The sequence below is a fragment of the Zea mays genome, chromosome 5 (assembly GCF_902167145.1).
Source record: "Zea mays cultivar B73 chromosome 5, Zm-B73-REFERENCE-NAM-5.0, whole genome shotgun sequence".
Taxonomy (NCBI): domain Eukaryota; kingdom Viridiplantae; phylum Streptophyta; class Magnoliopsida; order Poales; family Poaceae; genus Zea; species Zea mays.
This window is the reverse complement of record NC_050100.1, coordinates 48,403,164-48,475,252: the sequence shown is the minus strand read 5'-3', so window position 1 is coordinate 48,475,252 and position 72,089 is coordinate 48,403,164. Positions and strand designations below refer to the sequence as shown.

The 72,089-nt window shown below is 44.5% G+C and overlaps 2 protein-coding genes across 5 annotated transcripts; both read right to left on the bottom strand.

The window, feature by feature from the left end:
- Positions 1-30,231: 30,231 nt before the first annotated feature.
- LOC100273592 (putative cytochrome P450 superfamily protein) lies at positions 30,232-33,228 on the bottom strand. Its single transcript, NM_001148009.1, has 2 exons — positions 32,025-33,228; positions 30,232-31,195 (listed from the first exon to the last, which is right to left on the bottom strand). The coding sequence occupies exons 1-2, from the start codon at positions 33,111-33,113 to the stop codon at positions 30,725-30,727; spliced, it is 1,560 nt and encodes a 519-aa protein (NP_001141481.1). The 5' UTR covers positions 33,114-33,228; the 3' UTR covers positions 30,232-30,724.
- Positions 33,229-44,838: 11,610 nt separating this feature from the next.
- LOC103626312 (glutamate receptor 3.4) lies at positions 44,839-50,664 on the bottom strand. 4 transcript variants are annotated; one of them, XM_020538336.2, is made up of 7 exons: positions 50,001-50,656; positions 47,175-48,094; positions 46,755-47,063; positions 46,401-46,678; positions 46,138-46,169; positions 45,633-46,039; positions 44,839-45,490 (listed from the first exon to the last, which is right to left on the bottom strand). In XM_020538336.2, the coding sequence occupies exons 1-7, from the start codon at positions 50,239-50,241 to the stop codon at positions 45,026-45,028; spliced, it is 2,652 nt and encodes an 883-aa protein (XP_020393925.1). In that variant the 5' UTR covers positions 50,242-50,656; the 3' UTR covers positions 44,839-45,025. The 4 variants fall into 4 exon arrangements, with proteins under 4 accessions (XP_020393925.1, XP_035814915.1, XP_020393924.1 ...); XM_035959022.1 differs by having other exon boundaries at positions 47,175-48,086; XM_020538335.2 differs by having other exon boundaries at positions 46,755-48,094; positions 50,001-50,664.
- Between the last annotated feature and the right edge of the window lie 21,425 nt (positions 50,665-72,089).

The window sequence follows — 72,089 nt, the reverse complement described above, 5'->3', positions numbered from 1 at the left end:
AATGTCATTTACATTACCTTCTTACTTACTTTCTTTTGGTGCTGTATTTTCTTAAAGTGGGTGGATTTAGGGTTTAAGCACTTCTCCCCTTTTAATGTGCATGATATGACTAAGGTAGGTATTCTAAGATGATTAACACTTAATTAGAACCCTGGTTCTCAAGTTTGGTGCCATTTGCTCAAACTAAACCACATGGAATAATAGGTCAAGGATGTGAGTGTTGAATAGAAACCCTAAGTAACAATTGGGGTGTTACAACATACTTTTCTAGGATTAGATGGGTATTATCGTCAATTCATTCCGGACTTCTCCAGAATCACCAAGTCAATGACTGAGTTGTTCAAGAAAGGAGTCAAATTTGAGTGGAGTCAGAAGTGTGAAGATGCCTTCCATACCTTGAGGCCGCACCTAACCATCGCACCAGTTATAGTGTAGCCTGACAACACCAAGCCCTTTGATGTGTATTGTGATGCTTCGAGCACTGAACTTGGTTATGTTCTAATGCAAGACAATCGTGTTATTGCCTACGCGTCACAAGCACTAAGATCGCATGAGCAGAATTATCCAACACATGATTTGAAGCTAGAAACAGTGGTTCAGGCTCTTAAAATATTGACACTATCTAATGGGAGCTCATTGTAACATCTATACTAACCACAAGAGATTCAAGTACATTTTCACTCAGGCTAACCTCAATATGAGACAAAGGTGATGGTTAGAACTAATCAAAGATTATGACCTAGAAGTGCACTACCACTCTAGAAAAGCCAATGTGGTAACTAATGCATTAAGTCGCACGACACAATGCAACTACCTAACTATGGAGTCTCGTGTCACCAACCTGTGCGATGAGTTAAACAAATTGAGCATAGAAGTAGTTCCTTCCGGTACACTGGATTACATCTCGATAGAGCCAACCTTACCAGATCAAATTATTTTAGCACAACTCAGTGATAAGGGAGTGCAAATCATCAAGGAAATGCTCACCCAGAAAGTGGAAAAGTATAAGTGTTTTCGCTAGGACAGTAAGGACATATTATGGTTTGAAGACTGGCTTGTTGTTCCCAAGGATTTGGAACTTAGAATGAAAATTTTGGATGAAGCTCATCTCTCCAAATTTTCCATACACCCTAGGAGAAATAAGATGTATCATGACCTAAAACCCTACTGGTGGACGAGGATGAAGAGGGAGATAGCTAAGTATATGTCCGAGTGTGACACCTTTCAAAGGATCCAAGCAAGTCATTTAAAAGCGACAATTGCTTTACAACCGCTCCCCATGCCATCTTGGAAGTGGGAAGACATAAGCATGGACTTAATTGTAGGATTGCCCAATACTTCTTGACATCGTGATTCCATATGGGTGATTGTGGAAAATTTGACCAAGATAGCTCACTTCTCACCAATGCATACCACCCACCGAGCAGAAAATCATGCAGAAATCTATATCGACCAAGTAGTTAAGCTTACATGGAATACATAAAACTATTATCTCGAATTGAAGAGCTCAATTCGTAGCACAACTATTATCTCGGCACTAGGTGATTAGGAGCTCAGCCTACTATCCACAAACTGATGGTCAAACAAAGAGAGTGAATCAGATCCTTGAAGACATGTGAGATCATGTGTGATACATTATGGCAAGAATTGGAACAAGTGTTTCTCCATGGCAGAGTTCTCTTACAACAACAGCTATCAAGCTAGCTTAAAAATGGCACCTTTGGAAGCCTTGTATGGCAGGAGATGTAGAACCCCTCAAAGTTGGTCACAAGCAGGGGAAAGAGAGACATTCAGACCTAACTTAGTAATTGAAGTAGAAGAAAAAGTCAAAATCATTAAGAAGTAAATTATCCTCGAAATTGGCTTGAGCCTTGGGGGCTTGTGGGGATATATATCCATTGAGTCACCACGACTCGTTTATGAATCCTCAGGGGCATGCAGGTCGTGGAGATCGTGTCCCAGGCCATGCGTTGTAACTCCTCTTCAGTCGGCAAATAAGGAAACAGTGACGCCTAAGAGGGGGTGAATTAGGACTTCTAAAAATTCTCTCTAAACTAGGCCACAAACAAATCCCTAGAGCAAAACCTATGCAAATAAATAAACTAGATGTGCAAACTAGGTTTTGTCTAAGTGTTGCTATCTCTACCGCAAAGGCTAAGTTTCAATCTAAATAATCTAAACAAAAAGACAAGATTGAAACCTAATTACTTAATGTAAATGTGGAAGGTAAAGAGCAAGATAGAGATGCAAACTCTCATGGATGACACTGGTATTTTTACTGAGGTATCCAGAACCACGCAAGGTCCCGACTAATCCTTGTTGGTGCCTCTATGCAAAGGGAAGCCCACGCGAGGGCCAAGCACCACGGTCGAGTCACTCCGTAGAGAGTTGCACGCCTTCTCCACGCGCAAGTGGTGCTCCACTTCCTGCTCCACTCGGACGCTCCCTGCCGTCTCCACTATCGAGTTTCTGACCAAAATGTCGCGGGCTTTGTTCCCTCCGGTACACGGTGGCGGCCGTGACACAAATGTGGTTGTCATGGTCTCGCAAGACTCTCGCCCCACTCGGTACAATTACAACGGCTCATGCAAGAGCCGAGGGGTTGTGTGGTTTTTCTAAACTCACTCAACTAACTAAGATCCACCTAGAGCAAGTGCTAATGCGATCTAACTAACCTAAGGACTTCGCAAAGCACCTACGCTAATCACCGAGTGATTCTATTAAGCACTTGGGTGTTCGAGCACTTGGAAATGTCTACAATATGCCTTGGTATGTTGCTTGGGCTCCCACACCTTCAAATGGCCGGTTTGGTGAAGTATATATAGGACCCAACTCAAATATAGCCATTGGAGGAAAGCTACAGATTTTTGTGGCACACCGGACAATCCGGTGGTAAGCACACAGTTCGGTGCCATGTCCAGTGCACCACTAGCCGTTGGATCTGGCAAGTGACCGTTGGCGCTGTCAACCTTGCACCGGACAGTCCGGTGCCATACTAGATAGTCCGGACTCTCCTCCATAGTGCCACCAGGAACTAGCCATTGGCCTATTGTACCTTGGTGCACCGGACAGTCCGGTGGTAGGCACCAGACAGTATGATGCTCCTAGCCGGATGGTCCACCGATGGCAACACTTTTCTTCACGTCTTGGACTTTGCTTGATACTTGTTGATCTTCACTTGTGGTCTTCATAATGTCTTCTTTTGAGGCATTGCTTCCTCAATGCCTTAGTCCAAGTCCTTTAGCATCCTGTGAACTACAAACATAAACACTCCCAAATACATTAGTCCACAGGTTATGTTGATCATCAAACACCAAAATCACTTAGCCAAATGGCCCGGAGTTCATTTTCCTTACAATCTCCCCCTTTTTGGTGATTGATGACAACACAACCAAAGCAAGCAAATATAACAAACATTTTGATGAAAATATGCAATCTACTAGCCAGGATGCATGAATGTCCCCTCAAAGTGAGATTATGGATTTAAGCCTCCCCTAACTTCATAATTCACTTACTTCCTATTCTAGACCAAAGATACTTGAAAGAAAAAAAACCACTTGTAAGATCAAAAATTTAAAATTTTAAATTGGGTGGTGTTTGGTGTTTGATATATTTTTCATTGCTTTGGTCCCTTAAAACTTCTCCCCCTTTGGCATCAACCACCGAAAAGGAAGACATTAAAAGCATATAGGAAGCAAATAAAAGTCTTGCCCTCTAAAAAGAACACTCCCCCTAAAAGAGTATTCTCCCATTTGAATGAATATTCTCCCCCTTTATCATAGACGAAGAAATACTCTCCCTGACGGAGATCCTCTACTTAGGAAAAGCACATGAGAAGGAGAGGTGCAAAATATAGTTTGATTAGACTAACTCCCCTTATGCATAGGTAAAAGATATATTTTGACAACATATGCATTTATAGAAACATGGGAAGTACAAGATATGAAATATAGTCTAATCAAAGTCTGAAGAAGACATGTAAATGATACCTGTTGTGGAATGAAACCACTTGTGGGATCAATTGAAAAATCCTTGTAGATTTGCAGTGGAAGCTTATTTTCTTTCTCCATGGACTCCATTATCCTTCAATGAGACTACTACAAATAATAGACTTGAAAACAGGTGTTAGTCTCAAAGACTTATATTAAAGAGTAACATCCCCCTAATGATGTGCATACAAGTTTTGAATACTTGTAGGAGACATGCACTTTGATTTTGATATCAAGAGGGGGGTAGATTATCTATAATCCTAACTTAGACACATATAAGTTAAATGATGCCACATGATGGATATATTCTATGAAGATGCCAATTGAAGTACCATTTACTTAGGAATTTTAAATAAGATATGTGCCATGCTCAACTAATCTTTTTAAACCATGTAGCTTTGTTCAAGAATATGAATTGAAAATGAGCATTCGTACCATATGATTGACCTAGTATGTATGCAATTTAATCAAAGGAAAATACATCATGTAAAACTAGGCATGTAAGGTAAAACTAGATACATGAGAATAGATACACATATCTAAAAACAAGAAATACAATAAATCTAGTTTCCTTAGTCATGGGTGGGGAATTTGGGTTCAAAGTATTCACTGGCCCACTTGGCAATAGACTTGATTGAATATGATGCATCCCATGATATACATCCCAATTTTGCCAAGTCTCCAAATTCCCCGAAGTCCTTTAGACTTCTCACTTCCCTCTTGGGATCCAAACCTTTTTGGTACTTTACATGGTTGAGATAATTTCCTTTGGCACCCAGATGCGTTTGGCCCCTTTCCTTTGTTGGCTTGCTTATTAGCCTTGATTGCTATCACCTTTCCATTCTATTTCTTCTTGATCAAATATGTTGTAGCGGCCTTGTTGTCCATCTTGTTGATGTAGGTGTTGGAGATTTTGTTAGTTGGATTGAGCTCTTGCTTTTGCTTATCCCCGGTCTTTGACTTGCATTGGTAAGACTTGTGGCCTCCCTTGTAGCATAGCCTACAAATCACAGTTTCTCCCTCCACAGGCTTGTTCACTCCCGCAGTGGTGTTATCATGAGCAGGTTGGATTTGTTTGGCTTTGCCTTTCTTGTCATACAAGGCCTTGCCAAGGCGAGTCACCTCTTGCTTTAATTGCTCATTCTCCATTGCAATCTCATCTGAACATGTTTCTATAACAACATTCTTAACAAGAACTTGATTGTAGGGATTAGAATCATCAATTAAATCAAAGGAAGAAGTAGAAGCATCTTTCGTAATGATTTCAGGAATTTCAATTAAAGATGCCCCTGGAGTGCTACCGATGTTTTTTAGTTTAGTAGTTAGCTCATTATTGTGTATGCTAAGAATTTCTATTTTATCTAGCAAGTTTTCAATGACTTCTTGAGAGCTAGCTAACTTAGTTTTAAGTTTTTCATTCCTTTTGATAAGGTTATCATCGGTAGTTAAGGATGAAGCATTAGACTCTAATTGCTCAATTTTAGTTGTTAGCTCACAATTCAAATTTGCAAATGTTTTAAATTTTTATAGCAAACATTTATAATCATTTTGAGAGCTAATCAGCTTATTTTCCAAAGTTTTAAGTTGAGCCTTTTGTTTGGTGCAGACATCCTCAAAAAATTTAACGGCATACGCAAGTTCATCTAAGGAGGGTTTTCCCTCATCATCACATTCATCATCACTATCATCACTAGAGGATGAGATATTGTTTTACCTCTTGCCATAAGGCATTTGTGTGATGACCATGAAGAGCATGATGAAGAGCGGTGGATGCGTGTCCTTGGAGGTTCATCTTTGCTTGAAGAGTCATCCCAAGTTTTGACACTTGTAAGCGCCTTGCCTTTGCTCCTCCCCTTTATGGGTTTGGCCATATTTGGATAGTTGTCCCTGAAGTGGCCCTCTCCCCACATGTGAAGCATCCTCTCTTTCTTTGTTTTTTCCTGTCAATGTTAAAGAGAATATCCTCGACCAGTCGACCTACAGAGGCACACCCATTAGATTAATCTTGCGGATCATCCCCATTACCTTTCCGACGCGTCGGATTGTTTCTTCGTCCTCGGAGGATGATGTTGATGGTTGATTATCTTCATCATCATCACTTTCTTCTTCCTGCTCTTCTTCACTCGAAGAGCTTGGAGTGGGAGCCTTCTTCTTTCCCTTATTCTTTTCATCACATGCAAAAGCATATGGTCTTGAAGAAGTTGGCTCCTCTTGTTGACCCATTTTTCACGACATTTCAAATCCCGCAATCTTTTCGATCACGATTGTCGAGGTCATTGTACTCAAGTCCTCCATGTTATGAAGAATGGTGATGATGCTCCTATATCTTTGTTGTGGCAGTAGGGAGATAATCTTCCTCACAATGTCTACATCACCTAGCTTATTAATTCTAATAGTATTGAGCTCATTGATGATTAAATTTAAACGAGAATACAGGTCTCTAACAAGCTCATTATCTTTCATAGCAAAAGAATTATAATCATTTAAGACTAGGCAATGTTTTTGCTCACAGACATTGGATGTGTCGTCATGGAGCTCATGCAATTTTAGCCAAATCTCATTAGCAGTTTTTAATGTAAAAACTTGATTGAAAATTTCCATGCTAAGAGATTCATACATGCAATTTTTGGCTCTAGCATTCAAATGAATTTCTTTTTCCTCACTCGTGGTGAGTTTCTTGGGATTTTTAGATGGTTTCATCCTGTCACAAGTGACTCTCTAAACACCTATATCAACAGCCTCTAGGTAACAAGCCATTCTAGCACTATAATATGTTAAGTTAGTACCATCAAAGTGTGGTGGCCTATGTGTATCCATCCCCTTCCTCTAAAAAGTGTCGACTCGATAAGCGGTGAAGCTAAAACGTTTCAAATGAGACAAACCAGGCTCTGATTCTGATTGAAGGAAACAGTGGCGCCTAAGAGAGGGGTGAATTAGGACTTCTAAAAATTCTCTCCAAACTAGGCCACAAATAAATCTCTAGAGCAAAACCTATGCAAATAAATAATCTAGAATGTGCAAACTAGGTTTTGTCTAAGTGTTGCTATCTCTACCGCAAAGGCTAAGTTTCAATCTAAATAATCTAAACAAAAAGACAAGATTGAAACCTAATTACTTAATGTAAAATGTGGAGCAAGGTAGAGATGCAAGGTCTCGTGGATGACGCCGGTATTTTTACCGAGGTATCCGGAACCACGCAAGGTCCTGACTAGTCCTCGTTGGTGCCCCTACGCAAAGGGAAGCCCACGTGAGGGCCAAGCACCACGGTCGAGTAACTCCGTAATATATGATCATCGAGCAATACACATCCATAAACTCACAAGACGCAGGGCATTATGTGCTCAAATGGCTCGAACCTGCATAATCCTCCTTTGTGTTCCGACGTGCTTCGCACGAATCATCGAGATGTGATCGAAATTGCCGTCCTTCCAAAAGCACTACATGTTATACCCTACCCAGTAGTGCGCCTTGATACCAAACACTGACAATGTGATATCATCACAATAGTACTAGTATAAATACTTTATATGTCTTAAACTAATTAATCTTTAGGGCTAGTTTGGGAGCTACATTTTCCCAAGAGATTTCTATTTTTTTCTTTGGAAAAATGAACTAATTTCCCTTGAGAAAATAAAAATCCCATGATAAAATAGGGTTCCCAAACTAGCCCTTACATGATTCTCCTAAAATATTTATCATTATTATTTTTAATAGACATTTGTCTTCTCTCAATATATCTTTCCTTCTAGTCCCTCCGTCCTAATATATAAGGCGTACCCACATCTGGTTCAAAGACCAAGAAATGTACTTAATTGTCTTTATACCACTGCATCGATGTACGTATTCATAGAGCGAGCATGCTTTGTGGGATAAGAATAAAAAATAATTACACCTTATATCATAGGACGGAGGGTGTATTTATCTTTGTTTTTTTCTCTTTTTGTTTTTTATGCACCGTACATGTTTACTTTTTAAATTTCCATATCTTTTTGACAAAGGGGAACACCCCCTTTTTCATTATGAAATAGCCAAAGACAAAGTTCTTACATGACCATTTAAGCCATCAGCAACTAACAGCCGACAAGACACACGCAACTATCAGCTAAACAGAGGAGCATGACCTGAAGGACGCAAACTATCAGATAATTTTCAAACCACCTGAAATCTGCAGTCCAAGCGAAGAAACCCAAGAAACCCATCTAAAAAGCAGCACAGACCTGACGTCGACATCAACGAACTTAGCTAAGTTTTTAATGAACTAGAGAGCCAGCAAGTTTACATCTATCGGAACAGATGAACCAAAAGGACAGAACATCAAAACCTCACTGAATGCGTCTATCAACCGGCTTCCATACATGAGCTTTGCTGTAGATATCACTTGTTATCTTTCGGATTCTGAGGCTTCCTTGTTCCACCAGTTTTTTCCTTCTTTTTCTGCCGAATAGACCAAGCGTCAATCCAGAAGCAACAAGAAAAAATCACATTAGTCGGGTCATCGATCAAAGTAGCATTAAAGCAACAATCATTTCGAGCACGCCATATTGCCCAAATAGCAGCTCCACATCCAAACAGAACCAGATTCTTTTTAGTTTTACCAAAACTGTTAATCCAGGGTCCGAAAAGATCGGCAACATCTATGGGAGTAGAATTCAAACTAAGGGCAATTTGAAAAATTCTCCAAACAAACCTGGCTACCGAGCAATGAAAGAACAGATGATCTATGGACTCTGGAAGTCCACAAAAAACACAATCAAGATTCGCTTGCCAGTTTCTCTTGAACAGATTGTCTTTTGTTAAAATCTTCTTGTGCATAACGAGCCACAAAACACTTTGATTTTATAGGGTAATCTGGTTTTCCATAAGAATTTAGATGGAATTGCATCTTGAGAACACTTCACTTTTTTGTAAAAAAAATTAATAGAAAATCCCTTATTGTCTAGTAACCACATAGATTTATCCTCATCATCCGAAATCACAATATTGTACACTGAGCAATGAGGTTATTGTACTCATTATCTAAAACTCCCAATAATCTCCTTCTAAAAGTTAACGCCTGAAAATCCGAAGAGAGAGCTTTATGAACTGTGATATCTTTATCATAAGCAATCTCAAACAAGTTAGGATATTTGAATGCCAACGTTTCTGAATCACACCAGATATTATTCCAGAAGCTTGTGTTCTTTCCATTGCCAATTCTTTTTTTACAATACTTAAAAAAATTGTCTCGGACAACAAGAATGCCTTTCCAGAAATGAGAATCAATTTGCTTTTTTCTAACTGAAATAATAGGTCTCCCTTTAACATATTTGTGTCTGATAATGGTCTGCCACAAACCACTCGAGTTTTCCAAATTCCAGATCCATTTAGCAAGAAGCGCTTCATTCATCTTATGCAAATCCAGAACGCCAAGACCACCCTGATCTCTGGGAGAACATACCAAATTCCAATCAGCTAAATGATATTTTTTTGACTATGGCCACCTTGCCATAACAATCTTTTTTCTAAAAATATCCATTTTCCTCAACACACATTTAGGAGCTTTGTACATTGAAAGCATGTACAGGGGAACATTAGTGAGGCTACTGTTAATCAAAACTAAACGGCCACCCAAGCTAAGGAATCGCCCTTGCCAGGAACCCAACTTACTCTCAATTTTTCCACTGTGGGCGACCACAAAGATTTACAGAGCTTTTTATTATCAATCGGGACCCCTAAATATTTCATAGGGAGACAACTATGGGGACATGTAAAAATATCAGCATAATAATGACCTCTCTCCACTGCCTTACCCAAGCAAAAGATTTCACTTTTATGAAAATTAATCTTGAGTCCAGACATCTGTTCAAAAATACAAAGAATAAACTTAAGATTTCTAGCACCTTCAAGATCGTCTTGGAGCAAAAATATAGTGTCATCAGCATATTTGAAAGGGAAATGTGCCCTTGGGCCATTTCTAAGTATTTTGGTGATTAAGTGTCCAACACAAGTGCTTAAGTGTTAAAGTATGCCAAGGACTCAAGAAGTGCAAATCAAGATTAAAGGTATGTTTCTAGACTTAGTACATTGTTTTGAAGACTAATGTATTGTGTCTAAGTGCTAGAAACAGGAAAAACAATTATGGAGAAGTGGGCTGTGTACAACCAAAAGGCTGCTCGGTCTGGGTGCACCGAACAGTGTCCGGTGCGCCAGACTGGCTCTGGCGAACTGGTTGCTCTCAGGTTTCGTCGGCGGCATACGGCTGTAAATCACCGGACTGTCCGGTGGTGCACCGGACTGTCCGGTGAGCCAACGGTCGGCCGGGCCAACGGTCGGCCGTGTAATCCGCGCGCGACGCGTGGCAGAGCCAACAGTCAGAAGGGGGCACCGGACTGTCCGGTGTGCACCGGACAGTGTCCGGTGCGCCAACGACTCTGAATCTCCAACGGTCGGCTTCGCCAAAGAAGGAAAGAAATCCGCACCGGACTGTCCGGTGCGCCAAGCGACAGAAGGCAAGAATTGCCTTCCTAGAATGCTCTCAACGGCTCCTAGCTGCCTTGGGGCTATAAAAGGGACCCCTAGGCGCATGGAGGAGAACACCAAGCATTCTCTAAGCATTCCTAAGCACCAAGACTCCAATTCCGCGCATTCGATTCTTTGTGATAGCAACTAGAGCTCCATTTGAGTAGAGAACTCTTTGGGTTGTGTTGTGAGCTCGAGTTGTGACTTGTGTGCGTGTTGTGCTCTGATTTTGTGTCTTGTGTGCGTTGCTCATCCCAGCCTTACTTCCGTGCTTCTTTGTGAACATCAAATTGTAAGGGCGGGAGGCTCCAAGTTGTGGAGATTCCTCGCAAGCGGGATATAGTAAACAAAGCAAAACACCGTGGTATTCAAGTGGGTATTTGGACCACTTGAGAGGAGTTGATTGCAACCCTTGTCCGTTGGGATGCCACAACGTGGAGTAGGCAAGTGTTGGACTTGGCCGAACCATGGGATAAACCACTGTGCCTATCTGTGTTGATCTTCTTGTGGTTATCGTGTCTTGCAAGAACTCCTCTCTAGCCACTTGGATTTATTGTGCTAACTCCTAATCAAGTTTTGTAAGTTTCAAGTTTTTACAGGATCACCTATTCACCCCCTCTAGGTGCTCTCAATTGGTATCGGAGCCGTTTTCTTCACGTAAGGGACTAATCGTCCGAAGAGATGGATCCTAAGGGCAAGGGGATGGTGGTCAATGATAAGGAGAAGGAGTCCTTCGTTAATGATCCAAAATATGACAAGCCTACTGACTCGGGCTCGAGCCACAAAAGAAAAGACGGGAAGAAGAAGAAAACAAGGCGCATCAAGGAGATCGTCTACTACGACGACAGCGACGAGTCCTCTTCTTCCCAAAAGGACGACGACAACTACGAGAAAAAGAAAACGGTCAATTCAAACTTTTCTTTTGATTATTCTCGTATTCCGCAAAGTACAAATGCTCATTTACTCTCCATTCCACTTGGTAAACCTCCTCACTTTGATGGAGAGGACTACGGATTTTGGAGTCACAAAATGCGTAGTCACTTGTTCTCTCTCCATCCAAGCATATGGGAGATAGTAGAGAGTGGAATGCAATTTGATAGTACTGATAGTCCCATATTTATCAATGAGCAAATTCACAAAAATGCACAAGCTACTACTGTTCTTCTAGCATCATTGTGCAGGGATGAATACCATAAGGTGAGCGGCTTGGATAACGCCAAGCAGATCTGGGACACCCTCAAGATCTCGCATGAGGGGAACGACGTCACCATGCTCACCAAGATGGAGTTGGTGGAGGTCGAACTTGGGAGATTCGCAATGATCAGGGGCGAGGAGCCAACCCAAACGTACAACCGGCTAAAGACCCTCGTCAACAAAATAAGGAGCTATGGAAGCACACGATGGACGGACCATGACGTCGTCCGCCTAATGCTAAGGTCCTTCACTGTCCTTGATCCACATCTTGTAAACAATATTCGTGAAAATCCTAGGTATACCAAGATGTCGCCCGAAGAAATACTTGGAAAGTTCGTAAGCGGGTGGATGATGATCAAGGAGGCAAGATATGTTGATGATGCATTGAATGGTCCAATCCACGAGCCTCAAACTGTTGCTCTCAAAGCAACGAGGAGCAAGGAAGTGCTACCTAGCAAGGTGGCACAAGTTGAGGCGGCGGGGCTCAATGAGGAAGAGATGGCCCTCATCATCAAGCATTTCAAGACGGCGCTAAGGGGTCGCAAGGAGCATCCCAACAAGAACAAGACAAAGGGGAAGCGCTCATGCTTCAAATGTGGTAAGATTGATCATTTTATCGCTAATTGTCCCGATAATGGTAGTGACCAGGAACAAGAGAAGAAGAGGGAAAAGAAGAAGGCTTACAAGAAAGCTAAGGGCGAGGCACACCTTGGCAAGGAGTGGGACTCAGATTGTTCGTCGTCCGACTCCGACAACGAAGGGCTCACCGCCTCGGCCTTCAACAAATCGTCCCTTTTCCCCAACGAGCATCACACTTGCCTCATGGCAAAAGAGAAGAAGGTAAACACTCGAAAGACCACTTATGCTTCTTCTAGTGATGATGAATCTAGCGATGATGAAATAGATTATTCTAGTTTGTTCAAGGGCTTAGAAAGAACTAAGATTGATAAGATTAATGAATTAATCGATGCATTGAATGATAAGAATAGATTGATAGAAAAGCAAGAGGATCTTTTGTATGAAGAACATGAGAAATTTGTAGAAGCACAAAAATCTCTTGCTTTAGAAGTTAAAAGAAATGAAATGCTTTCTTGTGAACTATCTACTTGCCATGAGACCATTTCTAGTTTAAAAGGTGTTAATGATGATTTAAATGCTAAACTAGAAGTAGCAAATAGATCTAACTCTTGTGTAGAAAATGTTGTGATTTGCAATAGGTGTAAAGATTTTAATGTTGATGCTTGTAGTGAACACCTAGTTTGCATTTCTAAACTAAATGATGAAGTGGCTAGTCTTAATGCTCAACTTAAGACTAGCAAAAATGATTTTAATAAACTAAAATTTGCAAGGGATGCCTACACGGTTGGCAGACACCCCTCAATTAAGGATGGGCTTGGTTTCAAGAGGGAAGCCAAGAACTTGACAAGTCATAAGGCTTCCATCTCCATCAAGGAGAAAGGGAAGGCCCCTATGGCAAATAGTATTCAAAAGAATCATGCTTTCATTTATGGCAATAAGAGATATTCTAGAAATGTTCATAGGAGTTGTAATGATTCAAATGCCATGTTTGCTTCAAGTTCTTCCTATGTGCATGGTAGAGATATGCCTAGGAGAAATATCATTCATCATGTACCTAGGAGAAATGTTCATGCTCCTAGGAAAATTAATGAACCTTCTACTATTTATCATGCTTGCAATGCTTCCTTTGCTATTTGTAGAAAGGATAAGAAGGTGATTGCTAGGAAATTAGAGGCAAAATGCAAGGGAGATAAAACTTGCATTTGGGTCCCTAAGGATATTGTTACTAACCTTGTACGACCCAACAAGAGTTGGGTACCTAAGACCCAAGCCTAAATTTGCCTTGCAGGTTTATGCATCCGGGGGATCAAGCTGGATTATCGACAGCGGATGCACAAACCACATGACGGGGGAGAAGAAGATGTTCACCTCCTACGTCAAGAACAAGGATTCCCAAGACTCAATCATATTTGGTGACGGGAATCAAGGCAAGGTTAAAGGACTAGGGAAGATTGCCATTTTATCCGAGCACTCTATCTCTAATGTGTTTTTAGTTGAGTCGCTTGGATATAACTTATTGTCTGTGAGTCAGCTGTGTAATATGGGATATAATTGCCTATTCACAAATGTAGATGTGTCTGTCTTTAGAAGGAGTGATGGTTCATTAGCTTTTAAGGGTGTATTAGACGACAAACTCTACTTAGTTGATTTTGCAAAAGAGGATGCCGGTCTAGATGCATGCTTAATTGCTAAGACTAGCATGGGCTGGCTGTGGCATCGCCACTTAGCACAGGTGGGGATGAAGAACCTTCACAAGCTTCTAAAGGGTGAACACGTGATAGGTCTAACAAATGTTACTTTTGAAAAAGATAGACCTTGTGCAGCTTGTCAAGCAGGTAAACAGGTGGGAAGCTCTCATCATACCAAAAATGTGATGACTACATCAAGACCCTTGGAGTTACTTCATATGGACCTCTTCAGACCCGTCGCCTACCTAAGCTTAGGAGGAAGTAAGTATGGTCTTGTTATAGTTGATGATTTTTCCCGCTTCACTTGGGTATTCTTTTTGCGGGATAAGTCTGAAACCCAAGGGACCCTCAAGCACTTCCTAAGGAGAGCTCAAAATGAGTTTGAGCTCAAGGTGAAGAAGATAAGGAGCGACAACGGGTCCGAGTTCAAGAACCTTCAAGTGGAGGAGTACCTTGAGGAGGAAGGGATCAAGCACGAGTTCTCAGCTCCCTACACACCACAGCAAAACGGTGTGGCAAAGAGGAAGAACAGGACGCTCATAGACATGGCGAGGACAATGCTTGGAGAATTCAAGACGCCCGAGCGGTTTTGGTCGGAAGCCGTGAACACGGCTTGCCACGCCATAAACCGGGTGTACCTTCATCGCCTCCTCAAGAAGACTTCGTATGAGCTTCTAACCGGTAACAAACCCAATGTTTCGTACTTTCATGTATTTGGGAGCAAATGTTATATTCTAGTAAAGAAAGGTAGAAATTCTAAGTTTGCTCCCAAAGCTGTAGAAGGGTTTTTGTTAGGTTATGACTCAAATACAAAGGTGTATAGGGTCTTCAACAAATCATCAGGTTTGGTTGAAGTCTCTAGCGATGTTGTATTTGATGAGACTAATGGCTCTCCAAGAGAGCAAGTTGTTGATCTTGATGATGTAGATGAAGAAGACGTTCCAACGGCCGCAATACGCACCATGGCGATTGGAGATGTGCGGCCACAGGAACAAAAGGAGCAAGATCAGCCTTCTTCCTCAACAATGGTGCATCCCCCAACTCAAGACGATGAACAGGTTCATCAAGAGGAGGCGTGTGATCAAGGGGGAGCACAAGATGATCATGTAATGGAGGAAGAAGCACAACCAGGACCTCCAACTCAAGTTCGAGCGACGATTCAAAGGAATCATCCCGTCGACCAAATTTTGGGTGATATTAGCAAGGGAGTAACTACTCGCTCTAGATTAGTTAATTTTTGTGAGCATTACTCTTTTGTCTCTTCTATTGAGCCTTTCAGGGTAGAAGAGGCCTTGCTAGATCCGGACTGGGTGTTGGCCATGCAGGAAGAGATCAACAACTTCAAGAGAAATGAAGTTTGGACACTGGTGCCTCGTCCCAAGCAAAACATTGTGGGAACCAAGTGGGTGTTCCACAACAAACAAGACGAGCACGGAGTGGTGACAAGGAACAAAGCTAGACTTGTGGCAAAAGGTTATGCCCAAGTCGCAGGTTTGGACTTTGAGGAGACTTTTGCTCCTATGGCTAGGCTAGAGTCAATTCGCATATTGTTAGCCTATGCTGCTCACCAATCTTTCAGGTTGTTCCAAATGGATGTGAAGAGCGCTTTCCTCAACGGACCAATCAAGGAGGAGGTGTACGTGGAGCAACCCCCTGGCTTCGAGGATGAATGGTACCCCGACCACGTGTGTAAGCTCTCTAAGGCGCTCTATGGACTTAAGCAAGCCCCAAGAGCATGGTATGAATGCCTTAGAGACTTTCTAATTGCTAATGCTTTCAAGGTTGGGAAAGCCGATCCAACTTTATTCACTAAGACTTGTGATGGTGATCTCTTTGTGTGCCAAATTTATGTCGATGACATAATATTTGGTTCTACTAACCAAAAGTCTTGTGAAGAATTTAGCAGGGTGATGACTCAGAAATTCGAGATGTCGATGATGGGCGAGTTGAACTACTTCCTTGGGTTCCAAGTGAAGCAACTCAAGGATGGCACCTTCATCTCACAAATGAAGTATACACAAGACTTGCTCAAGAGGTTTGGGATGAAGGACGCCAAGCCCGCAAAGACTCCAATGGGAACCAACGGACACGTCGACCTCAACAAAGGAGGTAAGTCCGTTGATCAAAAGGCATACCGGTCTATGATAGGGTCTTTACTTTATTTATGTGCTAGTAGACCGGATATCATGCTTAGCGTATGCATGTGTGCTAGATTTCAATCTGATCCAAGGGAGTGTCACTTAGTGGCTGTGAAGTGAATTCTTAGAAATTTAGTTGCTACGCCTTGCTTCGGGGTCTGCTATCCAAAGGGGTCTACCTTTGACTTGATTGGATATTCAGACTCCGATTAGGCTGGATGTAAGGTCGATAGGAAAAGTACATCGGGGACGTGCCAATTCTTAGAAAGGTCCCTGGTGTCATGGAGCTCTAAGAAACAAACTTCTGTTGCCCTATCCACCACTAAGGCCGAGTATGTTGTCGCAGGACAGTGTTGCGCGCAACTACTTTGGATGAGGCAAACCCTCAAGGACTTTGGCTACAATCTGAGCAAAGTCCCACTCCTATGTGATAATGAGAGTGCTATCCGCATGGCGGATAATCCTGTTGAACACAGCCGCACAAAGCACATAGGCATCCGGCATCACTTTTTGAGAGACCACCAGCAAAAGGGGGATATCGAAGTGTTTTATGTTAGCACCGAGAACCAGCTAGCCGATATCTTTACCAAGCCTCTAGATGAGAAGACCTTTTGCAGGCTGCGTAGTGAACTAAATGTCTTAGATTCGCGGAACTTGGATTGATTTATAACATACATGTGTTTTATGCCTTGATCATGTTCCTTATGCATTTTGTTGTGCTCAAGTTGTACAAGCACTCCCCGGACCTCATAAGTCCATTTGCAAGTGATGCACTTATTTAGGGGGAGATGTGCTACAACTTGACCCTTTGAGACTAACCATGTGCTTGAGTTTTCTTAATTTAGTCTCAAAGGAGGATTGAAAGGGAAAAGGTGGACTTGGACCATACAAGACTTCCACTACACTCCGATGAAATAGTAACTAACTCCAAGTTCATCTCCATGCTCTTATTGCCTTTTTAACTCTTAATTGAAGATTTTGGTGAGGCAATGGGGTTCGAGGGCCAAGATTGATCCTGTTTTGGTGCTTGATGCCAAAGGGGGAGAAAATAAGGCCAAAGCAATAAATGGACCAGCTACCAAAGCAATAAATGGACCAGCTACCACTTGAGAATTTTGAAAATAGTAGAATAGAGCTTTTGGTTTGTCAAAAATCTCTTATTGTCTCTTTTGTCAAAAGTTGGCCTCTTGTGGGGAGAATGGTTGATTATGGGAAAAAGGGGGAGTTTTTGAAATCTTTTGAAATCTTTGATCAATTTCTCTTGGAACAACTCTCTTTATGTCTTAACAAGTGTGGTTGACTTAGAGATAGGAAATTGAGGTTAATTTGCAAAAACAAAACCAAGTGGTGGCAAAGAATGATCCATATATGCCAAAAATGAATCAAAACAAACTTGTGTTCTTAGTTGCATTGATGATTGCACTTCTTTTAGTTGCTTTTTGTTGTGTTGGCATAAATCACCAAAAAGGGGGAGATTGAAAGGGAAATGTGCCCTTGGGCCATTTCTAAGTATTTTGGTGATTAAGTGTCCAACACAAGTGCTTAAGTGTTAAAGTATGCCAAAGACTCAAGAAGTGCAAATCAAGATTAAAGGTATGTTTCTAGACTTAGTACATTGTTTTGAAGACTAATGTATTGTGTCTAAGTGCTAGAAACAGGAAAAACAATTATGGAGAAGTGGGCTGTGTACAACCAAAAGGCTGCTCAGTCTGGGTGCACCGGACAGTGTCCGGTGCGCCAGACTGGCTCTGGCGAACTGGCTGCTCTCGGGTTTCGTCGGCGGCGTATGGCTATAAATCACCGGACTGTCCGGTGGTGCACCGGACTGTCCGGTGAGCCAACAGTCGGTCGGGCCAACGGTCGGCCGTGTAATCCGCGCGCGACGCGTGGCAGAGCCAACGGTCAGAAGGGGGCACCAGACTGTCTGGTGCGCCAACGGCTCTGAATCTCCAACGGTCGGCTTCGCCAAAGAAGGAAAGAAATCCGCACCGCACAGTGTCCGGTGCGCCAGGCGACAGAAGGCAAGAATTGTCTTCCTGGAATGCTCTCAACGGCTCCTAGCTGCCTTGCGGCTATAAAAGGGACCCCTAGACGCATGGAGGAGAACACCAAGCATTCTCTAAGCATTCTTAAGCACCAAGACTCCAATTCCGCGCATTCAATTCTTTGTGATAGCAACTAGAGCTCCATTTGAGTAGAGAACTCTTTGGGTTGTGTTGTGAGCTCGAGTTGTGACTTGTGTGCGTGTTGTGCTCTGATTTTGTGTCTTGTGTGCGTTGCTCATCCCAGCCTTACTTCCGTGCTTCTTTGTGAACATCAAATTGTAAGGGCGGGAGGCTCCAAGTTGTGGAGATTCCTCGCAAGCGGGATATAGTAAACAAAGCAAAACACTGTGGTATTCAAGTGGGTCTTTGGACCACTTGAGAGGGGTTGATTGCAACCCTCGTCCGTTGGGACGCCACAACGTGGAGTAGGCAAGTGTTGGACTTGGCCGAACCACGGGATAAACCACTGTGCCTATCTGTGTTGGTCTTCTTGTGGTTATCGTGTCTTGCAAGAACTCCTCTCTAGCCACTTGGATTTATTGTGCTAACTCCTAATCAAGTTTTGTAAGTTTCAAGTTTTTACAGGATCACCTATTCACCCCCCCTCTAGGTGCTCTCAATATTGCAAACAACAACAACCATTGGTGATTATATGCGGGATGAGACCTTTAATAATACCTTCATCTTTAGCTTTTTGGATCATGCAAGCAAGCCCATCTGCAACAATATTAAAAATTAATGGAGAGAAAGGGTCACCTTGTCTAACACCCTTGTGAGTACTAAAGTAAGGACCAACCACATCATTCGTCTTGATGGCCACTTTTCCACCTTTAACAGTCTTCAATACCCAGTCGCACCATTTATCGCCAAAGCCTTTTTTAACCATCATGTTATGAAGGAAGTTCCAGTTAACCTTGTCATAATCTTTTTCAAAATCAACTTTAAAAATCACACCACTTTGTTTTTTCCGTTTTACTTCATGAATAATCTCATGAAGAGAGAGCACTCCATCCATGATATATCTACCTTTAATAAATCCATACTGAAAATCACTTATCACAGAAGTAATACAACAAGCCAATCTATTTGTGAGGACTTTGGTAATAATCTTGTAGCAAACATTGAGCAAACATATTGGTCTAAAGGCTTTGATGTCAATCGCATTGGGGATTTTTGGAATAAGGGTAACCATTCCAAAGTTAAGCCTCTCAATATTTAGGGAACCGTCATGAAAGGATTTGAACGGATTAAACAAATCATTTTTTATCGTAACCCAGAATTCCTGAAAAAATTCAGATGTGATGCCATCTGGACCAGGGGCACTATTATGCTTCAGCGAAAACACCACTTCCTTAATCTCCTCCATAGAAAACGGTCTTGTAAGAAGTTCTCTACTAACATCATCAAGCCTTTTCATGTTCAGATTGCTCAAAGAAATACTATTTTCTTGAGAGGGGCCAAAGAGATTTTTGCAAAAAGAAGTCGCTAGCTGATTGATTTCAATCTCATTTTGAGCAACCTTGTCCTCATGAGAAAGAGTCATGATTTTAAGTTTCCTTCTTTTACATTTGGCTAATAAATGGAAATATTTTGAATTCTCGTCACCATCCAACATGAACTTGTCTCGAGCCCTCTGTTTAAGCCTCATACCTTCCTCATCAACTAACTTTCTGAGATTCATTTCAAAGCCAAGTTTCTTCATCCTATCTGATTCTGATAAACCCGAAACTTCACTGGTCTTGTTGAGGCTGTCAATTTTTGACATAAGCTCTTTTTCAACTTTTTGTAATGACCTTCAACATTGATGTTCCAACCTTTGAGCATTTGCTTCAGACGCTTAATTTTCAATTTCCAAATATCAATGCTATGGTTTGCCTTCACCGGGAGAGACCAATTATCTATCACTCTTTTGTGAAAATCTGGTCTAAGTCTCTAGCAAATCTCATATCTAAAATCTCTGCAAAATGGTGGGGATGACATCAGTCTGAAGACACAAAGGAGCATGATCCGAAAAGACCTGTTCAGACCATGGACACTAATGTTGTTATAAACAAGATCCCATTCAGGACTAGCCAAGAATTTGTCCAATTTTTTAAACGTAGGATCACTACGATTATTAGACCAAGTATACAACCTGTTTTTCAATTCAAATTCCACTAGGCCATGCTGATCAATAATATTGTTGAAAAGAGAACTCCACTTGCTAAAACCACCAGGCTTGTTTTTTTCTTCTGCTTTCCTTATAATATTGAAATCACCACCAATGAGCAAGGGAACCTGACTTCTCAAACAGAACGACGACAATTCACTCAAAAATCTGTTCTTGTGGTCCTTCTGAGCAGCCCCATACACATTAACAAAATTCCAGATAAAGTTTGTTTCTCTATGCAGAACTAGAGTGTGAATCATAAACTCACCTGCTTCATGCTCTCTTACATCAAAAACCTCAGAGTTAAAGCCTACCAAGAGACCACCAGATCTCCCATTTGGCGGTGAAGAAAACCAGGCAAAAAGTTTGTTACCAGCAATCGAGGACAACCAAGAATCACTAAATTGATTTTTTTTTGAGTTTCTTGCAAACCAATAAAATCTACTTTCTCATCCCTAATGAGTTCTTTCAGAAACTCAACCTTAGAAGTTCTCCCCAGACCCTGACAATTCCAAATGAGACCTATCATCAGAAAGGATCTAGGGGAAGGTCAAATTCACCTGCTTCCTTCCTTCTATTAGGTGTACACCTAAAATTGGGGGAAGCTTTTTTGTTGTTTTTTCCGATGTTTAATTTTTCTTCCTTTCCTTAGTACCATGACATCCAGAAAGTCATAATCAATGTTCTTGTCAGAGTCAGCATGGACACTACTGTCCATATCATTATGATCATCTGGGAGAGGTTCCTCTTTTTTTGTTTTGCAAGATTGGATTGCCAGAATCTTTCTAGATAATTCCAGCTCTTTAATCAAATCAAGATTGGCCTTAGCTACTGAATCAGAGGGTCCCAAAGAAACTCCTAGTGTATTAGAAATATCTAGCAAATCTTCATTATTAGTATCAAATAAGGAGAAAGAGTTATTATTCATACCTTTGTTAAGGAAGGCATCTTTAGCTTCAGCTCTGAATATAGCTTTATCTGCCACCTTCACAGCTTCATTCTTCTCAAGTCTGGAGCTTTTCCTGATGCCCTCTGATGATGAAATGGAATTCTCAAGTGGTTTTTTGCCTTTCATTTCTTGAATTTCATCTCCAGCTGGGGGGACCGAAATCATCTCACCAATTTTGGACTGAAAATTTGTATGTTCTTCATCCATGTCTTTTACAAACTCTTCTAATTCCTGATAGCTCAACAGATCATCTTCATTTGGGTCAAAATCAACTTTCTCACCGCTAAGGTCTTCCAGTCTCAGACCCTCACTAGTTTTGTCTTTAGAAATATCTAGACACACATCAGAGAGCTTAACAGATTCTTTACCTTGAGAGGAAGACTCCCCCAATCTAAAATTAGGAGTGGGATCTTCATCTAAAGTGTCTTCATAATTTCTAGGTTTTTTCCCAGACTTGTCAAACACTGGATCATTTGTTCCATGAATTTCAACAGAAGCTCTCTTACCTAGATTAATTGTCTCATCATTCCATCCTTCTTCACTGATGGATTCAATTCTAAAAAATATGTCATATAGAAAAGGTTTAACAGCCACTTCCACCACAGGAGGAATCATAGCAACACTTTTTATATGAACTTTAAATCTCACAATGTCTTCAGAGTCTAAAGACATAAGATCAACTTCCTCAACAGCCCCAATCATTGATCCAATTTCACAGATCGACTGGTAGTTTTGCAATTCTTCAGGAACATTCTCAGCTAAAACCCAAGCAGTATGCAATCTTGATTTGGGTTTGGCCCGAGAGCTCCATGGAACTACAACAATCTTGGCACCAGACATCTTCATTTTGAGTTCAGGAAAGCTTATCATTTCATCAAGACGTTCTTGAGAAGGGAACTGCATCAAAAAGCCAGAATGGCATTTTGTAGCCTTCCACATTTTCCCCCAGGAGAAATGGAATCCAAAATCCTTTTCTAGATCCTCAGCTGAAACTAAACCCTCAATCACTTTCACCAATCCGATGAAAACCCTTTTTGGTTTTTTGGGCAGTGGTTTAGCGAAATGAGAAAGATAAAACCCTAGACCATCTGCCGCCATACCAACTATGGGCATGGTAGGTTTGTTCTGCTTTGGCAAGACACATCGAGAAGTAACATGGGTGTCCTTGCGACAAATATCACACCACAAAGCATTAAAACAATTTCTAGCATGATGACCTTCAACTCCACACTTCTGACAGAAAGCTGGACGAACAAGATCATTTTCTTTCTTCAAAGCAGATGGAGAAATGATAGGGTTACCTGATTGAATTCCTTCGCCCGAGGAAGAGGACATCAGACCCTCGTGATGTTCAGATTTCCCAAGCGTCGGCTTCAATCTCCAGCTGAGATTTCTGTTTCTGTTCCAAGATTGAGAGCCCTGAGGGTTTTCCTTTGGCCCTCAGTGATCCCATTGGGGATTTTGAGGATTCTTGTTCTTCGGTTCCATCACGGTAATCCTCGCAGGACTTCGGAATCCACCCGATCCCAACCGCGACCACTCCTCTTCAACCACCGGTGGGCGCAGAGAAGTTACGCACCACCCACCATTGAAGTCGGATCTAGTGGAGACTGGGAACGACCAGAGACGCGAGAGGAAGGCGGCGGAGTGGGGGAAAGAATGCGAGCTGACGAAATCCGAAGGAAACCCTAACTTGGGTTTGGGGATTTCAAGCGCGCGGTTACACAACAAGAGCTACAGCCATTTTCGGCGGCCCCCATTATTTTCGGCGGCTAGGGGAGGGCCGCCGAAAATAGTGGGTTATTTTCGGCGGTCTGACACGACCGCCGAAAGTAGTGCTATTTTCGGCGGCCTCTGACACCAGCCGCCGAAAATAAGGCTATTTTCGGCGGCCTCTGACCTGGCCGCCGAAAATAGAGAAATTTAAAACTGTCGGCCTTCTCCTATCTTCTTTCTCTTCGTGCTCTCTCTCTCACCCGACGCCGCCGCGCTCTCTCTCTCACCCGACGCCGCGCCGCGTCTCTGCCCACGCCGCCGCGCCGCCGCCCGCGCCGCCGCGCGCGCCGCCGCCGCCGCGCTCTGCTGCCCCTGCGCGCCGCCGCCGCCGAAGGAAGCTGCGCGCACCGCCGTCCGCCGCCGTCCGTCCCCGCAGTGGTCGTCCGTCGGCCCGCCATTCCACCGCCGTCGTCGAGCCGCCGCATCGAGAGAGGTAATTTTTTTTAGTATTTTATTTCTTATTTTCGACGGCTGTTATTTAGATGCCGCCGAAATTATTATATATTGTAATTGTGTTTGTTTGATTACTGTTTGTAATGTTGTTTAATTTGATTACTATTATATATATTATTAGTATGCAATTATATTATTAGAATGCAAGTATGTAATAGTATATTATATTGTTTAATTTGATTACTATTATATTATTAGTATGCAATTATATTATTAGAATGCAAGTATGTTATAGTATATTATATTGTTTAATTTGATTACTATTATATTATTAGCTTTAATAGTATATTATTAGCATGCAAGTATTTTATTTTTTATTTTCGTATTATTGTTTGATTACTATTATATTATTAGCTTTAATAGTATATTGTTTAATTTAGTGGCAGCGAAGTTATGCTGCCAAATTATTTTGGGTCCTGCTAGGTTCATGTGGGTTTAGAACCTATCCATGTCGTACATACATGTAGGACCGATACCCTTGACGAAGTTGAATTTTTTTTTTCACGATATTGTTCCGTTTAATAGTCTCAGGCATGGCTGAAGATCGTGCATGGATGTACAATGGCTGGAGTAGAAATGGACGTCATTCTGATGAATGGATAGCCAAGACCAAAGATTTTGTGGACCACGTATTCGCCTTGTCCTTAACCGGCACTGTTAGATGCCCTTGTAGGCGTCACGAAAACAGTATATTTCTTAATAAGGAAAGAGTTAGCCTAGATCTTTGTCAGTTTGGATTTATGCCCGGATATGAGGTGTGGGAACATCATGGTGAGGTAGTACCCAACAGGAATGTAGAAGAGGAGGAGAACAATGATTGGGCTGGCGATGATGCGATGCATGAGATGCTAGATTCGCTACGTCCAGAATTCAACCTAAGCTCCGAGGATCCTGCCACACCAGAGGTTTCCAGATTTTTTAAACTACTAAAAGACTCTGAAGAGCCGTTGCATGAACACACAGATGTGAGTATACTCGCTTTTGTGACTCGGCTCATGTCCATTAAGTCCAAGTACTTTTTCTCGAACAATTGTTACAATGAGATTTTAAAGTTATTAGGAGATGTGCTCCCAAAGCCCAATAAGTTGCCTAAAGACATGTACCAATCAAAGACAATTATCAAAGGTCTCGGTATGGATTATGAGAAGATTGATGCGTGCAAAAATAATTGTATGCTTTTCATGAAGGAGCATGCGGAAGAGAAAAAATGTCTGAAATGTGGACAATCTAGATTTGTGGAAGTTGTTAATGATGAGGGTGAGAAGGTGATGACAGATGTTGCACATAAGCAGCTCCGCTACTTGCCACTAACTCCTCGAGTGAAACGGATGTTTCTATCTAAAAAAACCGCTATGCACATGCGATGGCACAAAGAAGGTATTCGTGATAACGATGACCTAATCGTGCACCCTTCAGATGGGGATGCATGGAAGGCTCTCGACACGTTTGATCCCGAGTTTGCAGCTGATCCGAGGAATGTTCGAATTGGCCTCGCGACCGATGGCTTCACACCTTTTGGTCAAATGGCATCATCATACTCATGTTGGCCCGTCTTTGTTATTCCATACAACCTTCCACCTTCTCTTTGTATGAAATATGAATTTATATTTCTTTGCTTAATCTTTCCTGGCCCAGACTATCCTAGAAAGAACCTCAATGTCATGTTAAAACCCTTGATTGAAGAGTTGAAGGAGCTTTGGAAAGGTGTTGAAGCATACGATGTTTTTACAAAACAGATATTCAAACTTCGAGGAGCCATATTTAATTACTTATTTGTCGTACAGTAAGTTCGACGAGGAAAATTGGACTTATTCCCATCAGCCTACAAGCAAACAACTAGATACTATGCGACGACATGGGAGGCAAGGAAGACCTAATTTTGTTGACTGGTTTCGCGAGCATGTAAACTCTCTATATTCCTTACTTTCATGTCATTTAGCCTTTTACGCGAGGTAGTCATTTTAACTGTATATTATTTGCAGTGCACAAAGACTCCTAACATACACGAGGACTTGAGACAACTATCTTATGGGACGGTCACTTGCAGAACATTTGGTCGATACGATGTGAATGGCTTTCGTTTTCGTTCAGACCAATTTGAAAAGTCTCGGCCTCGTGCAGCCACACGTAACACTGGAGTTCTGACTAGGGCACTCGATGCACTCGGCAGAGAAACTAATTATTATGGCATCATTCAAAACATCCTAGAGTTTAATTTTGCAGGGAACAAACCTTTGAAATTAGTATTCTTTCTATGTGATTGGTTTGACAGCACTAATGGGATTAGACAAAGTCAATATGGTATAACTGAAGTAAAGCACAAGGAACGACTTCGAGGCCATGATAATTTTATCCTTGCACACCAGTGCGAGCAGGTCTACTATATGTCGTACCCAAATCCGAAGTTTGAAGCATGGTGGGTAGTTCATAAGGTGAACCCTAGGGAACGTTTACATACTCCTGGCACTGCTGGTTATCAATTCGAAGACGAACAGGCCGATGATGTTTATCAAGAAGAAGAATTGCCAACTACTTTTACTATCGATGAGGGTGTTGCACTGAACTCACTAGTCGGAGACCGTAACGATGTCACTACTGATGAGTGCGTTGCACCGAAACGAAAACGAAATCCAAGGAACAAAAAAGCCACATTGCGAGCTTTGGATCGAAGAAGACTCCTTGATCGTGATTCTGATGAATTTTGATGTGTAATGCAAAATTTCATATTATGTGATGTATTATTTGATTTTTTGTTAGTTCACTTAATTTTATGGAGCTAATACATTTAATGTTTTTCTATTGAACAGGATGAGTGGTAGGAATAAACCAAAGCGCACTGCTAGGGGGTTTCTTAATGCGGCTAGCAGGATACTCCCTGGTGCACGTTCCCTTTTCCAAGGGAGTTCTTCTAGCCAGAGCAGACAGGAGGCGTTGCTGAGACACGCTCGGCCAGAACTACGTGATACACCTATCGCTCTACAACGGACTACCGATGTAAATGTTTATGTAATTGATCTTATTTGTCAGTCACTTATATAAATGATCTTATGTAAATGTTTATGTAAATTTTTACGTGTCTCTATTTCATGTGCATAGGAAGAGGAGGACGACGAGGAGGAGGTGCAACACCATGAGGAGGAGGACGAGGACGAGCAGGCCCATGAGGAGGATGACGAGGAGGACGAGCAGGCCCATGAGGGCTTAGATGCTGAGGCGGATGACGATACCACCGAGGCTCCTGTCGTTCGACGAAGGGGCACTCGGAAGGGCCACTTTGTCCTACCTCCGTCGGCGCCTGCACAATCTGAAGCTCGAGTACTGATCATTCCGGTTGGTGATAGGTACTCACGTTTGGCCACTTTGTTCTTACTGATTTGTTTATTTTACACTATATATATGACATGACTTTCTTGTTTTTTGTCATGCAGCCAATGGGAAGACACGTCATTTGACGGTCGAGGTCACCATAGACAGGTTAATCAAGTCTTAGGTAACCTCTGTCGTCTACATAACCCAGGAATTGTCACCGACCCGAAAGGTGTGGTGGTTCCTTGCACTAGCTGGTCGCACTTCGCACTGGCTCCACATGCTACATATGGAACAGCTCAAGGCGCCGTCAAGCACGACTTTTGGGTAATTTTTTCGAACTAACATTTATTAGTTGTTTTTGAACTAATTTTATTTTCGATGTTGGACAGAGACGCTATCGTGTGGAACCTGAGGCTCAAGAGCATGCAGACCGAGTATTAGAGAAAAATGCGAAAAAGGTGTGCAGGGATGCATTTTCCAATGCTCGTCTACAGGTTGTGAACGCGTACATGAAGCGCCGAGGTCATTCTATCAACAACTTTCGACAATATTCAGATGTCTACTTGACTGTAGACCAGTACATGGAGGTAAAAATCTAATTTAACAGCTCATTCAGATGTGAATGTAATTTTGAGCTAACGCTTTATATGCAGGTAACTCTTCCATGGATGGAACACCGGCCGCAGGCTTACAAGGCTTTGTGTGAGATATGGGCTTCGCCCGAGTGGATTGAGAAGTCAAACAGAAATCGACATAGACAGCGCCATCAGCAGGACGAGGACGATGATGAGGTCGTAGTCAACCATACCTATGGGGCTGATGGACACATTCGGTTGGCTAAGCGAATGGTGCGTATGTAGTATTCTGTTTTACTCAGAAATAAAACAGGATTGAACTCATATATTTGCAGGAGGCTCAAACTGGAGTTGTCCCGAGCCCAATCGATGTTTATAGGAGAGGGCATCGAGCGAAAAACAGTGAAATCTCCGATGAGCTGTGTAGTCAAGCGGCCGTTGAGCGTATGGTTAGTTGTTGTTATGATTAATGTTTTCTTCCCATATAGCTATAAATTACATGTGTGCTGAACCTTCATATTGTATTGCAGGAGACATACGGGCAGGAGATGGTTAAGAAGTATGGAGAAGACTACGATTGGCGAGGAGCGCCTACCATCGACGCTGAGGTTGTGCATTCACTTGGCGGCAAGGCGCATGGACGGTATGAACTTGTGCATTGTTTTCAATAATATTGAAACTACGACCGAATAGCTAATTTTCTTGTTCTTAAAGATATTCTATGTTTACCGGTGTTATCGATTCGACGGAGTTGCGTTCTCGTGGCGGCTCTTCGTCGCAGGCGGGCTGTGGTAGTAGCAGCCGTAGTCGCCGCTCTGTATCTAGCATGAAGGAAGCTATGAGGGAGCAGCAAGAAAAGTTTCGTGAAGAGATGCGGCAACAACAAATGGCATTTCTCCAACAGCAATCAGAGTACATGGCTGCTTACAACGCACAGGCGCAACAAGCAATGAACGTGAGTGTCTTATTTATTCTCAACACGCTCGATATTGGTTCTATAACTAATATATTATATTTGCAACAGTCTTGGTTTCCACAGCAGGCACAGCAGCAACCATTTGTTTTCCCTCAATTTCAGCCGCCGATGCCTCAGTGGGGATTACATGCTCCGCCACCTCCACCTCCACCTCAGGTTATTCAATTTAGTTAAGACTTGTCGTTTGTATCAACCTAATTGTCAAATCTTTACTAAACTTGATTTTGTAGGGATCCGGGGTCATGGGCCACAACACGCCACCACCGGTCATACCAGCACCAGGAGCTTATGCAGGGGAGGGAGCTTATGCAGGGGAGGGAGCTTATGCAGGAGAGGTTAGTTTGAGAAACAATTTGTTTGAATAGTCGTTATACATGTAACCAATGCCGTTATTAATGTCATCTTTTTTTTAGGATCCAACCCCGTTACACGACTTCGTCGACCAGTTATTGGCTTCTGGAGATAGTGGACACAACTCCAACGACCCCAATGTGTGATTAAGTTAGCTTTGTGTCGGACTGTGTTGTAATAAACTATTTTGTGGACTTTAAGTTTGTATGGACTATTTGTGGACTTTATATTTGTATGGACTCAAGTTTTATGTTGTGAACTCAAGTATGAATTTTCTGTGATTGTATGGAATTTCTGTTATTGTATGAATTTTGTATGAAATTCTGTTATTTTTCGCATTTTTTTCAATTTTTTTGCCCTGAAATTAGTAATTTTCGGCGGCCCCTCTGGCCGCCGAAAATAGGTATTTTCTTTTCGGCAGCTGTTATTTCTGGCGGCTGACTGGCTGGCCGCCGAAAATAGCTTATTTTCGGCGGCCAAGGAGTCAGCCGCCGAAAACAAGCTATTTTCGGCGGCCAGCCCCTGGCCGCCGAAAATAAAGCCTTATTTTCGGCCAGTTTTTTTTGGCGGCCAGAAGCCGCCGAAAATAAGTCAATTGCCGCCGAAAATAGCTTATTTTCGGCGGTAACTGGCTTATTTTCGGCGGCTTCTGGCCGCCGAAAATGACTGTAGTTGTTGTTGTGTTAGATGTGGGAGCTGGTCTGTGCGGGGTGTCGTGGGCTTGGGCTGGAGGTGCGAGCGACACGAACCCAGAGGTGCGACGCAAGCGGGGCGCGATAGCTCCCTGGGCCAACCGGTGCACTGTAGACCACGACCCAGCCCCCTCCAAGCGTGTGCCATCTCGACATGCGCCATGGGCGACGTGAGAGGCGACATAGGAGAAAGAAGGTGATTCGGCCCAAGGAACCTTCCTTTTCTTTTTTTTCCCCATCGATCCTTTTTCAACAAACCAGCTTGTTAAACTCCATCAACAGCTTGTTAAATTTCCATATCTAACGACAATTTTTGGGGGACAGTGAATACACATTTTTGGCATCTATTTCATCCTAAACCAACGCATGAGGAGATTCGATCTGCGGCGACACATCAGCAGATCAACTGGTGGCGCCTAGTGCATTGTGCTCTGTCGCTTAAACAAACAAAAATGAATGGAAAAAAAATAATCAGCGGCGGCCGGCGGGCCGGGCGGAGAGTTTAGGCAAGCCGGCCAGTTGAGCGCGTATGGCAGCTGCTGTTGCCGCCGTGCATGCAGCTGTGCTGGCGAGATGAGGAACAGAAGAACGGGAGAAGGTGGCCGGCCGGTCCCGTTTTGGACAATTTGCGCATTCGGCCATTCAGTGCCCTTTTGCCTCTGCCTTGAACACCAAAGCATACGTACACGGTACACCACAGTACCATCTATCATCAACACGTACGCACTGCTCTTGTAGAATCGGGCATTATTCAAATCGGACCGTTGAGTGATCCAATCCAAACAAAGAACAATGTTTTGCATGCACTGTTTGCACCAGCATGAGTCGTAGCTTGGTCTCAAGAGAAAATCATTTAACATCGTTATTTTTGCACATGAGATGACAACCAATATATTGACCACATCGATCATGCAATAGCTAGTACGTACGTAGGTACACTTTTGGATGAAATTGAACAGAGAAAAGAGAAATAGAAAGCTAAGAAACAGTACTTCTACTATTAAAATTAATAGCACATAGAAACACTAAAGAAAAAAAAATTATGATATGAGGACAGCATCGTGCGTTGCATTCCCATGAACCCCATCCATCCGCCTGGCGGCACGTGTCCATCCAGCCATCCGTCGACCAGCCAACAGGTAGGATGAACCGATCAATCCATCCATACAGTATATGATGATCACGCACCTTCCCCGTGGACTAATTAATTAATAACTGTAATTTATACCGCAGAGTGCGGGACCGAATTAACCCCGCACGACACGCACGTTGCAGCAACTTACCCACCCTGCCAGAGCCCAGTGAAAGAGTAACTTGTACTAGTAACTTCTCTCTGTTTTTTTTTACTTTTCGTTGTCGCTCATCACGCGGTTGTCGCCGTCTCCGTCGTGGCCCGCTCGACGAAGGCTGCCCGGAGCGGGTTCTTCATGACGACGGTGAATGCGAAGGTCTCGGTGGGGTCCGGCGGGCCCTCACCGGCGGGCGGCAGCCAGCGGAACTCGCGCACCATGTTGGCGAGCATGAGCTGGATGTGGAGCACGCCGAGCGTGGCGGCGGGGCAGATGCGGCGGCCGGCGCCGAAGGGCATCATGCGCAGCGCGCGGGTGCCGGTGATGTCGGTGTCGAAGCCCTCGCCGCCCTCCAGGAAGCGCTCCGGCCGCCACGCGTCCGGGTCCGGCCACGTCGCCGGGTTCTCCGTCACCCACGCCGTGTAGAACTCCACGCTGGCGTCCGCCGGCACGCGGTACCCGCCCAGCTCCGTGTCCCGCGTCGCCGCGTGCGACAGCACGAAGTGGCTCGGCGGGTGCCGCCGGAACGTCTCCTTCACCACCGCCTGCAGAAGGAAAATGCACGGTCGTCGTCGTCATCATCATCATCATCGACTGCGGCGAGAGAGACCAACATACCCTCTGGAAACGTACGTGCGACCATCGCTTTCGGTTCTCGGCTACAGCTGTGGTATTAAACCCAGGAATCTTTGAAGCACGTCGTAGGAGTACGTACGTGCGTCGTTTTCATGACAGATCGATGAACGAACACAATGATTATATCGCTTCTACGTCTAGAAGCACTGATTATTGCTTGGACAAGGTTTTAATTTCGGCGTGAGCTGTCCCAAATTAGCTGCTGCAATTCGGTCCGGTAGTTGGTCAAGTAGCACGTACTTGGTTCGTGGGAAAAGGAACATCTTATATATAATTAAGAAGAGACTCAGTTTTTAGTTGCTGACGGATGAACCAAAAGCATAGTAATAAACTAATAATCACTAGATGATAGTACCAATTAGTGATATATCATATCATGTCCACGATACATCAGTTTAACTTTTGTTTTGTATCCATGGTCAAAGGCTTGTTTAATCATTTGCATCCATTTGCGAGATTGGTCGTGAGCATGCAACCAATTCAGGGTATGCAATTATTTCCAATGCAACTAGCAAATTCGTGCGCTGAGTCAAATAAAATAGTTTCTTGGAATAAAGCAGGCAGAATTTCGTCTTCTTTTAATATTAGTAGTATATAGTATTCTATTAGCACCGTGTCTCATTAATAGTAGTATATAATAATTGCCAGATTTGTGCCGAACTCCTATCACATTCTCGATCGTGTTGTAACTTTCGACAAAAAAACAGGACCGAAATGAATGGAGAAAAGAGTGTTTGCCTGGAGGTAGGGCATGGCCTCGACGTCGGCTTCGGTGATCCGGGCGGTCTTGCCGACCTTGGCGACGACCTCGTCGTAGAGGCGCTCCTGCGCGGCGGGGTCGAGGACGAGGTGCATCATGGCCCATTCCAGCGCTGTGGCGCTGGTGTCTGTGCCGGCGCTCATGACCTCGGAGCAGAGCGTGACGAGCTCCTCCTCGCCGAGGCGCTTCCCGCGGCCGGGCGGCTCCAGGTCGAAGAGCGAGTCCACGTACGCTTCCCCGGGCCCGCTCATCATCTCCACGCCGTCCGCCGCTGCCGCGGTGCCGTCGCGGAGGAAGTCCCTTCGCGCGCGGACGAGCGGCACGAGGCAGTTGAGCTGGCGGCGGCGCAGGCCGCGGGCCTCGGTGAGCTGCTTCCTGAAGAGCGGCGTGAGGAGGGGCAGGAAGTCCGGGAGCTTGGGCATGGTCATCATCATCACGTCCTTGAGCACCTCCTCGATCTCCCGGATGAGCTCGTCGGGGATCTTGGCGCCGAAGCAGATGCAGATGAGGATGCTGCAGATGGTGAGGCGGCAGCTGGCCATGACCCGCACGGCACCGTCCGCCGCGAGCTCGGCGCGGAGGCGGCGCAAGTGCGCGTCCACGGCCCACTCCCGGATCCAGGAGAAGCCCTTGACGCGGTGCGGGGACACGATCTCGGCGACGAAGTTGCGGCGCAGAGCACGCCACAGGGGGCCGTAGGGCGCCGAGTTGACGGTGCACTTGCCGACGCTGAAGAGGAGGCGGGTGGGGCTGTCCTCGGGCCGGCTCGCGAACATGGGGCCCTGCTTCACCAGCGCCTCGTGGATGAGCTCCGCCGAGGTGACCACGATGAGGGTGCGCTGCCCCATCCGCATGGTGAAGATGGGCCCGTACTTCTCCCGGAGGTCGCGCACCACGTACATGAAGGGCCGTCGCTGCAGGATCACCTGGAACAGGTTCCCCACCACCGGCCAACCCGGAGGCCCCGGCGGGAGGCCGTCGACACCGCCGGTCTTGGAGCACCGACGCCACCACATGGCAGCCAGCGCCGCCGCCAGCACCACTAGCAGCACGTCGTTCACATCCATCTCGCTCTCTCTGTTCTTGGCTGCCTGCGCCGAGGGCTACCACCAGCAAGGCAGCAACCAGAAATGAACCAGCTGTCTGTCAGGCGTGGCTTTACTACTGCTGCTGAGCAATGGCGGTGGGGGAGGGTAGTGGCCTGGATGGTGGAGCTAGCGCTATATAGCAGAGGAGCGAGGGGAGCTCGGCTCGTACCGTGGCGGCGTAAATGCGCGCCATCTACCATCTGAAAGGGACCATCAATGCTCCAGCGTGTTATTCAATGGGAGCTCGGAGAAAACCAGCAGCACCAGCACCAGCTAGCAGCCTAGCCACCATGGCCGCGCGCTCGCTCAGCGCTCATATCTACTAGAAGTCTAGAAGCAGGATCAGAGGCAGAGCGCGTTAAATGGCGGATGTCAGTGGCACGAGCCGGGTGCGGTTGGGGAGACGAGACGAGACGACGCGCGCGCGACGGCGACGACGGCCGCGTGATAAGTGTCAAGTGCCAGTACTGAAGCAGCGGCCTCCTGTGCGATGCGGTTCGTTGGGTTTAGTTGGGTACTTGGTTGGCTCGTGGTTGCACCGGCCATCCGGCCTGAGCTCTGTTTGGGGCTCCTTTCTCTCTGTCTCTTTATGTTGACGTGGACGCAGGGACAGAACTGTTTCCCAACATTTCGGCATTAGAGGGCAGGCCAAATTGGTTAGCACTTGACGCCGGCTGGCGGACGGCCATGTCCATCGAAAACGAGAGGAGCCCCAGGCATAGCGATCAGTACCATGTCCCTAGCATTCGGTTATGATCCGATGGAGATGTGGGGGATTTGATGGGGAAAGCTCAGTTTTGGAGCCCCTCCTCCTGGAGGTGCTTCACCCATCTGGCCATCTGCTTGCAAGTACGCAAAGGTTCCTTGCATGTGGCTGTTTATTAGAGTTTGCATAGCCTTTGTCTATAACTTAGACCCTGTTCGTTTGTCCAGGATTTCACCAATAATCTTTCTAGCTTATCAAAACTTATATAAATTGTACAAACAATTTAACTAGAAATTGTTTCAGGTCATAACTCCAGATAAATCGAACGGGGCCGTCTAATGCACACATTACATGTAATTCTTTCAGCGATTGAAGAAATACATATGCATACTAAAATATCTTTCCTTATTTAGCAACTGCAACATTTTAACAATTTATATTAGACAAATGTAGCAAACTAAACTCTCATGTTTGAATCCATAATTGGTGCGTTGATCACTACAAAATAAAAGGTCATCAGAACCAGTTGGAAACCAGTATTGGATTCTCAACCGGCACTAGACAACCATGACTAAAGATGTCAACCTTTAGTTATTCCTAGTTACATGATCCTAAACCAATGAGGTATGTTTAGTATATGTTCTTGATTCCAACTATACTAAAAGGTGCCACTTTAGCAGCTCGAACCGGCACTAAAACTAGTACAAAATGGTTCTATGCATGCGGTGCACAGAAATTCTTACAGGTGATTTCAGTTATCGCATGCAAGTGAAATAAAATTGGTGGCCCCCGATTCAAGAACCACAAGTGGAAACATATTTGCACTGGCAGTTTGCTTAATAAAACCACTAGTGCAAATCCCATTTCCACTGGCGTTTAGCGTAAGGAACCGTCTGTGAAAACTAGATTTGCAAAGGTTTTCCTAAAGAAACCACATGTGGAAATGCACTAATTTCACTTGCAGTTTTTAAGTGAACCACCGGTGCAAATGTGTTTTCACTAACGGTTTCAGTTTCTTACTCCAACTATCGATGACGGTTCTAGTATAAAACCGTTATTGGCGATCCTCGCATGTCGAATATATCACAAGAAGAAATTGCTCGAAAAGCTCTGGGCAGAAAGACTAACAAGTCCAGAGGCGCCGGGGGCAGGCTCAATCGAGCAGCCAAGCAAAACTCCCTGACTCGAGCATCACGGACTGTCTAGCACCTGCGCGCGGACGGTCCGCACTACAAGAAAACGTTGAAGGAGTGTCGGTTATTTAAAGAGTGTCGGGGCCAACACTCTTAATGGAAGTAAAAGTGTGGGTTTTACAGCACCGACACTCTTAATTTAAGAGTGTCGGGGTCCCACAGAAACCGACACTTTTAATTTAAAAGTGTGGGTGTTTTCCACACCGACACTCTTATAGAAATTACCCTAATCCCTAATCCTCTTCTACCGTCGCGCGCGTTTCCCAGTTATATCCTTTTGCCAGTCCGCCGCCGGCCGTGCGCCGCTCCGCCGTGCGCCGCCTGCTCGTTCTGGCGACCTCGCCGAGCCGTGCGCTGCTCCTCCGCTCCCCCGTGCGCTGCTCCTCCGCTCCGCCGGTCGTGCGGCTCCTGGCCCGCCAGTCCTCCGCCGCTCTGCCGTGCGCTGCTCGTTCTGCGCGCCGCTCCGCCGCTCCCTGAGCTCCTGCGCTGCTCCGCCGGCCGTGCGCCTCCCTGGCACAGTCCTCCGCCGGCCGCGCGCGACTGAGGTAATCCGCCGTCCTCCGCCGTCGGTATCGCGCAGTCCTCCAGCTACCGCTATCGCGCGTCTCAGTCCTCGCTCCGTCGTGCGTCGCTCCCTGTGCAGTTCGCCTGTGGTCGTGGTGGGGACCAGCGGCGCGGGGCTCCGGGCGGCCTCGCCGAGGCGGGCGGCCAGCGGCCTCTCCGAGCTCCTGGCGACCTCGCCGAGCCGAGGCGAGCATCTTCCTCGCAGAGCAGGGCTGCCTCGCCGAGCCGGGCGGCGCAGTGCATCACCAAGCTCTTCCCCACGCGCTCGCACACCGTCGCGACACAGGTAATTTATTGCATAACCTTCATGTTGTGGTGCTGGTTCAGATAAAAATGTTGATTCTAGTATATAGCTGACATTGTCTGCTTCAAATAATAAATGTTGTTTTGTCCTCATTTGGTCACTGGGATGATTCTAGTGTAGTCCGCTAATTGAGTGCGTGCAAGAGTTAAATTTAGTTATCTCAATCTCAGCTACTGCCTTGACCACGCTCAATTTGATTTGGCTGAAATTTAGTAGTCCGATAATGTTGTTACTCGTATCCTTGATTATATATTTTTCTAATGTGTAATTGTAGTGATGCATTAACCTGTTGATTAACCTATAATTGCTTTAGTGTTTAACTGTTTATAAATGGCCTTTTTGTACCTAAGTGTATATATGTTGTTAAATATGTGTTGTTTCTTTAGCTTTGAATATGAGTGACGATCGAAGAAGGGCGATGTACGATGGATTCGACAATGTCACTCATGGGCACTCTGATGCATGGGTGAGAGTTGCAGATGAATTCGTGGCACTCGCATTTGCTGGTGATGCTCGTTTAGCGAAGTGCCCATGTATAAAATGTCAGAACTTGGTTCGGTTGAAAAAAGTGGAGCTCTCGTATCATGTTTTCAAACATGGCTTTATGTCGAACTATCTGGTATGGCATGAGCATGGAGAGGTGGACCATACTATTGAGTCGGATGGGGACCAGGATGTAGACCGAATGGAAGAGATGTTGGAAGATATTAGAAATGAGTACCCAGAACTACAGAATAATCAAGCTTTTCCAGAGGATGTGAGAGAGTTCTACAAGCTTCTTGAAGCCTCAGAGGCTAAAGTGCATGAAGGAACCAGTGTGAGCGTACTGCAGGTGGTAACACGTCTTATGGCGATGAAGTCAAAGTACACCTTCTCAAACAACTGTTACAACGATATTGTGAAACTGATTATTGATATCAGCCCACCGAATCATAACATGCCGAAAGACTTGTACCATTGCAAGAAGCTCGTAGCTGGTCTCGGTATGAACTACCAAAAGATTGATGCTTGCGAGGACAATTGCATGTTGTTCTGGAAGGAGCATGAAAATACCACACATTGCATCCACTGCAGTAAGTCAAGATATGCAGTGGTGCTAGATGAGGATGGAAACGAGGTTACGACAAAGGTGCCGATCAAGCAACTCCGGTACATGCCTATCACTCCACGGCTTAAGCGTCTCTTTCTAAATCAAGAGACAGCAAAGCAAATGAGGTGGCATAAAGAAGGGGATCGTCAGGGTCAAGATCCGGATGTCATGGTTCATCCCTCAGATGGTGAGGCCTGGCAGGCTCTCGACCGTTTTGATCCAGAATTTGCAAGAGACCCTAGGAGTGTTCGTCTTGGTTTGTCGACGGATGGATTCACTCCTTACTCCAATAATTCCACTTCTTACTCATGTTGGCCAGTTTTTATGATGCCCTATAATCTCCCTCCTAACAAATGCATGAAGGAAGAGGTCATGTTTCTTGCCCTTATTGTTCCAGGTCCGAAGGATCCTGTAACGAAAATCAATGTATTTATGGAACCGTTGATTGAAGAACTAAAAATGTTGTGGCAGGGGGTTGAGGCATATGATAGTCATCTGAAATGTCGTTTTACTCTACGCGCAGCATATCTATGGTCAATTCATGATCTGCTAGCATATGGCATTTTTTCTGGTTGGTGTGTCCACGGCATACTGCGTTGTCCGATATGTATGGGTGACTCACAAGCATATAGGTTAGAACATGGTAAGAAGGAAACATTTTTTGATGTTCACCGACGCCTCCTTCCCTATAATCATCCTTTTAGAAAGGATACAAAGTCATTTCGAAAAGGCAAGAGGGTTAGAGATGGGCCACCGAAGCGACAAACTGGTGAAAATATCATGAGACAACATCGTGACCTAAAATCGGGCGTAGGAGGTCGGTTTCAAGGGTATGGTAAAGAACACAATTGGACACACATCTCGTTTATCTGGGAGCTACCTTACACGAAGGCATTGCTGTTACCACATAATATAGATTTGATGCACCAAGAACGTAATGTTGCGGAAAGCATCATAAGCATGTGCTTCGACTTCACCGGTCAAACCAAAGATAACATGAATGCAAGAAGAGACTTAGCTGAACTTTGTGATCGTCCACACCTTGAGCTTAGAAAAAATCCAAGTGGATCTGAGAGTCGGCCACAAGCTCCTTATTGTCTGAAACGACAAGAGCGAGAAGAGATATTTCAATGGTTGAAAAAGCTGAGGTTCCCAGATCGCTATGCGGCTAATATAAAACGGGCAGTTAACCTCGACACTGGTAAACTCGTTGGGTTGAAGAGTCATGACTATCACATTTTGATTGAAAGACTAGTGCCGGTAATGTTTCGTGGATACTTCAGTCCCGATGTGTGGAAGATATTTGCAGAACTCAGTTATTTTTATAAGCAGATATGTGCTAAGGAAATCTCAAAGAAATTGATGTTGAGGTTTGAGAAGGAAATCGTTGTCCTTGTATGTAAGATGGAAAAAGTATTCCCACCTGGTTTTTTTTAATTGTATGCAACATTTGCTTGTGCATCTACCTTGGGAAGCGTTGGTAGGAGGACCTGCACAGTTCAGGTGGATGTATAGTCAAGAAAGAGAATTGAAAAAACTCAGAGGAATGGTGCGGAATAAGGCAAGGGTTGAGGGGTGTATTGCAGAGGCGTTCGCAGCTAGAGAGATCACATTATTCTCAAGCAAGTATTTTTCAGACACAAACAACGTGCATGCGCAAACGACACGGTACCATGTTGCCGAGCAAGCTCCAATCACTGATCTAAGTGCTTTTAAGTGGGACGGTAAAGGTGTCGGAGCTTACACATCACATCTTGTGGGAACGATAGAGCGTAACAAGACCCTGCTTTTTTTGTATGTCAATATGCCAGAACTTCATCCTTATTTCCAAATCTTTGATAGCATATATAAACCCAACAAACAGCTTACTCAAAAGCAGTTGGATGACCTACGCTTGAAAGGGTTACACGGTGGCCCGTCCTTCGTGCAGTGGTTCCACGAGCATGTAATTTCCTCCATGCTTATCTTTTTTCTAACTTAAGTTCAGATGTTACATAGTATTTATTTTTATCCATTCCTCATTTTTGTAGTGTAAGAAACCTGAAGCCGGTGTCTCCAAAGACTTGCTACAAATATCACATGGTCAATTGACCGCAAGAAAATTTGATCGCTATGATATTAATGGATACCGTTTTCGAACAGCAAAACTAGAAGCGAGTCGTCCACTTGCAGCTACAACAAACAGCGGAGTTGTAGCAAGTTCGTATAGCGACGATGGACAATTGGAGGACTATTATGGTATTGTTCAAGACATAACCGAGTATACATTTGGAGGTCACAAACCTTTGAGACTTGTGACGTTTGATTGTATATGGTTTGATCCACATGTTGGCACGCGAGTTGACGAATTCGGGATGGTGGAGGTAAAGCACGCATCAAGGTATAAAGGCAATGAGTACAACAATATCATCCTGGCACATCAAGCGCATCAGGTGTACTATTTGAGTTATCCTCATAAAAGTTTTAAAACCTGGTGGGTTGCATATAAAGTTAATCCAGAGGTTCACCCTTACCGATATCAAAACTACAATTTAAGCACCAATGATGATGATGATGATGATGTTGTCTTCCAAGAAGTCGGTGATCAAGCAGACGATAGCGACAATGATAGTATTGTATCCGAAGGGGCAGGACTAAATGAGTTAGCTTCTCTTACCGTAGAGTTAATGGAGGAACCAATTTCATCAAATTCAAAACGTCAAAGGTTTGAAGAAACAGTTCTTGAAACACAACAATGGGTTGAACAACTTAATACACGTGTCGCCGAAGAGGACTCTGATGCCGACGATTTTTGATACATAATTCATAGATGTAATGGCACACTCTTGTTTTTGTTTATTTAATATGCATTACTTTGTGAAAAATTTATACATACTTACTATTTTGTGAATTATTGCAGATGTTCAGGATGGATTCGTCTGGTAGGAGACCCAGATCACGAAGGTCGAGGGGTTCCAGTGGTGCTCCTAACATGTTTGAGGTACTTGTTTTTTTCTTAGTTTAGTTACTGGGGCCAGCTAGCAATCTAAAATTGTTTACATTTCAGGGCACCACAACAAGCAGGAGCAGGCAAGAGCAGTTGCTTGCCTCCCTAGAGCAGATGCGGGGTAGCAGCGGACCCTCCAATACAGAAGGGACTACTTCGCGTGCAGCTGATTTAGTGGCACCTACTATGGCACCTACTGCGGAGGCGGCTGTGGACGCGGAGGCTGAGGAAGCTGCCGCAGAACTGGACGATGGAGAGGAGACATCGGGAGCAGACGCTTCTACAGAGGAGGCTGCCACACAGGCTGCGCCACGGCGTGCCATCAGGTATTCTTATTATAGAGTTGAAGTTTTATTGTCAAGTTGAAGTTTTAAGTAAATGATTTGCATTGTTAAATAACAAACTTTCATTTGTAGGTATCGTCGGTCCCTCACATTGAAGCCTTCTAAACCCTTCGATCAGCGGAGGGTTATTGAACCGAAAGGCACCAGGGCGTGGAAGGAGGTTAGTTGGGACGGGACAGGGCATCGCACACCAATCCTCACAGAGTTGGGGATTTGTTTGCGATTCGCCTACCCGGCGATGGTTACAGAGGGCGGTCAAGAGATAGCTGCTCATTACTGGGCTCATTGGGATCTCAAGCCGTACGGGAACGACGGGACACACACAAGCAAAGTGTGGGATTTGTTTTGGGTAAGTCCCTTATGATATTCAAATTGAATTCAGATTTTGCATTTGTAAGTCTCTGGTGATCTTCAAATTTGCAGGGCCAATTTCGCGTGTGCGACCCCTATACCTTGGATGATTCATATGTGCGTGAGGTATTCAATGGCTCAGCAGATAGAGCTGTAAAGGGTATGATGTATAAAGCACGATTGAGGGCCGTCACGGTGTACCAAAAGCGTCAGGGGAACTATTGTGACGCGAATATGGCAAAGGAAATTCACCTGACGGCTCAGCAGTACAAAGAGAGTGAGGTGGATTGGTTGAGCCACCATTCGGATGCTTGGGCGTGGATGTGCGAGTATTGGGCTTCTGAGGAGTTCTTGGCCATATCTAATAGAAATCGTATGAATCGGTTGAGCAAGCCAGGGGTCCACTTCTTCGGGGCAGATGGACACATTGGCAAGGCCGCACGTATGGTATGTGTCAAATTGCCTGGTCAATTGTTGATTGCATAGACTTGTCTAGACTTTCTAATCATGTGTTGCAGGCGGCTCGAAATGGAGTGGAGCCTACTTTGCTTCAAGTCTTCGTCGAGGGACACAAGGGTCCCGATCCGAATCACCCGGAAATACTGAATGACAGTAATGCGACAGAGAAACTGGTAAGTATGAAAATCGACTCTAAGATGAACATGATATGCCTTTGTTGTGACTTGGATGATTTTTTCACAGGCTCGCTACATTGACAACGTGAGAGAGAAAAATGGTCCAGATGCGGATTGGCTCACTGGTGAGTTCGATACGGAGGCGGCTTATAAGGCTGGTGGAGGCGTGCCACATGGGAGGTATATGCGCTTGTCACATTGTTACTGTTTAGTGATGTCTTGTCATTTACTACATATATATATATGATACTCTTACAGGTTAGCAATTGGTGACGGTGTTGTCCCCCGTCGGAGTTACACTAGACGGTCCAATTTCTCAGCTGGGTCAAATCGACCCCGACGACCATCTGCACGTGAAGGAGAGCTGCTTGAGAAGATGACTCAAATGGAGGAGAGTATGGCCCAATATAAGCAACAAGTACAGCAACAGATGCAACAAATGCAAAATTGGATGCTACATCAGGTATCAATTTTTTGTTATTTCGTTGTTTCTCAAGTCCGATTAACTGAAAAACTGATGAATAATCTATTTGCAGATGTACGGAGGTGCCGGAACTCAGTTCGGCATGCCTCCTTTTCAACAACCCCCTATCATCACACATCCGGTGTCTGGACAATCATCGGACCGCTCCACTGCAGCGGCGGATGGATCACAGGTACAATCGTCTACTAAACATCATTTGTCTGATAATCATTGGTTGCTTGCTCTCTGTCTTTCTACATGTTTGCTTTTACATGATCTATTTTAAACTTTTGTCATTCGCATGATCTATAGTTACTTTTATTGTTGATCATCGTAACTTCTTAATCATAAACAAGAGTGTGTCTTCTGTTTCAGGGTTCTGCAACTTCTGTCCAAGACCAATTGATGGCATCGGGTGTGATAGGAGGGCAAATGATGCCGTGGGCACCTCGCCAGCCAGGCATTTGGCCACCGATGCAAACACAGATGCCACCGCCGATGCCGTGGGGATTTCCTCCTCGCGGGCAGTCACAATCACCAGGATTTCCCTCACACTCACCAGGATCAGTACGTTAAGTTGATATCCTTTGCATCTCTATTTGCTTCATTGTTTAAGCAGTTACTAGAAAACATGCATGTATATGTTGCAGTCTATGTATATGTTTAATTAGTTACTCGGTAAACTAACAAATGTTTGTTTCTTTTAAAGGGTTCGGGCTCACATCATGCTAGTCCGCCTCCGGATCCGAGCACGTTTATGGACTTATTGATGAACACAAGTGGCGGCGGCTCCAATGACCCACCAACGGAATAAATTAATATGGAGGCTTATGTGGAACTTACTATCAATGCGTTTTGTATGGACTTTAACTTGTTTTAGATGGATTTGAACTTATTTCTTATGGACTTGAACTTGTATGAATATTGAATATGGTGCTTGTGTTATGTTATGTTGAATATGGTGCTTGTGTTGTGATATATTGAATGTTGTGATATATTGAATATTGTGTTTGTATTGTGTTGTTATGGAGGCTTCCCATCCGGGGAGGGAGAAAAATAAAATTGGGTATTAAAAAAAATATTCACTAAGAGTGTCGGCCCCCACATTCTTATATGCGCCCAGCTAGGCTTCTGGTCGTGCGCGCAGTAAGAGTGTCCGCCATGTGGCTGGCTGACACTTTTAAAATAAGAGTGTCGGTTGCGTGTTGAACCGACACTCTTACCTTAAGAGTGTCGGTCCCCACACTTCTATACGAATAAGAGCGTCCATTTTAGAGTGACGGCTAAGAGTGTCGGTCAACCGACACTCTTATACTTAGAGTGTCGGCTTATTTCAGTAAGAGTGTGGGGTTTTGGCCGACACTCCTTGCCTTTTTTTTGTAGTGCCGGCTGACTCAGCTAGACAGTCTGCCCATGGTCAGAGGCATCAACATCCACACAAAGCAAGAAAAGAAACGCAAGGGCAAAGCACATATGGTCGGCTGGTTAAATCTGGCCCTACTTTTGATCCGTTGCTCTCCAAATATGCTAGCAAAAAGGTCGTTCTATGTGATCGGCTAACAAAGAAAACCCGATCACCCGCTAAAACAAAACGACCGAATAAAACGGCTCGAAAGGCGATGCAACAAGCATCACCTATTCATCCTGTGATGCCATGATGTTTTTCACCCGCCAACTCATTGTCGATATATTGTCCTGTTCAAATATAGAATGGTACGACGATGAACCTATAGTAAATGCATAGTTCCTTTATCTATTCAGGCTGGGGGCACCTTCATTCTATACCTTTTGATCTATTGATCAAATGCAATCTGAAACGGCCTTTATGAATTGGAGCTCTATTGAATGATCACCCTATGGGATTAAAAAGATGGTAACTTACATCAGGCTTAGTTCTTACTTCGGAACAATATGACTTGTGAGATTTAGTGTTTTCCGAAGATTGTTGGTAGTACATATACTTTTGGTTCATCAACCTTCACCAAAAAGCAGGGAGCATATGTTGAGCCTACTTTTGGGCAAACGGACGGTCTGGCCTTGTAGGCCGGATGGTCCGCGAGTACGCAGAATTAGTTAGGGTTCTGAGTTTCTTGTGGGATTTGTTAGCTAAATCTGCGGGATTAACTCGGGAAACGACTTGAAACGGGTACAAACCTCCTCTCTTTATATAGATGAAGGGCTACGACCGATTGAACCCCCACAATCGATCAAATCAAATATGTTTATTGTTTTTACCTTATGCATTAGGAGTAGTTCTAGTTTAGCCCTAGTTTAGCCTTTTTCTATCTCAAATCTTCACCTCTTTGGCTCTATGTCGACTAGAGGCGTCTTGGGTGGTCTACCGATGCCAAGACACACCCTAGGATCTCTCCTCCCCGATGGAATTCATCCTGGGAGGCGAGATCTAGACCTATTGCGAAGAAGACCCTCTGCGCTATCGTGGACTATCCGAGCTCTAGGCGTGGACCGTCCAGATGTACGCAAAAGAGGAGTCGCTACTGCCCCAGATCATCAACTGTGTGACCCTGTGCTGCGGACCGTCCGTGGCTCCGCATATAGTACCGTCAGACGATCCTTTCCCGTGTTAGTTTGGAGACTGGAGCAGCGGCGGTCAAGTTGAACAACTGCAGTTACTGCAGTGACACTTCCTCTATATGTCGAGCTCGAAGAAGCGATTTTGGGGGAGCGGGATTGTCTGCTAACGACGCCGGTGTTTCGATGCGATGCGCAGGACCATCAAGGCTACTGGATGTCTGGATCATTATGGTTTCTTGTGCCCACGCGAGGGCGACCAGATCCGTGTAATAGCCAACGGCCGATCTGTTCCCACTTTAAAGCTCACTTCTGGTTTCTGGCTTCAGGGTTTCACAATTCAGAACGCTACCCAATTAATTAAAGGAGGTTCTGTTCTTGGGTGTACTTGTATCTATCTCAATAATCCAGTGAATTACTATGGAAATTAAACTAAGTTTCACGCTAATCTATCCCACCAAGAGCAAGAGGTGAGGTGGATACGGCGTCCAAAGAGGCACGGGAGCTAAAAGGGTGCCTGTCAGGAAAAAAAAAACTAAAATAAGCCACTTCGCACAGCTTGGAGCAATGACCAATCACCGAAAACAGTTGTCAAATACAAACAGCGTATGAGAACCCTGATCTTCGTTCTGATCACAGTACACCACTACTATTTACAATATGGTTGGAGCAATGTCCTATGCTTTTGGAGATAACCTAATTCAATATGGTTGGAGCAATGTCCTATGCTGAAGCCACTGACTGAGCGTATGAGAATCCTGCAGCTTGGCTATCTTTCTCGCCTGATCTTCGTTTCATCGTTTTCTTAATCTCCTCCTCCTTCTTGTCGACGAACTGGATCAGGTCTTTGAAGCTGCCAAGGCGTGATGGTCGCCGCTGTCTTAGGACAGGATCCGCAGCAGCTGTGCTGGGCTCGCCGGCAGCTTCAGAACTGGAGTACTGGTTATACTGCCGGCAGACTCGTATGAAGAACACCAGCAGAGCGAAGAGGCATATCAGGGCACACACAAGGAAAAGGCCCCAAAAGCTTCCGAGGCCAAGCCTGGTTGCTCCCACTTCGCTGTCATCTGAGGAGCAACTAGACCGTGAGAACCACTCGTCGTGGATCCTCTGAAGTTGCCCACTCTCTGAAAGTTGAAGGATTGCCGTCGATAAATCCGCAGCGAGGGGGGAGTCTCTCTGGAATGCCTGCAAAGGAAAAGAGTGGAGCAGAATAAATCATTTCCAGTACAGTGCCAGGCACGGATTTGTGCTTCCCTGAGATGCGATGGCAGGAATGCCCAAATGAAGTGAAGTGAATGAAGGCAGAGAACAAGCACGATGAACTTACAAAGCCCCACCCTTCCTTTGTGAATTCCTCCCCCACTATTCTGAAGCTGCAGTAGTTTGACAGGAAGATATCAATGTATGGCTTCTCATCAACAATTGCAGCAACACCGCCATTTTTTGGTCCGCGGTTAAGGGCATCAGCATATTCCTGGATCGAATTCAGTGGTACCAGTCGAGAGAGGGGAACATTGAAGTTTTCAGTCAGGTATCTTTTGGTAAATTTTCCAGCCTGGTATCCAATAGGTAAAGAACTTGAAACCAAACTATCAATCCCTGTAATTCCAGTTGAGAGCTGTTGGACTGTGAGGATTGACGTCAAGCTAGCAGTGTAACTTGAAGTGATGATCAGCACAACGAACAACCATATTATCAGCACGAACCGCCCAAGTGTGCTTACAGTGTTCTCTCCTGAAGCGAGTTTCTCGTCAAGACGTTTCCATCCGTATAGGCAAAGAATCATGGAAGAGTTTATAAGTTAAAATCATGGACGCGTCTAGTGGACTTACTGTGTGAAAAGAACATTGTTGAGAAGCTAAACCTGAAAGAGAAGCACATATTATCCATCAATTCCTCAAGTTAGCGAATAAGCATTTAGAAGGGAAAAAACACCAACAAATAACAGTAAATCATAAGATGGGCATGGATTGAATAAAGCTAGAAACATTTTTCGCCCATAATGGGTATTGCCAGCCAGAACTTTGACTCAAACAAGGTATGGTAAATTAGGATAGAAAAATATCCACATAGTTGAAACATGCAACAAACGTACCATAACATTGTTATGACTTGTCGCCTTGGAGACCCTCGAAATTCCTCATTAGTACGATGTTCAAGAAGCCACACTACTATGCCCACCAAAATAAAAAGAGCAACTGTGACACACCACATCTCCAATGTGAAAGGTTCAAGGAAAGCCCACGCACTTGAAGTTACATGTTTCACCGGCGCTACTATCACAAGCCCTGACTCAATATAAGGCTGTGTGTATTCTGCAAGCTGTGTGCCATTTCTCACTATAGCAAAGTCGCCTACAGCTGCATCAAGTGACTAAATGAAAATGAAACAAATCAGAGGGTCTGACAAGAAAATTGTGAAATAGATGAGGACAAGAATGAGGGCATACATTGGCAGCAACCATTCTAATTATGTCAATATAGCTAGGGTTTTTTGTGCCATCACCAATAGTTATAAATTGGCAAGGAACTGGGTAAGGAAGAAGTTTAATTGCTGCGTTGAATATCTCGATGCAGTAACCACTCATGTTATCTCCTCTGCCTGACACTAATTCCTTAAAGCTTGCTTTAATTGGAACCCCAACTCTCAGAGGAAGGCCAGTGTTTGGGAATACCCAGCCCTTAGGCTTCGTAGTGGAATCGCCAGGCCATACCACATCATGCAGCTGCTGGGCACTTGTAGATGTATTTCGTGGCATCTGATACAAAGTTTCAGGAGCAGCCACGGAAAGCCCAGAATAGTTAGACCAATAGCCAATCAAGCGGGAGCCAGAACCAACAACATTAAGGATATCATACGCTGGGCGTACCAAATTGTGCTCTGAATCAAACTGGACTGGACCTGTTACACCCGTAAAGTTTGTGAGGAGAAGTTGATGCAGCATCTGCTCACCACCGTCAAATATCTTGAGACTTGATAGGTGCAACGTGCTGCCATTTGAATCTTCTAACCTGGGATCTGTTGAGAAGTTGATCTGTTGCCCATTACTGAGAAATTTATCGACAGCACGAGCAACAGCCCAAACCGAGTCATAAGCATAAAAACCATACGAGTTCAAGCCAGAAGTAATATTTCTGTTATGAGCCACATTATTCCATTTAGATATGAACTTATCCTTGGCTTCAGATTCAGGAATGTGCTGACGCAGAACAATTAGTCCCTGAATATGACTCATATCTTTAAGACCTCTATTTGCTGAGGAATCAAGGACAGCAGCTAGCCAATCAGTTACTATCCAGACATAGCCACTGGCCATCATTTGCAGGTTCTTAGCTACAGAAAAAATCCTCATCCCTGTGTCAGGATTGACATGCACAATCATGACCCTTGATTCCATCATATTTGCTTTAAATAGTACATCGTTGATCACGTCTGTATTTGAATTTGGAGGAATAGCTGCTTTATATGAAATCTTTGCCCTCTTTAATGCAAGCGCATCACCGAGGGCTTCTACACCACCTCGCCCATAATCATCATCAACGAATATAGCAGTCACCCTTTTCCATTGATAATAATCAACAATGCTAGCAATAGCATTCATTTGGAAGTAGTCACTTATGGTTGTCCTGATGAAGTACGGATACTCTGATGCAGAAAGAGTTGGATCTGTAGCCGCAAATGATAGAAGAGGTACATGTAGCTCATTAACAACATGGGAGATGACATGGCCTATCCCAGAGGATTGTGGGCCAATCAGCGCAACAACATTTTTTTCCATTAGCTGCAACGCTGAAACCAAGGTTTCTATGAATCAGTTCATGCACCGTTGAAGTACAAGCCCTTCAAGCCAAGAAAAGATGACAGCTTATTCTACTCGTGCCCATAAAGATCCAACTAATTTTGTCCTTCAACTTTATGCATGCCACACAAACTTTATTTTCAGATAAAAACGGGAAGAGTTAAATCCATCAGCGACGTCTAAACTTATAAAAGGGTGTCACTTGGGTCCTTAAATTTGTTTTATGGTGCACGAAATATGTCTAAACTAGTGAAATGGTGCATAGCAAGTCTATTTTTGGAGTATACCGTCCATTGTGGTGCACCACTTAACAACTTTAGTAATCTTGAAATATATTTTCAAAGTTCATGGACCAAAGTGGCACCGACTTCAGGGCTGCTTATGCATTTAACTCAAACAGGAAACTAGTTGTGATTCAAATAAAGAAACAGTCCCAATAAACCTATATATTTTACTTTATTCTGGTGCTCAAACTTGAGAAAAGAAAAATCTTGAATGAGGAATTAGATGCTCCCTAACAGCTGAGACATGTTTCCTACATCCTACGAATATCTTAACCGATTTCACAAGGTCATTTGTGGTACCACTCCATCAGTAACAGCTAATTTCCTGCATCCTATAAAATACCTTAACGGATTTCACAAGCTACGCCACCACGCCATCAATAAGGCTGTTGCCATCAGAGGTATATGAATGTACAATTTTGCACTATAGTCTACACTGTTTATAAAATGAATTTTAAAATAAGAGATAAGATGAGTAAAGTTGTTGCTTGTTGGAGATAGCCTAACAGCTGACACATGTTCCCTGCATCGTACAGAATACCTTAAGGGGGCGTTCGATTGTGTGGGAACGGTGACCCGGAACAATTCCGAGCCACATTGCTTTTCTAATTTATGTAAGTTTTGATGAACCTGAAAAATTCCAGGGCCATTCTGGGAGAAACGAACAGGGCCTAACTGATTTCACAAGGTACGCCATTTGACCACTCCGTCAGTAAGACAAACAGAAAAGTTAACATTAACAAATCATCTCATGAAACACGGGCCAAGTAATTATTAAAAATATAAAAATCAGATTAGTTGGGGCACCTAACTTAGTTTGACTAAACTACACTGGGACTGAGTGTTTAGTGTTTAGTGGTAGCTAAAAAATAACTCCAAAATATAGGCAATCTATAGCCCAGAAGAGGAATATAATAATAGAAAGGCAATGACAACGAGCTATAGCGACACCAGACACAAGTAAAACAATTACCATTGACCACGAACAAAAAAATAATGAAGATCATTCTCGCATTTGCTAAACCGTTGCCAAGGGTTATCGACTCACGGAGCGCGAATGAAGTGCTCCACGGCTCTACCGCAACAGTGCCACCTACGCCCCTCCCTTCGTCTCCTATGTTTTTTTGTGACAGTAAAGTTCTCTCTTGGATCAAGTCAGAATTTTGTTCAGGTTTTAGACGAAAATAATTTTTGTAGCGTGGATAGTAAGATAGACTTTCTCCACCCTCTTTTATGATTTACTGATAATATACCTCTTTTCTTTAATATTTGTCGTTAATTAATATATTTTTTAACTAAACCACGATGAATAAAAAAGAATGGAGGAAGTATAAAAGATGAAACAATAGGGATTAAGCCTACTGTAACAGCTGCTGGGTAAATATTTCCTCAAAACTTTGAAACATCTCTGTATGCAAAGAGGCCTCAATATTTCAATTACCCCTGCTACCTCTGCAGGAATTCTAATTCTTAATAAAACTATCCAAATAATGGGAAAACTTATTTTTTTGAAAGGCCACCCCGCCCAACTTGTTGGCACATGGACATGAGCTACTGAAGCTTCGGCAAAAGAAAAAAAAGGAAAGAGAGTGAGGGGAAACGAAAACCGAACCTTCGATGGTCCCAAGAAATCCGCTGCAGTTGGTATCCTGGGGCACCAAATTGAGTTGGGTTCTCGGGAGGACCTTGCCGTCCGAGTTGACGTCATCGACGGCGAGCTCGATGGCGAGCTTCGCTGCGCGGCCAATCGTGGAGTCGTACGTGAAGAGAGCGCCCACGGCCACCTCGCTCGGCGGCGCCCCCACCGCAGTGGCAAGGGCCAAGAACAGAATCACCAACTGAGCCGCGCCCATTAGAAGGCTGGAGTTCAAGCAGCATTAGAGGGCCGGAACCTTGGCACCAACCGCATCGGTCAGTTCGGAGAGGAGGGATGACTGAATGAGAGGCGCTGGGAGAACGAGGGACAGCGACGGCAGGGAGCGCTGGTTCTCTGAAGCCGCAAGAATTGGGTGGAGCTATGGTTTCATCGCAAAGCGAGATTCCGCGGGATGCCGGGATAAGCTTTGAGGCAACCGACGGACTGTACCCGAGCTAACTCTAACTCTGGGAACTCTATCGGATCTGATTCCGAACTCACAGAATGCGTAGGTGTGAGTCACGCATGACCCAAGCGCGCAGAGCGGAGTGACAGCGAGCGAGATGAAGAGGTATGGTGATGCTACCGCGCGATGGCGACGGGAAGGAAGAAATTTTGTCGTCACGGTCTCACGGACGTCGCACTCTGGCGAGAAAGATTTTTTTTTCATGCCGTCTCCATAGTCCATAGGTTTCACAATTTCGTTTGCATTGATCCAAATTTTGTTTTGACTTTTATATTCTTATATTTTGAATCGAAATCTATTTAAAATCGGACCGAAATTTGTTTTTCGGTGAGTATAAAAAACGAGAAATATCGTCGAAACTCGGTGATTTCGTTTTGGGAAAGAAAACACTGGTCCTTACCAATCATATCCCTAAATTTATCTTAATTTCAAACTACACTCTACTATACGAAATAGTACTTTAAACAACTATATACATGATTTGCTAAAAATATTCTAATATTAGTCACAGCCATGGATCCATCGGTGGGCCCATGCATCTCCGTTGACCACTCTAATCTTCCTTTGTAATAGCCTAGAAATTTTGATCCTTTGAACGATAAAAATATAGAAATTTTGAAGAATCCAAGCTCTATAGGGAAAATTCATATAAGCCCTACCGATCTAAGCAATGTCTTCTAATAAATTCTTTGAAATTTCTATAAATTGGACCTTTCTATTAAAGAAAATTTGGAGGAAAATAAAAATAAGCTCCAATTTCAATGTTTTGTTCTTATATGTCTTTTCCACATTGCTTCCAAAGCTATCTTTATAAACATAGAAATCTTGTGATTTGAGGTGCTAGGGCATTGTATTTCTATGTATTTTTTATTGTTATGTTTTATAAAAATCCTTTGTTTTAAGAGGACCTAATTTTTATGGACCCTTTGACGGTCAGGAGATACCTGAATGCCATTTGGATCTCCACTTAGCATGGTACCAGTACTCAGCAATGTTAATTTTACAATTTCTAAACCATTAGAAATTTTCACATGTGAAGGGACACAATTTCTCTAGCCTAGAGATGGGAGTGTGAGTTGTAGATGCACAACATTTGGTTGTTGAAACATGGGCGACAGAAGTTTTTTTCCTACAATTTGTTTTGTTCCTAGAAAATATGTGGCGAGTACCTATGAACGGGGTACCCAAAATAAGACCTATAATCTTTTCTTGGCCTATTTACCGAGTAAATTTGCGTGGCAGAGCGGTCGCCCAAGTCCCCACCGAGCAAGTTTGCGAGACGGAGCGGACAACCAAGTCCCCACCTAGCAAGTCTGCAAGGGGGTGAACGACCAAGTCCCCGCCGAGCAAGTCCGGGAGGCGGACAACCAAGTCCGTGCCGAGCAAGTCTGCAAGGTGAGGCGGACGACCAAATCCCCGCCGAGCAAATTCGCAAGGTGGAACGGATGACCAAGACCCCACTGAGTAAGTCTGCGAGGTGGGGCGGACAACCGAGTTACCACCAAGTGGGCCCACGAGAAAGAAACCCAGCTCGACGCAGCTGACCCATGTCGGCTATGATGGGACGCGCCATCCTTAGGCCACGCCCGAGTAAACATGCGACACACCGAGGGTGAGTCGAGTAGTCGCCATCAAGACACATACCATGCGCCCCGATCGTCGGATGAACTCAATGCCAGAATCCCATCAGTGACCCGAATACCTAGAAGGATTGGACAGTACACCATATCGAGTGTATGTCCACGACACGCTGAAGGATGATGTAGGGCTCATGACAATGGGAGGAGTCACATTTCATACGGCCGCACAGAAAGACTGATATGCGGGACCCACGTGCACTATGAAAGTCGCCTAGAGGGGGGGGGGTGAATAGGGCGAAACTGAAATTCTCAAAAATAATCACAACTACAAGTTGGGTTAGCGTTAGAAATATAATAGAGTCCACGAGAGAGGGTGCAAAACAAATCGCAAGCGAATAATGAAGTGAGACACGCGAATTTGTTTTACCGAGGTTCGGTTCTTTCAAACCTACTCCTCGTTGAGGAGGCCACAAAGGCCGGGTCTCTTTCAACCCTTACCCTCTCTCAAACGGTCCCACGGACCGAATGAGCTTTCTCTTCTCAATCACTTGGAACACAAAGTTCCCACAAGGACCACCACAAGTTTGGTGTCTCTTGCCTCAGTTACAAGTGAGTTTGATCGCTATGAAAGAATCAAAAAAGAAGAAGGCAATCCAAGCGCAAGAGCTCGAAAGAACACAAGCAAATCTCTCTCTCTAATCACTAGGGCGTTATGTGGAATTTGGAGAGGATTTGATCTCTTGAGTGTGTCTAGAATTGAATGCTAGAGCTCTTGTAAGTAGTTGGGAAGTGGAAAACTTGGATGCCATGAATGGTGGGTGGTTGGGGGTATTTATAGCCCCAACCACCAAACTAGCCGTTTGGTGAGGCTGTCTGTTCGATGGCGCACCAGACAGTCCGGTGCACACCGGACATGTCCGGTGCGACAGCCACGTCACCAAAGCCGTTGGGTTCCGACCGTTGGAGTTCTGACTTCTGGGCCCGCCTTGATGTCCGGTGGCGCACCGGACATGCACTGTAGATTGTCTGGTGCGCCAGCATGGGCGTGCCTGACCTCTGTGCGCGCTGCGCGCGCATTAAATGCGTCGCAGGTAGCCGTTGGCGCCGAAATAGTCGTTGCCCCGCTGTTACACCGGACAGTCCGGTGTACACCGGACAGTCCGGTGAATTATAGCGGAGCAGCTGAGATGAATTCCCGAGGCTGGCGAGTTCCGGAGGCCGCTCTTCCTTGGAGCACCGGACATGTCCGGTGTACACCGGACAGTCCGGTGAATTATAGCGGAGACGCCTCTGGAATTTCCCGAAGGTGACGAGTTTGAAGTCGGAGTCCTCTGGTGCACCGGACATGTCCGGTGGCACACCGGACAGTCCGGTGCGCCAGACCAGAGGTGCCTTCGGTTGTCCCTTTGCTCTTTGGTTGAACCCAATACTTGGTCTTTTTATTGGCTAAGTGTGAACCTTTGGCACCTGTATAACTTATGCACTAGAGCAAACTAGTTAGTCCAAATATTTGTGTTGGGCAATTCAACCACCAAAATTAATTAGGGACTAGGTGTAAGCCTAATTCCCTTTCAATCTCCCCCTTTTTGGTGATTGATGCCAACACAAACCAAAGCAAATATAAAGGTGCATAATTGAACTAGTTTGCATAATGTAAGTGCAAAGGTTGCTTGGAATTGAGCCAATAAATGTTACTTACTAGATGTGCATGGATTGTTTCTTTATTTTTAACATTTTGGACCACGCTTGCACCACATGTTTTGTTTTTGCAAATTCTTTTTGTAAATCCTTTTCAAAGTCCTTTTGCAACATAGTCAAAGGTAGATGAATAAGATTTTTGCAAAGCATTTTCAAGTTTAAAAATTTCTCCCCTTGTTTCAAATGCTTTTCCTTTGACTAAACAAAACTCCCCCTAAATGAGATCCTCTTCTTAGTGTTCAAGAGGGTTTTGATTTATCATTTTTGAAATACTACTTTCTCCCCCTTTAGAACATAATAAGATACCAATTTGAAATTGACCAACTGAAAATCTCCAAATTTTAAAAATTAGGTGGTGGTGCGGTCCTTTTGCTTTGGGCTCATATTTTCTCCCCTTTTGGCATGAATCGCCAAAAACGGAATCATTAGAGCCCAACGAGTACTTTCTCCTCCTTTGGTAATAAAATAAATGAGTGAAGATTATACCAAAGTTGGAGAGATGCTCGGAGTGATGGCGAAGGATGAGTAGTAGAGTGGAGTGGAAGCCTTTGTCTTCGCCGAAGACTCCAATTCCCTTTCAATATACCTATGACTTGGTTTGAAATACACTTGAAAACACATTAGTCATAGCATATATAAAAGAGACATGATCAAAGGTATACTTGTGTGCTATGTGTGCAAATTAGCAAAAGAAATTCCTGGAATCAAGAATATTGAGTTCATGCCTAAGTTTGGTAAAAGTTTGTTCATCAAGAGGCTTGGTAAAGATATCGGCTAATTGATCTTTAGTATTAATGTATGAAATCTCGATATCCCCCTTTTGTTGGTGATCCCTAAGAAAATGATACCGAATGGCTATGTGTTTAGTGCGGCTATGCTCAACGGGATTATCCGCCATGCGGATTGCACTTTCATTATCACATAGAAGAGGAACTTTGGTCAATTTGTAACCATAGTCCCGCAGGGTTTGCCTCATCCAAAGCAATTGTACGCAACAATGGCCTGCGGCAATATACTCGGCTTCAGCGGTAGAAAGAGCGATCGAATTTTGCTTCTTAGAAGCCCAAGACACCAAGGATCTTCCCAAGAACTGGCAAGTCCCCGATGTGCTCTTTCTATTAATCTTACACCCCGCCCAATCGGCATCCGAATAACCAATCAAATCAAATGTGGATCCCCGAGGGTACCAAAGCCCAAACTTAGGAGTATAAGCCAAATATCTCAAGATTCGTTTTACGGCCGTAAGGTGTGATTCCTTAGGGTCGGCTTGGAATCTTGCACACATGCAAACGAAAAGCATAATGTCCGGTCGAGATGCACATAAATAAAGCAATGAACCAATCATCGACCGGTATACCTTTTGATCCACGGACTTACCTCCCGTGTCGAGGTCGAGATGCCCATTTGTTCCCATGGGTGTCTTGATGGGCTTGGCATCCTTCATTCCAAACTTGCTTAGAATGTCTTGAGTATACTTGGTTTGGCTAATGAAAGTGCCCTCTTGGAGTTGCTTGACTTGGAATCCTAGAAAATATTTCAACTCCCCCATCATAGACATCTCGAATTTTTGTGTCATGATCCTACTAAATTCTTCACAAGTAGATTCATTAGTAGACCCAAATATGATATCATCAACATAAATTTGGCATACAAACAAATCATTGTCAAGAGTTTTAGTGAATAAAGTAGGATCGGCCTTGCCGACTTTGAAGCCATTAGCAATAAGGAAATCTCTAAGGCATTCATACCAAGCTCTTGGGGCTTGCTTTAGCCCATAAAGCGCCTTAGAGAGCCTATAGACATGGTTAGGATACTCACTATCTTCAAAGCCGGGAGGTTGCTCAACGTAGACCTCCTCCTTGATTGGTCCGTTGAGGAAGGCACTCTTCACGTCCATTTGGTAGAGCTTGAAGCCATGGTAAGTATCATAGGCCAATAATATACGAATTGACTCAAGCCTAGCTACGGGTGCATAGGTTTCACCGAAATCCAAACCTTCGACTTAGGAGTATCCCTTGGCCACAAGTCGAGCTTTGTTCCTTGTCACCACACCATGCTCATCTTGCTTGTTGCGGAAGACCCATTTGGTTCCTACAACATTTTGATTAGGACGTGGAACTAAATGCCATATCTCATTCCTAGTGAAGTTGTTGAGCTCCTCTTGCATCGCCATCACCCAATCCGAATCTTGTAGTGCTTCCTCTATCCTGTGTGGCTCAATAGAGGAAACAAAAGAGTAATGCTCACAAAAATGGGCAACACGAGATCGAGTGGTTACCCCCTTATGAATGTCGCCGAGGATGGTGTCGACGGGGTGATCTCGTTGGATTGCTTGGTGGACTCTTGGGTGTGGCGGCCTTGGTTGTTCATCCTCCTTGTCTTGATCATTTGCATCTCCCCCTTGATTGTTGCCGTCATCTTGAGGAGGCTCATCTCTTTGATCTTCTCCTTCATCAACTTGAGCCTTGTCCTCATTTTGGGTTGGCGGAGATGCTTGCGTGGAGGAGGATGGTTGATCTTGTGCATTAGGAGGCTCTTCGGATTCCTTAGGGCACACATCCCCAATGGACATGTTCCTTAGCGCGATGCACGGAGCCTGTTCTTCACCTATCTCATCAAGATCAACTTGCTCTACTTGAGAGCCGTTAGTCTCATCAAACACAACGTCACAAGAAACTTCAACAAGTCCTGAGGACTTGTTAAAGACTCTATATGCCCTTGTGTTTGAGTCATATCCTAGTAAAAAGCCTTCTACAGTTTTAGGAGCAAATTTAGATTTTCTACCTCTTTTAACAAGAATAAAGCATTTGCTACCAAAAACTCTAAAATATGAAATATTGGGCTTTTTACCAGTAAGGAGTTCATATGATGTCTTCTTGAGGATTCAGTGTAGATATAACCGGTTGATGGCGTAGCAGGCGGTGTTGACCGCCTCGGCCCAAAACCGATCCGATGTCTTGTACTCATCAAGCATGGTTCTTGCCATGTCCAATAGAGTTCGATTCTTCCTCTCCACTACACCATTTTGTTGTGGGGTGTAGGGAGAAGAGAACTCATGCTTGATGCCCTCCTCCTCAAGGAAGCCTTCTATTTGTGAGTTCTTAACTCTGTCCCGTTGTCGCTTCTAATTTTCTTGATCCTTAAGCCGAACTCATTTTGAGCCCGTCTCAAGAATCCTTTTAAGGTCTCTTGGGTATGGGATTTTTCCTGCAAAAAGAACACCCAAGTGAAGCGAGAATAATCATCCACAATAACTAGACAGCACTTACTCCTGCCGATGCTTATGTAAGCGATCGGGCCGAATAGGTCCATGTGTAGGAGCTCCAGTGGCCTGTCACTAGTCATGATGTTCTTGTGTGGATGATGAGACCCAACTTGCTTTCCTGCTTAGCATGCGCTACAAATTCTATCTTTCTCAAAATGAACATTTGTTAGTCCCAAAATGTGCTCTCCCTTTAGAAGCTTATGAAGATTCTTCATCCCAACGTGGGCTAGTCGGCGATGCCAGAGCCAACCCATGTTAGTCTTAGCAATTAAGCAAGTGTCGAGTTCAGCTCTATCAAAATCTACCAAGTATAGCTGACCCTCTAATACTCCCTTAAATGCTATTGAATCATCACTTCTTCTAAAGACAGTGACACCTATATCAGTAAATAGACAGTTGTAGCCCATTTGACATAATTGAGATACAGAAAGCAAATTGTAATCTAAAGAATCTACAAGAAAAACATTGGAAATAGTATGGTCAGGTGATATGGCAATTTTACCCAATCCTTTGACCAAACCTTGATTTCCATCCCCGAATGTGATAGCTCGTTGGGGATCTTGGTTTTTCTCATATGAGGAGAACATCTTCTTCTCCCCTGTCATGTGGTTTGTGCACCCGCTGTCGAGTATCCAACTTGAGCCCCCGGATGCATAAACCTACAAAACAATTTTAGTTCTTGATTTTAGGTACCCAAACGGTCTTGGGTCCTTTGGCATTAGAAACAAGAATTTTGGGTACCCAAACACAAGTCTTGGAGCCCTTGTGTTTGCCCCCAACAAACTTGGCAACTACCTTGCCGGATTTGTTAGTCAAAACATAAGATGCATCAAAAGTCTTAAATGAAATGCTATGATCATTTGATGCATTAGGAGTTTTCTTCTTAGGCAACTTGGCACGGGTTGGTTGCCTAGAGCTAGATGTCTCACCCTTATACATAAAAGCATGGTTAGGGCCAGAGTGAGACTTCCTAGAATGAGTTCTCCTAATTTTGCTCTCGGGATAACCAGTAGGGTACAAAATGTAACCCTCGTTATCCTGAGGCATGGGAGCCTTGTCCTTAACAAAGTTAGACAAGTTCTTAGGAGGGGCATTAAGTTTGACATTGTCTCCCCTTTGGAAGCCAATGCCATCCTTGATGCCAGGGCATCTCCCATTATAGAGCATACTTCTAGCAAATTTAAACTTTTCATTTTCTAAGTTATGCTCGGCAATTTTAGCATCTAACATTGCTATATGATCATTTTGTTGTTTAATTAAAGCCATGTGATCGTGAATAGCATTGATATCAACATCTCTACATCTAGTACAAATAGAAGTGTGCTCAACAGTAGATGTAGAGGATTTGCAAGAATTAAGTTCAACAATCTTAGCACGCAAAATATCATTGTTATCTCTAAGATTGGAAATTGTAATATTGCAAACATCAAGATCTTTAGCCATAGCAATCAAATTTTCATTTTCTACTCTAAGGCTAGCAAGAGAATCGTTCAATTCCTTAATCTTAGCAGGCAAATCATCATTATCATTTCTAAGATTGGGAATTGAAGCATCACAAACATGAGAATCAACCTTAGCAATTAATCTAGCATTTTCATTTCTAAGGTTATCAATAGTCTCACGACAGGTGCTTAGCTCACTAGATAATTTTTCACATTTTTCAACTTGTAGAGCATAAGCATTTTTGACCTTAACATGCTTTTTGTTTTCCTTAATAAGGAAGTCCTCTTGAGAGTCCAAGAGATCATCCTTCTCATGAATAGCACTAATCAATTCATTTAATTTTTCCTTTTGTTGCATGTTTAGGTCAGCAAAAAGGGTACGCAAATTATTTTCCTCATCACTAGCATTATCATCACTAGAGGATTCATATTTAGTGGAGGATTTAGATTTAACCTTCTTCCTTTTGCCGTCCTTTGCCATGAGGCACTTGTGGCCGATGTTGGGGAAGAGGAGTCCCTTGGTGACGGCGATGTTGGCGGCGTCCTCGTCGTCGGAGGAGGAGTCGGTGGAGCACTCGTCCGAGTCCCACTCCCGGCAAACATGGGCATCGCCGCCCTTCTTCTTGTAGTACCTCTTCTTTTCTCTCCTCTTTCCCTTCTTGTCGTCGCCCCTGTCACTGTCACTAGATATAGGACATTTTGCAATGAAATTACCGGGCTTACCACACTTGTAGCAAACCTTCTTGGAACGGGATTTGTAATCCTTCCCCTTCCGTTGCTTGAGGATTTGGCGAAAGCTTTTGATGATTAAAGCCATCTCCTCATTGTCGAGCTTGGAGGCGTCAATTGGTTGTCTACTCGGTGTAGACTCCTCCTTCTTCTCCTCAGTCGCCTTAAATGCCACCGGTTGTGCTTCAGACGTGGAGGGCTCCTCAAGCTCGTTGATCTTCTTTGAGCCTTTAATCATGCATTCAAAGCTCACAAAATTCCTGATTACTTCCTCGGGGGTCATTAGTGTGTATCTAGGATTACCACAAATTAATTGAACTTGAGTGGGGTTAAGGAAAATGAGAGATCTTAGAATAACCTTAACCACCTCGTGGTCATCCCATTTCTTGCTCCCGAGGTTGCGCACTTGGTTCACCAAGGTTTTGAGCCGGTTGTACATATCTTGTGGCTCCTCCCCTTGGCGAAGACGAAAACGACCGAGCTCCCCCTCGATCGTTTCCCACTTGGTGATCTTGGTGAGTTCATCACCCTCGTGCGCGGTCTTGAGAAGGTCCCAAATCTCCTTTGCATTCTTCAACCCTTGCACCTTGTTGTATTCCTCCTTTCTTAGAGAGGCGAGGAGTATGGTTGTAGCTTGAGAGTTGAAGTGCTCGATTTGGGCCACTTCGTCCGTATCGTAGTCTTCATCCCCTACGGATGGTACCTGTGCTCCAAACTCAACAACATTCCATATACTTTTGTGGAGTGAGGTTAGATGAAATTTCATTAAATCACTCCACCTAGCATAATCTTCGCCATCAAAGGTTGGCGGTTTGCCTAATGGAACGGAAAGCAATGGAGTAGGTCTAGATGTACGAGGATAGTGTAAGGGGATCTTACTAAACTTCTTGCGCTCTTGGCGCTTAGAAGTTACGGACGGCGCATCGGAGTCGGAGGTCGATGTTGATGAAGTGTCGGTCTCGTAGTAGACCACTTTCCTCATCCTCTTGTGCTTGTCGCCTTTCTGATGCGACTTGTGAGAAGAAGATTTTTCCTTCTTCTCTTTGTGGTGAGAGGAGGAAGATCTTTTCTCCTTCCGTTTGGAGGAGTCCTTCTTCTTCTCCTTCCTCTTGGTGCGGGACTCTTCCGATGAAGTGCTCCCTTGGCTCATAGTGGGCTTGTCGCCGGTCTCCATCTCCCTCTTGGTGTGATCTCCCGACATCACTTCGAGCGGTTAGGCTCTAATGAAGCACCGGGCTCTGATACCAATTGAAAGTCGCCTAGAGGGGGGTGAATAGGGCGAAACTGAAATTCTCAAAAATAATCACAACTACAAGTTGGGTTAGCGTTAGAAATATAATAGAGTTCACGAGAGAGGGTGCAAAACAAATCGCAAGCGAATAATGAAGTGAGACACGTGGATTTGTTTTACCGAGGTTCGGTTCTTTCAAACCTACTCCCCGTTGAGGAGGCCACAAAGGTCTGGTCTCTTTCAACCCTTACCCTCTCTCAAACGGTCCCACGGACCGAATGAGCTTTCTCTTCTCAATCACTTGGAACACAAAGTTCCCATAAGGACCACCACAAGTTTGGTGTCTCTTGCCTCAATTACAAGTGAGTTTGATCGCTATGAAAGAATCAAGAAAGAAGAAGGCAATCCAAGCGCAAGAGCTCGAAAGAACACAAGCAAATCTCTCTCTCTAATCACTAGGGCGTTATGTGGAATTTGGAGAGGATTTGATCTCTTGAGTGTGTCTAGAATTGAATGCTAGAGCTCTTGTAAGTAGTTGGGAAGTGGAAAACTTGGATGCCATGAATGGTGCGTGGTTGGGGGTATTTATAGCCCCAACCACCAAACTAGCCGTTTGGTGAGGCTGTCTGTTCGATGGCGCACCGGACAGTCCGGTGCACACCGGACATGTCCGGTGCGACAGCCACGCCACCAAAGCCGTTGGGTTCCGACCGTTGGAGTTCTGACTTCTGGGCCCGCCTTGATGTCCGGTGGCGCACCAGACATGCACTGTAGATTGTCCGGTGCACCAGCATGGGCGTGCCTGACCTCTGTGCGCGCTGCGCGCGCATTAAATGCGTCGCAGGTAGCCGTTGGCGCCGAAATAGTCGTTGCCCCGCTGTTACACCGGACAGTCCGGTGTACACCGGACAGTCCGATGAATTATAGCGGAGCAGCTGAGATGAATTCCCGAGGCTGGCGAGTTCCGGAGGCCGCTCTTCCTTGGAGCACCGGACATGTCCGGTGTACACCGGACAGTCCGGTGAATTATAGCGGAGACGCCTCTGGAATTTCCCGAAGGTGACGAGTTTGAAGTCGGAGTCCTCTGGTGCACCGGACATGTCCGGTGGCACACCGGACAGTCCGGTGCGCCAGACCAGAGGTGCCTTCGGTTGTCCCTTTGCTCTTTGGTTGAACCCAATACTTGGTCTTTTTATTGGCTAAGTGTGAACCTTTGGCACCTGTATAACTTATGCACTAGAGCAAACTAGTTAGTCCAAATATTTGTGTTGGGCAATTCAACCACCAAAATTAATTAGGGACTAGGTGTAAGCCTAATTCCCTTTCACACTATCACAAAGACATCAGTAGTCGACTCGCTACATGGACCCATATGGCAGATGAACAGGACAAAACGTCATACCAAGGGTACAACAGCGCACGACCCTACGGACGACGTCAGGAGGACCGTGCCACCCAGAGGTAATAGGCCAAGCTCTCTTCTAGTAGAATACAAGTTCCTATTGTAGAGTCCTCTCTTGAGTTATAAAAAGGCAGGGCAACCTTCTTTCTACACACAAGCACACAAGTTGTAACACATTTCATTGCAATTCCACGATCATCACTACACTAGACTAGGCCCTGGCCTGAACCAGTATAACCCTGTGTCTCAATTTCATCGGTCGAGTCCTAGTGATTAACCATTCAGAGTGAGTCCACACTTGCATCCCCCATCGAACACAAATCTCATTGTCTCCGGGTTTCTGAAACAACGGTAGTTGGCACGCCAGGTAAGGGAGCACTAGCGTACTAAGTGACAATTTTCGCTCTGATGGACCAATCATCAGCTTTTGCTGGAGGCAAGACCTTCGCCCCAGGTAGCCGCATCACGTTCAGCACCCTCAACTTCTTCGACACCACCATCGGCGAGCTCAACCTCGCCGCCTCCAACGTGCCCAAAACCTTGGGCACACAACACACGCACTCCACCAGGAGCAAGTCGGAGAAGCGACGCCTGAAAAGGCACGCCGCTGCCTTAGGGTAGCACCGCAACAAGCACACTAGAAGCAAGGCGGTGGAAGCCCCATCTTCAACTATGGTGGTCATCATCGGTCACCAACCGACATCTGTCCTTGACTTGCTCGAGGACGATTCAAGCCGCAGCTCGACCATGGTTAACTACGACACTGAAGAAGCATCGAAAATGGTCTGTTTCGTGGTAATGCCCCCTGATAGTCGCCTAGAGGGGGGGTGAATAGGGCGAAACTGAAATTTACAAATCTAAACACAACTACAAGCCGGGTTAACGTTAGAAATAAAAACGAGTCCGCGAGAGAGGGTGCAAAACAAATCTCAAGCAAATAAGAAGTGTGACACAAGGATTTGTTTTACCGAGGTTCGGTTCTCGCAAACCTACTCCCCGTTGAGGTGGTCACAAAGACCGGGTCTCTTTCAACCCTTTCCCTCTCTCAAACGGTCCCTCGGACCGAGCGAGCTTCTCTTCTCAAATCACTTGGGAGTCAAACTTCCCGCAAGTACCACCACACAATTGGTGTCTCTTACCTCAATTACAAGTGAGTGTTTGATCACAAGAAAGAGTGCCAAAGAAAAGAAGCGATCCAAGCGCAAGAGCTCAAATGAACACTACAAATCACTCTCTCTAGTTAGTAAAGCTTTGTGTGGAGTTGGGAGAGGATTTGATCTCTTTTGGTGTGCTTTGCAATGAATGCTAGCTCTTGTATAGTAGTTGGGAGCTGGAAAACTTGGATGTCTTGAATGTGGGGTGGTTGGGGTTATTTATAGCCCCAACCACCAAACTAGCCGTTTGGTGCAGGCTGGCTGTCGTATGGTGCACCGGACAGTCCGGTGCACACCGGACAGTCCGGTGCCCCAGCCACGTCACCAAAACCATTGGGTTCCGACCGTTGGAGCTCTATCTTCTGGGCCCGCCTGGATGTCCGGTGGCGCACCGGACATGTACTGTAGAGTGTCCGGTGCGCCAGCATGGGCGTGCCTGACCTCTGCGCGCGCAGCCGCGCATTAAATGCGCCGCAGGTAGCCGTTGGCGCCAGAAGAAGTCGTTGCCCCGCTGTTACACCGGACAGTCCGGTGTACACCGGACAGTCCGGTGAATTATAGCGGAGCAGCCGTTATAATTTCCCGAGGCTGCCAAGTTCCAGAGCCGCGTCTTCTTGGAGCACCGGACACTGTCCGGTGTACACCGAACAGTCCGGTGATTTATAGCGCGCCGGCTCCTGGAAAATCCCGAGGGTGAGGAGTTCTGCGAGAAGTCCCCTGGTGCACCGGACACTGTCCGGTGTGCCACCGAACAGTCCGGTGCGCCAGACCAGGGAGCCTTTCGGGATGCCTTTAGCTCTCTATTTTGAACCCAACTTTGGTCTTTTTAATTGGCTTGTTGTGAACCTTTGACACCTGTATAACTTATACACTAGAGCAAACTAGTTAGTCCATTTATTTGTGTTGGGCAATTCAACCACCAAAATTATTTAGAAACTAGGTGTAAGCCTAATTCCCTTTCAATCTCCCCCTTTTTGGTGATTGATGCCAACACAAACTAAAGCAAATATAGAATTGTATAATTGAACTAGTTTGCATAATGTAAGTGCAAAGGTTGCTTGGAATTGAGCCAATATAGATACTTACAAGATATGCATGGATTGTTTCTTTGTTTTTGACATTTTAGACCACGCTTGCACCACGTGTTTTGTTTTTGCAAATTCTTTTGTAAATCTTTTTCAAAGTTCTTTTGCAATTAGTCAAAGGTAAATGAGTAAGATTTTACGAAGCATTTTTAAGATTTGAAATTTTCTCCCCTTGTTTCAAATGCTTTTCCTACTAAACAAAACCCCCCCTAAATGAGATCCTCCTCTTAGTGTTCAAGAGGGTTTTGATATATCATTTTTGAAATACTACTTTCTCCCCCTTTTGAACACAATAAGATACCAATTGAAAATACTCTCTTGAAAAACTAAGTTTTTAAAATTGGTGGTGGTGCGGTCCTTTTGCTTTGGGCTCATACTCTCTCCCCCTTTGGCATGAATCGCCAAAAACGGAATCATTAGAGCCCTTGAAGTACTTTCTTCCCCTTTGGTCATAAATAAATGAGTTAAGATTATACCAAAGACGAAGTCCTTTTGCTTTCTCCCCCAAAGATGGAGAGTGACTCGGAGCGACGGCGAAGGATGAGTTACGGAGTGGAAGCCTTTGTCTTTGCCGAAGACTCCAATTTCCTTTCAATACACCTATGACTTGGTTTGAAATAGACTTGAAAGACACATTAGTCATAGCATATGAAAGAGATATGATTAAAGGTATACAAATGAGCTATGTGTGCAATTTTAGCAAAAGAAATTGCGCGAAACAAGAATATTGAGCTCATGCCTAAGTTTGTTAAAAGTTTGTTCATCAAGAGGCTTGGTAAAGATATCAGCTAATTGATCTTTAGTGTTAATGTAAGAAATTTCGATATCTTCCTTTTGTTGGTGATCCCTTAAAAAGTGATACCGAATGGCTATGTGTTTAGTGCGGCTATGCTCGACGGGATTATCTGCCATCTTGATTGCACTCTCATTATCACATAGCAAAGGGACTTTGGTTAATTTGTAACCGTAGTCCCGCAGGGTTTGCCTCATCCAAAGCAATTGCGCGCAACAATGGCCTGCGGCAATGTACTCGGCTTCGGCGGTGGAAAGAGCGACCGAATTTTGCTTCTTTGAAGCCCAAGACACCAAGGATCTTCCCAAGAACTGGCAAGTTCCCGATGTGCTCTTCCTATTGATTTTACACCCGACCCAATCGGCATCCGAATAACCAATCAAATCAAAAGTGGATCCCCTAGGATACCAAAGCCCAAACTTAGGTGTGTAAGCCAAATATCTCAAGATTCGTTTTACGGCCGTAAGGTGAGCTTCCTTAGGGTCGGCTTGGAATCTTGCACACATGCATACGGAAAGCATAATATCCGGTCGAGATGCACATAAATAGAGTAAAGAACCTATCATCGACCGATATACCTTTTGATCGACGGATTTACCTCCCTCGTCGAGGTCGAGATGCCCATTGGTCCCCATGGGTGTCTTGATGGGCTTGGCATCCTTCATTCCAAACTTGGCTAGAATGTCTTGAGTGTACTTCGTTTGGCTAATGAAGGTGCCCTCTTGGAGTTGCCTGACTTGGAATCCTAGAAAATACTTCAACTTCCCCATCATAGACATCTCGTATTTTTGTGTCATGATCCTACTAAATTCTTCACATGTAGATTCGTTAGTAGACCCAAATATAATATCATCAACATAAATTTGGCATACAAACAAATCATTGTCAAGAGTTTTAGTGAATAAAGTAGGATCGGCCTTGCCGACTTTGAAGCCATTTGCAATAAGGAAGTCTCTAAGGCATTCATACCATGCTCTTGGGGCTTGCTTGAGCCCATAAAGCGCCTTAGAGAGCTTATAGACATGGTTAGGATACTCACTGTCTTCAAAGCCGGGAGGTTGCTCAACATAGACCTCCTCCTTGATTGGTCCATTAAGGAAGGCACTTTTCACGTCCATTTGATAAAGCTTGAAGCCATGGTAAGTAGCATAGGCTAATAATATACGAATTGACTCAAGCCTAGCTACGGGTGCATAGGTTTCACCGAAATCCAAACCTTCGACTTGGGAGTATCCCTTAGCCACAAGTCGAGCTTTGTTCCTTGTCACCACACCATGCTCGTCTTGCTTGTTGCGGAAGACCCACTTGGTTCCTACAACATTTTGATTAGGACGTGGAACCAAATGCCATACCTCATTCCTAGTGAAGTTGTTGAGCTCCTCTTGCATCGCCACCACCCAATCCGAATCTTGAAGTGCTTCCTCTACCCTGTGTGGCTCAATAGAGGAAACAAAAGAGTAATGCTCACAAAAATGTGCAACCCGAGATCTAGTGGTTACCCCCTTATGAATGTCGCCGAGGATGGTGTCGACGGGGTGATCTCGTTGAATTGCTTGGTGGACTCTTGGGTGTGGCGGCCTTTGTTCTTGATCCTCCTTGTCTTGATCATTTGCATCTCCCCCTTGATCATTGCCGTCATCTTGAGGTGGCTCATTTACTTGATCTTCTATTTCATCAACTTGAGCTTCATCCTCATTTTGAGTCGGTGGAGATGCTTGCGTGGAGGAGGATGGTTGATCTTGTGCATGTGGAGGCTCTTCGGATTCCTTAGGACACACATCCCCAACGGACATGTTCCTTAGTGCGATGCACGGAGCCTGTTCTTCACCTATCTCATCAAGATCAACTTGCTCTACTTGAGAGCCATTAGTCTCATCAAACACAACGTCACAAGAAACTTCAACAAGTCCCGAGGACTTGTTAAAGACTCTATATGCCCTTGTGTTTGAGTCATATCCTAGTAAAAAGCCTTCTACAGTTTTAGGAGCAAATTTAGATTTTCTACCTCTTTTAACAAGAATAAAGCATTTGCTACCAAAAACTCTAAAATATGAAATGTTGGGCTTTTTACCGGTTAGGAGTTCATAGGATGTCTTCTTGAGGATTCGGTGTAGATATAACCGGTTGATGGCGTAGCAGGCGGTGTTGACCGCTTCGGCCCAAAACCGATCCGGTGTCTTGTACTCATCAAGCATGCTTCTTGCCATGTCCAATAGAGTTCGATTCTTCCTCTCCACTACACCGTTTTGTTGTGGGGTGTAGGGAGAAGAGAACTCATGCTTGATGCCCTCCTCCTCAAGAAAGCCTTCTATTTGTGAGTTCTTGAACTCCGTCCCGTTGTCGCTTCTAATTTTCTTGATCCTTAAGCCGAACTCATTTTGAGCCCGTCTCAAGAATCCCTTTAAGGTCTCTTGGGTATGGGATTTTTCCTGCAAAAAGAACACCCAAGTGAAGCGAGAATAATCATCCACAATAACTAGACAGTACTTACTCCCGCAGATGCTTATGTAAGCAATTGGGCCAAATAAATCCATGTGTAGGAGCTCCAGTGGCCTGTCACTCGTCATGATGTTCTTGTGTGGATGATGGGTTCCAACTTGCTTTCCTGCTTGGCATGCGCTACAAACCCTGTCTTTCTCAAAATGAACATTGGTTAATCCTAAAATGTGCTCTCCCTTTAGAAGCTTATGAAGATTCTTCATCCCAACGTGGGCTAGTCGGCGATGCCAGAGCCAACCCATGTTAGTCTTAGCAATTAAGCATGTGTCGAGTTCAGCTCTATCAAAATCTACCAAGTATAGCTGACCCTCTAACACACCCTTAAATGCTATTGAATCATCACTTCTTCTAAAGACAGTGACACCTACATCAGTAAAGAGACAGTTGTAGCCCATTTGACATAATTGAGATACCGAAAGCAAATTGTAATCTAAAGAATCTACAAGAAAAACATTGGAAATAGTATGGTCAGGTGATATAGCAATTTTACCCAATCCTTTGACCAAACCTTGATTTCCATCTCCGAATGTGATAGCTCGTTGGGGATCTTGGTTTTTCTCAAATGAGGAGAACATCTTCTTCTCCCCTGTCATGTGGTTTGTGCACCCGCTATCGAGTATCCAACTTGAGCCCCCGGATGCATAAACCTACAAAACAAGTTTAGTTCTTGACTTTAGGTACCCAAACGGTTTTGGGTCCTTTGGCATTAGAAACAAGAACTTTGGGTACCCAAACACAAGTTTTTGACCCCTTGTGTTTGCCCCCAACAAACTTGGCAACTACCTTGTCGGATTTGTTAGTAAGCACATATGATGCATCAAAAGTTTTGAATGAAATGTCATGATCATTTGATGCATTAAGAGTTTTCCTTTTAGGCAACTTAGCACGGGTTGGTTGCCTAGAGCTAGATGTCTCACCCTTATACATAAATGCATGGTTAGGGCCAGAGTGAGACTTCCTAGAATGAATTTTCTTAATTTTGCTCTCGGGATAGCCGGCAGGGTACAAAATGTAACCCTCGTTATCCTGAGGCATGGGAGCCTTGCCCTTAACAAAATTAGACAATCTTTTAGGAGGGGCACTAAGTTTGACATTGTCTCCCCTTTGGTAGCCAATGCCATCCTTGATGCCAGGGCGTCTCCCATTATAGAGCATACTTCTAGCAAATTTAAACTTTTCATTTTCTAAGTTATGCTCGGCAATTTTAGCATCTAATTGTGCTATATGATCATTTTGTTGTTTAATTAATACCATGTGATCATGAATAGCATTGATATCAACATCTCTACATCTAGTACAAATAGAAGTGTGCTCAACGGTAGATGTAGAGGGTTTGCAAGATTTTAATTCTATAACCTTAGCATGCAACATATCATTCTTAGTTCTAAGGTCGGAAATAGTAGTATTGCAAACATCAAAATCTTTAGCCTTAGCAATTAACTTTTCATTTTCAATCCTAAGGCTATCAAGAGAAATATTCAATTCATCAATCCTAGCAAGCAAATCAACATTATCATCTCTAGGATTGGATATTGAATCAATACAAACATGGGAATCAACCTTAGCAATTAATTTAGCATTTTCATTTCTAAGGTTGTCAATGGTCTCATGGCAAGTGCTTAGCTCACTAGACAATTTTTCATATTTTTCAACTTGTAGAGCATAAGCATTTTTAACCTTAACATGCTTTTTGTTTTCCTTAATAAGGAAGACCTCTTGAGAGTCCAAGAGATCATCCTTCTCATGAATAGCACTAATTAATTCATTTAATTTTTCCTTTTGTTCCATGTTAAGGTTGGCAAAAAGGGTACGCAAGTTGTCCTCCTCATCACTAGCATTTTCATCACTAGAAGACTCATATCTAGTGGAGGATTTAGATTTAACCTTCTTCTTTTTGCCGTCCTTTGCCATGAGGCACTTGTGGCCAACGTTGGGGAAGAGGAGTCCCTTGGTGACGGCGATGTTGGCGGCGTCCTCGTCGGAGGAGGACTCGGTGGAGCTCTCATCGGAGTTCCACTCGCGGCACACGTGGGCATCGCCTCCCCTCTTCTTGTGGTACCTCTTCTTTTCTCTCCTCTTGCCCTTCTTGTCGTTATCCCTGTCACTGTCACTTGATAATGGACATTTAGCAATAAAGTGACCGGGCTTACCACACTTGTAGCAAACCTTCTTGGAACGGGATTTGTAATCCTTCCCCTTCCGTTGCTTGAGGATTTGGCGAAAGCTTTTGATGATTAAAGCCATCTCTTCATTGTCGAGCTTGGAGGCGTTAATTGGTTGTCTACTCAGTGTAGACTCCTCCTTCTTCTCCTCCGTCGCCTTGAATGCCACTGGTTGTGCTTCGGACGTGGAGGGTTCATCAAGCTCGTTGATCTTCTTTGAGCCTTTAATCATACATTCAAAGCTCACAAAATTCCCGATTACTTCCTCGGGAGTCATTAGTGTGTATCTAGGATTACCACGAATTAATTGAACTTGAGTGGGGTTAAGAAAAATGAGAGATCTTAGAATAACCTTAACCACCTCGTGGTCGTCCCACTTCTTGCTCCCGAGGTTGCGCACTTGGTTCACCAAGGTTTTGAGCCGGTTGTACATATCTTGTGGCTCCTCCCCTTGGCGAAGACGAAAACGACCGAGCTCCCCCTCGATCGTTTCCCGCTTGGTGATCTTGGTGAGTTCATCACCCTCGTGCGCGGTCTTGAGTAGGTCCCAAATCTCCTTCGCATTTTTCAACCCTTGTACCTTGTTATATTCCTCCTTACTTAGAGAGGCGAGGAGTATGGTTGTAGCTTGAGAGTTGAAGTGCTCGATTTGGGCCACCTCGTCCTCATCATAATTTTCATCCCCTACGGATGGTACCTGTGCACCAAACTCAACAACATCCCATATACTTTTATGGAGCGAGGTTAGATGAAATCGCATTAAATCACTCCACCTAGCATAATCTTCACCATCAAACGTTGGTGGTTTGCCTAATGGGACGAAAAGTAAAGGTGTATGTTTGGGAATGCGAGGGTAGCGTAGGGGAATCTTACTATACTTCTTGCGCTCTTGGCGCTTAGAAGTGACGGATGCCGCGTCGGAGCCGGAGGTGGATGTTGATGAAGAATCGGTCTCGTAGTAGACCACCTTCCTCATCCTCTTCTTCTTGTCCCCATTCCGATGCGGCTTGTGGGAAGAAGATTTTTCCTTCTTCTCTTTGTGGTGAGAAGAGGATTTCTTCTCCTTCCCTTTGGAGTGTGAAGAAGACTTCTTCCCTTTGGAGGAGTCCTTCTTCTTCTCCTTCCTCTTGGTGCGGGACTCTTCCGATGAAGTGCTCCCGTGACTCGTAGTGGGCTTGTCGCCGGTCTCCATCTCCTTCTTGGCGTGATCTCCAGACATCACTTCGAGTGGTTAGGCTCTAATGAAGCACCGGGCTCTGATACCAATTGATAGTCGCCTAGAGGGGGGTGAATAGGGCGAAACTGAAATTTACAAATATAAACACAACTACAAGCCGGGTTAACGTTAGAAATAAAAACGAGTCCGCGAGAGAGGGTGCAAAACAAATCTCAAGCAAATAAGAAGTGTGACACAAGGATTTGTTTTACCGAGGTTCGGTTCTCGCAAACCTACTCCCCGTTGAGGTGGTCACAAAGACCGGGTCTCTTTCAACCCTTTCCCTCTCTCAAACGGTCCCTCGGACCGAGTGAGCTTCTCTTCTCAAATCACTTGGGAGTCAAACTTCCCGCAAGGACCACCACACAATTGGTGTCTCTTGCCTCAATTACAAGTGAGTGTTTGATCACAAGAAAGAGTGCCAAAGAAAAGAAGCGATCCAAGCGCAAGAGCTCAAATGAACACTACAAATCACTCTCTCTAGTTACTAAAGCTTTGTGTGGAGTTGGGAGAGGATTTGATCTCTTTTGGTGTGCTTTGCAATGAATGCTAGCTATTGTATAGTAGTTGGGAGCTAGAAAACTTGGATGTCTTGAATGTGGGGTGGTTGGGGTTATTTATAGCCCCAACCACCAAACTAGCTGTCTGGTGCAGGCTGGCTGTCGTATGGTGCACCGGACAGTCCGGTGCACACCGGACAGTCCGGTGCCCCAGCCACGTCACCAAAACCGTTGGGTTCCGACCGTTGGAGCTCTATCTTCTGGGCCCGCCTGGATGTCCGGTGGCGCACCAGACATGTACTGTAGAGTGTCCGGTGCGCCAGCATGGGCGTGCCTGACCTCTGCGCGCGCAGCCGCGCATTAAATGCGCCGCAGGTAGCCGTTGGCGCCAGAAGAAGCCGTTGCCCCGCTGTTACACCGGACAGTCCGGTGTACACCGGACAGTCCGGTAAATTATAGCGGAGCAACCGTTATAATTTCCCGAGGCTGCCAAGTTCCAGAGCCGCGTCTTCTTGGAGCACCGGACACTGTCCGGTGTACACCGGACAGTCCGGTGATTTATAGCGCGCCGGCTCCTGGAAAATCCCGAGGGTGAGGAGTTCTGCGCGAAGTCCCCTGGTGCACCAGACACTGTCCGGTGCGCCACCGGACAGTCCGGTGCGCCAGACCAGGGAGCCTTTCGGGATGCCTTTAGCTCTCTATTTTGAACCCAACTTTGGTCTTTTTAATTGGCTTGTTGTGAACCTTTGACACCTGTATAACTTATACACTAGAGCAAACTAGTTAGTCCATTTATTTGTGTTGGGCAATTCAACCACCAAAATTATTTAGGAACTAGGTGTA

Bases quoted from the DNA above. Each gene is read 5' to 3' on its own strand.
- LOC100273592 (NM_001148009.1), bottom strand. From the start codon at position 33,113: ATGGATGTGAACGACGTGCTGCTAGTGGTGCTGGCGGCGGCGCTGGCT. The intron at 31,196-32,024 runs GCAAACACTCTT...TTCCTTCTGCAG, and splicing joins AGGCCATGCCCTACCTCCAG to GCGGTGGTGAAGGAGACGTT.
- LOC103626312 (XM_020538335.2), bottom strand. From the start codon at position 50,241: ATGGGCGCGGCTCAGTTGGTGATTCTGTTCTTGGCCCTTGCCACTGCG. The intron at 46,679-46,754 runs GTATGCCCTCAT...ATTTTCATTTAG, and splicing joins TTAGAATGGTTGCTGCCAAT to TCACTTGATGCAGCTGTAGG. The intron at 45,491-45,632 runs GTAAGTTCATCG...TTTCCTTTGCAG, and splicing joins CAAAGGAAGGGTGGGGCTTT to GCATTCCAGAGAGACTCCCC.